The 62,741-nt window shown below is 54.2% G+C and overlaps 3 protein-coding genes across 6 annotated transcripts; 2 read left to right on the top strand and 1 right to left on the bottom strand.

Moving 5' to 3' along the window:
- The first annotated feature begins 3,599 nt into the window (after positions 1 to 3,599).
- SCMH1 (Scm polycomb group protein homolog 1) lies at positions 3,600 to 21,812 on the top strand. Of its 3 annotated transcripts, none has more exons than XM_042812997.1 (14): positions 4,932 to 5,333; positions 6,021 to 6,089; positions 6,801 to 6,871; positions 7,141 to 7,375; positions 9,717 to 9,805; positions 10,108 to 10,351; positions 14,278 to 14,510; positions 14,931 to 15,057; positions 15,920 to 16,120; positions 16,618 to 16,803; positions 18,397 to 18,528; positions 19,829 to 20,032; positions 20,284 to 20,417; positions 20,746 to 21,812. In XM_042812997.1, the coding sequence occupies exons 1-14, from the start codon at positions 5,228 to 5,230 to the stop codon at positions 20,869 to 20,871; spliced, it is 2,157 nt and encodes a 718-aa protein (XP_042668931.1). In that variant the 5' UTR covers positions 4,932 to 5,227; the 3' UTR covers positions 20,872 to 21,812. The 3 variants fall into 3 exon arrangements, with proteins under 3 accessions (XP_042668932.1, XP_042668931.1, XP_042668933.1); XM_042812999.1 differs by lacking the exon at positions 20,746 to 21,812 and having other exon boundaries at positions 4,935 to 5,333; positions 19,829 to 19,855; positions 19,935 to 20,032; positions 20,284 to 20,374; XM_042812998.1 differs by lacking the exon at positions 18,397 to 18,528 and having other exon boundaries at positions 3,600 to 5,333.
- Positions 21,813 to 22,134: 322 nt separating this feature from the next.
- Positions 22,135 to 36,518, bottom strand: CTPS1 (CTP synthase 1). Of its 2 annotated transcripts, none has more exons than XM_042813000.1 (19): positions 36,440 to 36,518; positions 36,154 to 36,331; positions 35,192 to 35,362; positions 33,022 to 33,122; positions 32,262 to 32,378; positions 30,946 to 31,029; positions 30,552 to 30,632; positions 29,656 to 29,807; positions 28,107 to 28,239; positions 27,286 to 27,374; positions 26,697 to 26,791; positions 26,103 to 26,165; positions 25,500 to 25,543; positions 24,797 to 24,893; positions 24,618 to 24,673; positions 24,437 to 24,533; positions 24,050 to 24,194; positions 22,459 to 22,549; positions 22,135 to 22,328 (listed from the first exon to the last, which is right to left on the bottom strand). In XM_042813000.1, exons 1-18 carry the CDS (start codon positions 36,509 to 36,511, stop codon positions 22,465 to 22,467), a joined length of 1,860 nt encoding a protein of 619 aa, XP_042668934.1. In that variant the 5' UTR covers positions 36,512 to 36,518; the 3' UTR covers positions 22,135 to 22,328; positions 22,459 to 22,464. The 2 variants fall into 2 exon arrangements, with proteins under 2 accessions (XP_042668934.1, XP_042668935.1); XM_042813001.1 differs by having other exon boundaries at positions 36,154 to 36,323; positions 36,440 to 36,497.
- Positions 36,519 to 51,487: 14,969 nt separating this feature from the next.
- On the top strand, positions 51,488 to 52,430 carry LOC122157383 (oxysterol-binding protein 1-like). The gene is made up of 2 exons (XM_042813002.1): positions 51,488 to 51,617; positions 51,815 to 52,430. Exons 1-2 carry the CDS (start codon positions 51,517 to 51,519, stop codon positions 52,008 to 52,010), a joined length of 297 nt encoding a protein of 98 aa, XP_042668936.1. The 5' UTR covers positions 51,488 to 51,516; the 3' UTR covers positions 52,011 to 52,430.
- Positions 52,431 to 62,741: the final 10,311 nt, after the last annotated feature.

The following is a 62,741-nucleotide window of genomic DNA, read 5'->3' as shown; positions in this document are numbered from 1 at the left end:
AGCGCAGGTGAGGGGTGGCGGGGCGGCGGGGCGGGGTGCCGGGCGGGGCGGGGGGCAGCGCGGCCGTTCCGCGGGGCGGGGCGGGCCCGGAGCGCGGCTGTCACGGCGGCCCGCTCTGCACGTCCTGCCCGCCCGCGGCCCTCCCTCCGTCGCTCGGCCTGCCGTGCTGCGGAGCTTCGTGCCGCTCCCTGAGGCCCCGCAGCGCTCGGTGCCCGGCCCCGAGAGGTGACGGCGCGGGACGGAGCCGGGAGCGGCGCCGCTCCGACGCGGCTCTGTGCCGTGACCCCGCGGGGAGCATCCCGCACTGCTGCACCGCGGAGCGGAGGGGGGTCAGGCAGAGTTCGGGTCGAGGGCCGGGCTGCGTTTGTGCTGAGGGTCAGGCAGGTCGGGGTTGGGATTCGGGGCAGGGTTGGGACTTTTCACGCACAGCACGGTGTTAAAAAAAAAATAAATAACCGCCCTGGCAGGCGGGCTGCTGCCGCGCTGCACTCAGGTTTGATCCCTGCGTTCTTCAAAGCCGCTGCGTGGAACTGCGGCCTCCTGCAAGTGCTGGGATGGCCGTGCTCAGATGTGCTGCAGGGCAGCAACCATCGCAGGGCCTGCAGCCGGCTGCCAGCCCGGCTCCCGGCGGCTAACGCAGGCACCCAGCGCAGGCCCCGGCTTTGATTTTTGCCTCCTTTTCTGTTGACTGTTGTTGTTTATAGCGAGCAGCGGGCGCTGAGTGGCTGCGAGCAGCCATGTGGCAGCTCCTCCTCAGCAGCAGCGGGAAGCCGCTCCCCCACCGCTCCATGGCTGCACTGCTGGCACGGCCGCAGCCTCTCCTGTGTCAGATGCTGCACGCAGACCTTCGTGCTGTTGGGTAAACCGTGTGATGGGATAATTAAAAGAGAGCAAATGAGCACGAGTGGCACCCGCTGCAAGCCGTAGAGCCGTGCTGGAGCCCAGCCAGCCCCTCTGTGCTGCCTTCCTGCGGTACTGTTGGGTAGCGTTGACCTCTGAGTCACCGGCCCAGGAACTCGATGAGTTCTGCAGCGTGGTTGGTGTGTCACTGGGAGATGCTGCTGGGGTGCAAAGCGCCGATGCTGTCCGTCAGCTGGCTGCTGTCAGCAGCCTGGGCTCGTGTCCTTGCCTTACGTTTAGTTTACAAGGATCTATAAAAGCTGATGTCAGTGCTGGGGCACGGCGTGCCCGGAGAGCAGCTGGAGCGGCCGCTCGGCTCCTGGGTGAGCAGCAGCCCTTCTGCTTCGCGTTTCTTCTTGCACACATCCTCCTGCTGTCCAGGTGCAGCACTCAGCCATCCCTGCTGCTGCGTTCCTCGGGGCTGCACCTTGCCCTGCTCATGCTTTGAGCCTGTTCCTTTCTGTCACGCATTCCAGGGCACGTTTTGCGCTTTCCATCTCCACGGCTGAATTTAACCTCTTCAAAGGCTTTTTTCTCATACCCCAAGCTCTGTTGCTGTCCTCATTTTGTACAGGCCTTTTTATATTCTTTTATATTCTGCAATATCTCTGCCCTTCTCTGCATGCTGCTGCTGACCCGTGCTGTGGTCAGGCTGGGCACAGCAGCACTACACTGCATGGGGCTCAGTGACCCCGTTCTCAGTAGGTCTGAGTGCTGCTGTGGGACAAAGGAGTGCAGCTCTGGTGTCTGTGTGCATACTGAGCAGTGGGTTTGTGGCGAGGGAGCTGGCAGCACTGTGAGCCCCAGCGTGCTCCATCTGGAGGAGCTGCTGGCAGCACTCAGTGCAGGGTTCCCAACAGCATTCTGTTTGCACTGGAGCTCTGATCACTTTCCTGCCTTTTACTTGCTGCAGAAGTTGAGCTTGCGATGAGACAAGCAGGTTTGGAGGCGCAAGTTGCACATTTATGTTTAAAAACTTCCCTGATCCGATGGCCGTGAGAAATGGGGCAAGGTGTGCTGGGTGGAGCAGCAGCTCCAGCTCCTCTTGCAGGGTTGGTGGCCTCCTCTGTTTGGCAGAAATATCCAAAAGGAAAACCATCCCCAGCAGCAGGCAGCAGGGCTGTTGGTTCTTCTGTCCTCAGTCCCGAGCTGGGGCTCTCAGCATTGAAATCCCACTGAGCTGAAGGAGAGTTCGAGGGATGCAGCACTGGTGACAGGGGACGTTCAGACTGGATGACCTTGGAGGACTTTTCCAGCCTTGGTGATCCTGTGATCCTGTGCCTTCAGGGAGGGGCTGCAGTTGCTGCTGTGCTCCAGCCCTGCCCCATTGCCGGGGGTTACGGTGATGGCTTTGCGGTTTGGCTCGTGTTCCTGCACTCTGGGTTCTCTCTGCCCGCTGTGCTGCTGGCACAGCTTTGGCAACACTGCTGGCCACGTGTGTTCAGTGCAGCCGTGTGCCTCACCGCCCTGCAGCCGCTCTGTCATTTCACACTGCTGTCAGCTGGGAGCCTGTGAGTGCTGCTGAGCTCTGCTGGCATTAGCAACAATGCGAGTGCCCAGCACGGAGTTTAATGGCTGGCAGCCAGGCTGAGTGAGAGCACCATGTCTCAGTGAGCTGCTTGGCAGGCTCTGAGCACGCCTCCATCGCTGCAGGACGGTCTGCTGGTTGCTTGTGGCCACAAATTCTGTTTGTTTGGTGTCTGCAGTCTCACAGCGCTGCGCACAGGATGGTGGAAGGCCTCGTGGTGCACTGCGTGCTCTGCACTGTTGGTTATGTGAGCAGGAGCTGCTGGGTGCCGAGCTGCCTGCTCGTCCTCTAGGGGTTCCATTGCTGTGGTCTGCCATATCACTCCTTCTCCTCTGGTTAGGAGTGCACAGAAGTTCTGCTGAGCACTTGCTGGATTGCTCTGTTTGCAGCGCAGGGTGCGTCGCCTCTCGAGAGATTTGAGTTCCTTCAGTCGCAGCTGAGCCTGGAGTTCTGCACAGGATAAAAATAGCAGGCGGTAATTAATGCACGTCCTCGGCGAGCCCAGCTCTGCTGCTCTCTCCTGACATGTTGCACTGCTGCAATTTCCTCTCCTCCTCCGAGGGAAGAGATGAATTAATCTCTGCACGGGTAGGAAGGAAAACGAGGAGGTCAGGAGCGGGACGGGAGCAGGGCTGTGCAGCGGGACGGAGCAGGCTCTCCCTGCAGTTCAGGTACATTCATTTCATTAATTACTGCTGCCAAGCTCTCGTGCACTTACCCACCACCTGATACTTTTTTTTCCCGTATCTCCCATCCCGTAAGGAGCTTTGTTTTTAACCAGGAGATGCCCCGGCAGAGAGCGAGGCTGATGAAGCAGGTTCTGTCACACAGCAGTGAGGGCTGTGCTGCTGGCTGCACTCCAGCGATGTCAGCATCCCACAGCACAGGGCTCCCACTCTCCTGGAGCACCCAGGACGTGTTTGGGACGTGGCACTGTGAGCAGGGTGCTTCTCCCAGCCGCCTCTGGCTGCCCATCGGTCAGAGCTGCTCTTTGCTGCTTGCTTTGCTGTCTTTCTGCTTTTTGTTGTTACTCCTTGAAGCTCTTCCCTCCCATTTCTCAGCCTGTTCCTGGAATGCACCATGTGTGTTGGTTTTATTGAAGCTCGGTGGAGCAAGGGCTGCTCCTGGCCGGAGCTGTGGCCCGCCTGCATCTCTCAGTTGTTTTTTGGAGAGAGAAACAAAGCGCTGTGGGATCCTGCCAGGCTGTGTTCTTTTCTCCCTGAAGCTGAGCTCTGCCCAGGCTGTGTCTCAGGGCTGGGAAGCTCACTGCTCACGGTCACATCATCAGCACACCTCTGCATCGTAACGTCTTTCCCAGGAGTGCATTCCTGAACGTTCTGGCGTTTATCAGCCTGCCTCTCACGTGGCAGAAAGATGAAAATTCATCCTAGAGAGACAGAAGAGGAGTTGGGAACGGCACAGAATCCTTCTGGTAGAAGAGAAGTCGTGGTTTGCAGCCATCCCACCCCCCAGGGTTCGCTGGCCCAGATGGAGAGCTGCCTTTGGCTGTGACAGCACTTGCTTGGCAGCTCCTGGTGTGATCCATGTGGGCTCCGGAGGGGCAGCGAGGAGAGGGGCTGCGCTGGGCTGGGCTGCGCTCCCTTCGTGCTGTCCCTTATTTTTATGTTTCTCCTGAGCTCTGTCCTTTTTACTTCTAATCAGACTCATCTTTTAAATCCTTCTTTGTGTGATAGTTTCGCTGTATGAAAGCTGACCTCGTCTGTTTCAGCTCCGTTGAGGTGGTTGTGCCCATCTCAGCTGTGTGCCAAGCGTGGCCCTGTGCGCTCTGAGCTGGGCTTACAGCGCGCCGCGCTCTGCGCTGCTGTGCCAGGGGGAACATTTGTTGCAGCAGGCTTTAAATTTAAACTTGGGGTGTTTCCAATGAATTAAATATGAACATAAATAATGCAGCTGGTAACGTAGCTTCTCTGCAATTAAATGCAGACGCTCTCATTTTGTCTCTGTGCTTCCAGGTTTAGATGCGCTGCGGCATCCATCCCGACTGCTTCTGGTAGAGGCTGGGGGGTGGAGAGCTGCTGACAGCACAGGGGTCTCAGTAGGAGGGGTTTTTTGGAGCTGTGGATGGGGCACTCAGTGTGTCACAACAGCAGTGGTTGGATGGAGCAGCATCCCATTGCAGCAGGTTGGGGCCTTTGGAGTTTTTAGGGCAGATCCCGTCGCAGTGGGTCTGTCCTTGGTCTGTCCTTGCTGCTGGGTGACACTGGGGCTGGGGAGTGCCCTGCCGTGCCGTGATCACTGCTTTCAGGGGGAAGCAGATAGAGAAAGTCAGGAAAAAAAGCACTGTACATGTACACACCTACATTGTGGATGGCTTTTGGGTATGGAAAGGAAGAGAAGCTTTGCCCTTCTCTTAAGCACATGCAGCCACTCCGCTTAGGAGATGAGCAGTGAAGGACTGCCACATACCTTCTGATTCAGAGCTACAGACAGCTGTTGTTGCCTTTTCCCTGTGGTCTTATTCCAGTCACAGAGCACCCAGGCATTGCTCACTGGGGGCCCTTTGGCTGCACTGCTGTGGGAAGTGGGGCTCTGCCTTCCTCTCCAGCTGCATCAGGGCCACACTAAAGCTGTACCCTATGGAGCAGAGCACTGAGCTGCTCCTCTTGTGCCTGCTGTCCCCGTGGGGAGAAGGGCTGCTGGTTCTGGGGCCAAGGCGATGGATCTGTGTTCATCAGGAGGCATTTGTGCAACGTGGGGTGAAAACATCGCTGTTCTCCCAGTGGTGCCATCAGTCAGCATTGCAGATGTTCACATGCTCTGCAGCTGGGGGGTTTTCTCATGGCTCTTTCTTTTGTCCTAGGCGTCTTCAGTTACGTAAAGGCGAGTCGCTCCCACGATAAAGACGGCAGCGGTGATAGAATGCGGAAACCAGGGCCTCAGAAAGGTGAGCAGTGCTGCACAGGGCTGAGCAGAACCACGGCTGGGGGGGCACAGGGAACGTGTTGGCAGTGCCCCACTAGGAGCAGAGCGGGGCAGGAGTGTGCATGGACATGGCCACTGCCAAGGTGCCCTGGCTGGTGCTGGGTCACAGGACACAACCCCTGCTGCAGACCCAGTGGTGCTCCAGCCGTGTGTGTGGCCAGCAGGGAGCTCATCTCAGCTCTTGGAGCATGGGGGAAGGGAGCAGCAGAGCAGGGCGCATCCTCCACAGCCCTTTGTTCACAGCTGTGCATGCATATGGGGCTCGTGGCAGGAGATTGCTATTCTCAGTTTATCTCCTTCCTTTATTCTTCTCTAGCATCTCCTTGGCTTCTCTTACAATGGTGTTAGTGGTGAAGTGTCCCCTTCCCAGCTGCTTGTCCTTTAATGAAGTATGAGCTGCAGGAGAGCAGGATGGGGCTGGCTGCAAGGCTGGCTGCAGTGTGAGGGCAGCAGGAGTAGGTTCTCCTTTTCCTTTTAAAAACAGTCATCTTTTGGACACATGAAGACGGATTTTCCAACAGCAACAGTGCTTATTCTGTAGTGAGCTGTACCCCAGTGCAGTGCTGCTCTTACCAGGGTTGTCACTGCATGTGGGAGGCAGGGATAGCTGTGACCCTCACTGACACAAGTGCTTTGTTTCTTGTCATAGCCATAGACTGGAAGGATGGTAAGAAGCACAAGTACGGCCGCCCGCCAGAATCCCCCTCCCAGTACCAAGGTAAGAGCTCACATCCTTTCCCTTTCTTTTATTCCTTAGAGCATCATTTCAGGACGTTGATGCCCCTTCGGGGGCTGAAATATATCAGTGGAGCCCAAAGCAGGAGAAGCTCCATTTGCATTCTGAGCTTCAGGCTGACTTTAAATGCAGCAGGACAAGAACATGGGCATGAGGTGCAGAGCTGCACCGCTCACAGCTGCTGCAGTTTGACCTTTGGGTGCCCAGAGTGCTTTGCTTGTGGGAAATATTTGTGAAGGTGAAGACGTCAGAGCACAAAGCTGACGCTCTGCCTGTGAGCACTGCCCATCCATATCGTACTTGCTCTGCTTAGAAGTGCTCCAGGATCAATCCCTGCTCTACTGAGTGTCAAATGCCATTTGTGGAGGCACGTGGCTGCCTCTGAAACTGACACTGCACCGTGCCGGATCGCGCTGAGCAGTGCCTGACAAACAGCTCTTAAGGGACAGCTGTTGGGAGGGCTCCATGCAATCCCATCTGTGCTGGGCCAGGGCAGCTGTTTCGAAGGCCACTGGGCATTGCTGGGCTCTGTTCTCCCCATCGCTGCAGCAGTTAGTTTGTGTGGCCATAAATGCCAGAGGGCCACAGTGAGAGGGCACTGCCTGCGAGCAGCTCCTGTGCCAAGAGCACAGAACCGCCCGCACTGCCTTCCCTCTTGTTGGCTCCTGTTTGAACTCTGTTTTCTCCCCGCAGGTCACTTTACCTGGGAGAAATACCTGAAGGAAACATGTGCTGTCCCAGCGCCCGCCCATTGCTTCAAGCAGGTGAGGGGCTGAGTGAGAACAGGAAACCTGAGGGAGGTGGTCTGCAGCCCGGGAGTGCTGTGCTGGGGGTGGTCACCCTTTTGGCATGGGGGGATGCTTCATGGTCTCAGAGGCTTAACAGAAATCAGCATGTGCTGAAGTAGAGTCGAACATACAGGGTTAGATGCTGCAAATGCTAGCACAGCACCAAAGGGCCGGATGGCGGGGAGCTGTGTGGTGCTCGCAGGGCTGGATGTGCTGGCTCTAACGGTCCCCTCTTTCCCTCGCAGTCCTACACTCCTCCTGCCAACGAGTTCAAGATCAACATGAAACTGGAAGCCCAGGACCCACGGAACACCACGTCCATGTGCATTGCCACGGTGGTGGGGCTGACGGGCGCCCGCCTCCGCCTGCGCCTCGACGGCAGCGACAACAAGAACGACTTCTGGCGGCTGGTGGACTCGGCTGAGATCCAACCCATCGGGAACTGTGAGAAGAACGGAGGGATGCTGCAGCCTCCTCTGGGTGAGCTGAGCTTCAGTGAGCACCCGCGTCGTCCCTGGGGAGAAGCAGGATCAGTTTTCTCACGTTTCTGTCCCTGGGATGGAGCCCAGCACTGTCACAGCAGTGCCATCCCCTGCAGCTCGCTGAGCTGTTGGCCAGGGGTGCCACAGCTCTGAGTCCTGCGCACACTGTGGAGGTGCTTTGGGTTGGAGATGCAGGAGCTGTTGGTGCACAGATGAGCAGCCTGCACTCTTGCAGCTCAAGCTCAGGCTCAGCACGTGCAGGCTGCACTCCTGAAGCTCTCCCTCTGTGCCTCAGAGGAGAATTGTGTTCTCAGCTGTTTGTTTGGAAAGGTCCCAGGGCCGCTTACATCTCCTGGAAGGCACAGAAGCAAAGGAACTGCAGAGCCTGGCAGTGCTGGAGGTGGAGCAGCTTTGATGGCCTTGCCTGGGCGTTGCCTGTACACAACCAAGACAAGTCCAGCTTCTCCCTCCTTGGGCTGTGTTGGTGGCAGTGCCACAGACTGGCTGCAGAGCCTTGCTGTGCCCACAGCACATCCCCTGTGCTCACCTTCCAAGCAGAGCTCTGCACCGGCGTCCATAGAGATGCTGTGCCAGGGAGCTTGAAATCCTCATGCACAGCACAGCCAGGAGAGCTGTTAGGGCTCAGGCACCCATGCCATCACTGCTGGCCCTGCCACTCACTGCAAGAGCATTTCCACTTTCATTTTGTGCCCAGGTGGCTCAGCAGCTAAAGCAGGTTGGCTGGGGTCTGTCTGATGGGGGAACGATGGCTGGAAGTCCTTCCAGTGATTTAAGTGCTGCATAGAATGAAGGGATGCTTGCAATATTCCATCTCTTGGTACTCACTGTACTCATCTGCAGCTTGATGAACAACCAGGGTAGCCGCTCTCTGCTTCCAGCCCCATCTCCACTTACACACATTTTCTGATGCTGGCTCAACAACGGGCTGATTTCCCATTTTTCTAACGAAGCACAAAGATTAACATGCTTTTAACTGTGGTCTAGTCTGGTCTGGAGGTTGGCGAGCCTGCACACAGCAGGGGGGTTGAAACTGGTTGATCTGTGAGGTCCTTTCAACCCAGGCCATTCTGTGATTCTTTCGCATTCTGCTGCCAGTCGCTGTTGCAGCGTCTCCTTAAAACCCTCTCAGGGCCCCCAGATAAAATCAAGCCCATCTATAGCGATGGAAGAAACCTTCAGTGGAAAACCTTGAGTTAGAGGGGTTTGGGCTTCTGCTTTCCCTGGAGCATCGTTTGTGAGCTGTGCTGGAAGCACAGTGGCCCCAGGTGCACATCTGGCCCACCTGCCATGCAGTGTGGGATGCAGGATGCTCACATCACACCTTCCTCTTCGTGTTTGCTCTGGGTGGAGCCTGCTGTGAGCCTTAAAGCTGCCGTGCTCTGTGTTGCCTCCTCATGTGCTGTTGTGTGCTTGCAGCCCTGGCCCAGGTGGAGCTCAGAGCTCCAGCACAGCCAGCCCTGCTCCTGCTCAGTTCCTGCTCTGCCTGCTTGGAGTTTTGCCAGCAGATGGCAAAAGAAGTAATCGAGCTGCAGAGCAAAAGTCATTTCTGACTGTGCCAAAGGAGGTCAGTGCTGTGTCCAGCTCTGTGCTGTGTCTCCCGTTGGTCCCAACAGGAGTGATGCTCTTGTGCCTGGTGAAAGCACTCAGCAGAGCACTGTGCTTCCTGTCTGCAGGGTGTGTGAGCCTGCAGCTCATGCCATGGCATTCCTGCACTCTGTGTAGCACTGCGTGCACACACTGCTGCTCCCTTTCCCTGCACACTTGGTGTAAGAGGTCCCATGGGTTTGTCCCTGAGGTTTGTGGCAGCTGCTGTGGGTCTCACAGGGGTGGCAGAGGGTCTGTGGGGTGTGCCAGGAGGTGTGTGCTAAGCAGCAATGGGCATCAGGAGGCTGTTGTGCACACACTGCAGATCTGTGTTGACTTCAGGGCGACGCTGTGTGCAGGGGCTCCTTTGTGCCAGATCCTGCTGTGCTTCTCATGATCCATTTCTGCTTTCTCTTTGATCTGAATTTCCTTTTCTTTTAATTATTTCTTTGTGTGTGTGTGTGTGTGTGTGCCTTTCAAACAACAGAGCACTTCGGGCTCTGGCAGCTCTGGACTGAGTGCCCTCAGCCTTCCTTGGGTGCTCCAGCAGTGAGGGGTGCAGTTGGAGCAGTGCTGAGCAGCAGGCACAGCCGTTGTGCACTCACTCACACACTCAGATCTCAGGGATTTGCAGTTTCCTTCTCACTGATTTCTCCCCTTTCTGTCAGAGCAGCTGTTTGTGGCTGCAGGCTGGGGGCTCAGTCTCAGTGCCCATCTCTGCTCTCTGCCCGCAGGCTTCCGGCTGAACGCCTCCTCCTGGCCCATGTTCCTCCTGAAGACTCTGAATGGAGCAGAGATGGCTCCCATCCGGATTTTTCACAAGGTACTTGGCTGTTTGGGAGCACATCCCCCTCCTGCATGGGGGACAAGCGCACTACCAGCATTGCCATATGCTGCTCCCCCTGGCAGCTCCGTGCTGCTGCTGCTGGCTCAGGGTAGGGCTCAGTGCTTACACAGCACCGTGTGGGCTGTGCCCAGCAGCCCGGGGATGCGAGCTGGGCAGCTCACAGGGCTCACAGCCACCCCATCTGCTCCATCTGCTCGTGGAGGTGAGTGGCGATGGAGGGGCAGCCCTGCTCCAGCTGGGCACCGCCGCTCTCTGAGCTCATTTTCCTTTTCTCATAGGAACCACCATCTCCATCCCAAAACTTCTTCAAGACAGGTATGAAGCTGGAGGCGGTGGACAGGAAGAACCCTCACTTCATCTGCCCGGCCACCATTGGGGAGGTGAGAGGTTCTGAGGTCCTCATAACATTTGATGGCTGGAGAGGTGCCTTCGATTACTGGTGCCGATATGATTCCCGGGACATCTTTCCCGTAGGCTGGTGCTCGCTGACTGGAGATAATCTGCAGCCCCCTGGAACAAAAGGTAAGGCCCCCTCACTGCCCAGCACTCTTGCACTTGAGGATACGATAAGGGAACCGTGAGCATTACTGATTTTATGCCGTGGGGCTGCTCCTGTTTGCACTCCTGGTGGTTTCCTGGCGTGCTTCGTGCCGTGGTCTCCTTTGTGAACATGAAAAAGCACAGGCATGAGCAGGAGCGAAGCGTGAAAGCTGTGTGATGCTCCTGAAAAGGCCTTCGTGTGTGCTCTGCTGTTGCTGAACTCGCCTTTCCTCAGGGAGGCTGAGCAGCTCCAGCTTTCATTGCTCTTAACCGGGGTGGAGAAGCAAGCTGCTCCGGGGTCGTGGGCAGCAGTGGAGCGAGAATCCAGAGAGCCCCTCTCTATTATGAACAGAGCAGAAAGTTGATTCTGAGGGTCAACCTAAAGAAGGAGGGTTGTGGCTCACCTCGTTAAAAGTCACATCTGGAGAGGGCAGCAATGAGTGAGATGTATGGCTCAGGGCACAGCAGAATGGAGGGGGAAACAGTGGCTGTGATAAGAAGGAAGAGATGAGGGTGGGTTAACGGCTGTCAGTTCTGGGCAGCGTCCTGGCAGGGGTGTGTGTGGAGGAAACCTCCCTTTACCAGAGCTCAGCCTTGCAGAGAAGAAATGTCTGCTGCTGGAATGGCATCCCTAGCTCTGCTTGTGCACAACGGAGCACGTTGCTGCTGAGGGGCAGGGAGGTGCTGCAGCCTTCCCTGCAGTGTGCCCCCCCTGCTGCAGCACTCTGATGGTGGGCAGTAGTGTAGCACAGCATGCTGGCCTGGACACAGCGCTCAGGGCAGCCTCCATCTCTCAGCACCGTCGCTGCCCTGGGATGTGTTTGTTAAGTGCTCGGTGTCTGCAGGTGGAGCTGATGCTCAGGCACCAGGCTTTCCACTTAACGTGATGCAGCACTTCTTCTGGTTGCTGCTGCTTGGTTTCTCTCCCTCCTGCAGAGAAGCTCGTTGGGAACGCAGGCGAGCGCTGCTCTCAGTGCTGGGAGCAGTGGCCCCACAGAGCTGCAGGTCCGTGGCTCTGTGTGTGCAGCAGAACCCCTGTTTGGGAGCTGGTGTCACGTCAGCATCATAGCTGCACTTTTCTTCTGTGGTCTACCTTGAAGTTTTCTCGTAACCTGCAGAGTTGCAGTGCTGACTGGGCTGGAAGTGCTGCTCCCTCCCTAACACCATGGTGTAGAAGACAGAGTCCTGGCTGCTCGATTCTCTCCTGCAGTTCAGACTGATGCTGCTGAAGAAGCAAGTCATGCAGCCCAGGTGTGCAGTGCTGGCTGCAGTGCTTTCAGGTGCTTTGGAGGTCGTCCTGCATTTGCTCCATCTGCAGAGCATCCAAAGCTGTGTTCTGTTTGCACCCCGTGTCTTGGAAGGGGGAGAAAAGTGCTTTGGAGCCCAGGCAGCCTCCTGAGCACAGCTGTGGCACTCAGGGAAGCGCTGCTGCAGCACGTGTCCTCCTTGGTGCTTGGTGCTGAGCATCCAGCCCTGCTCACTGCACAGAGCAGCGTGTCACAGTTCTCCTCCTGATCCTGGTATTTTTATAACTTCTGAAGGGCTTTAAAAAGAACAAAAGATGGAACAAAGCACACCCACCCACCGCTCTGCTGGCTTCTTGTGCTCTGAGATATCAGAGATGCCTGGCTAATGTTTCACCAGGAAGCCAAAGCTCAAAATGCACTTCAGACAAGAGCAGAATGAGCAGAAACTGCAGGAATGCCCCAGAGTGGCCTGAGCACCACGGGAGTGTTTTGGTTTGACCTGGGGGATCAGAGTGAGTGGGGATCACACTGCAGTGTGCTTGGGGTGGGGGGCCATGGGGTGCAGTGTGGGGGAGACCTGCTGTGAAGGTGACTGCAGACAGGCACAGTGTTTTCTTATCCCTTGCATTGGAACTGTGTGCCCCGGTGGGCTCAGTGCTCGTGGGTTGGGTTGGAGCTGGGCTGCTGGCTGCTGCTGGCAGCTGCAGGGCCGGGCCCAGGTGCTGTGAGCTCCTGAGCAGCGCAAGCTGGGGCTGCCAGCACTGAGAGCTCCTTGCAGGGCTGCAAGCACAGCCGGCTGCAGGCTGCTGCAAACCAGTGCTGCTCACACACTGAGAAGGATGCACTCTGCAGAGCAAATAACAGCAAAACACATGTTGAGTTTGCTGGGAGCAGGAGGGGAGCTGGCAGGGGAAGGGGATGCAGAGATGGGTGCTGCTGGCAGCAGGAGGTGTTCAAGTGGGCTGCAGGAGTTTTTGGGGAGGGGGAGGCTGACGGGCAGCTGTGGGGGACGCCCACTTGGCACTGCCTTGTCCCGTACCCAAACACTTCGCCTTTGTGTTGTGACAAAAAGGACACGTGGCTCAGCTCACCCTTGATTTCCTATGGAAGGTGGTTGGCTCGGTGGGCAGGGTTGGGCGGGTGGTCGACCTCCTGGTGCCCTGCTACCCCTGGTGCTGCCCAGGGCTGCAGTCATTCCTTTCATCCCTCATTCTGTGAGCAGGGCTGTTTGTCCCCATCTCTTTGACACCGTGCTCACCACGTGTGTGTGTGGAGGTGGTGCTGAGTGCTGTCCCCAGGGCTCTGTCTGGGAGCAGTGCTCTGCCAGCCCAGGGGGCTGCGGGGTCCCTTCCAACCTAACCGAGCTGTGATTCTGTGATGTCACGGTGCTGCCTGGTGGGTGCAGAGCACTTAAGTTCCCTCCTGTACCCGGAAGAAATGGAGAGCCGGGTTTTGGAGTTAGGCAGATCTGCGTGCTCAGCAGAATGCCTGCACTGGTGACAAGCGTTTGGACGTCCCCACTCGGCACAGTGCTCCGTGCCTGGTGCCCAGCTGGTCTCTCATCTCACCTGCCTTGTTGCTGTGCCGTCCCCGGAGTGCTGGGGTGAATCCTGCTGTTGTGCTGTGCGGCCATCCCGTGTGTTGAGCCACTCGTGGCACTTCACCCTGTGCCGTTGGTTCTGCCATTCAGTGACACGTGAGAAGTTCCTTCAGCTGTGTGCTCAGCCTGAGCAGTGCAGTGGGACCCCTCAAACATCAGCTCTGAGCAAAGGGCTTCTACCTGTGCTGTGCCCAAAGGAGCAGCCACAGAGCTGTGCTCTGCTGGGCTTTGCAGCCCGCTAACAGGAGCTTTGCAGCCTGTTGTGTGGATGCTTCTGCTGTGACATCCAGCATGCTCACCTCGCTGTTCTCCACAGCTGTGTCTCTCCCCATCTCCTGTGGGCTGCACTGATGCCCTTTGAGCTCCTCCTGCTGTGTGGCACTGCAGGACCCTGCTGTGTGTCAGTGGGGAGGAGCGCTTTGCTCCACTCACTGCTTTGCCTGGCAGCAGCGGGGCCTCGTGGTGCCCTGCTACCCCTGGAGCTGCCCGGGGCTGCAGTCATTCCTTCCATCCCTCATTCTGTGAGCAGGGCTGTTTGTCCCGTCTCTTTGACACTGCTCACCACCTGGCAGCCTTCTCCTCGTCCCGTGGCTCTCAACCTGTGCGAAAGCTTTGCAGCTGCTCTGCAGAGCCCTGAATTGAAGAGTGGCTCTGTCAGGCACACTGGAGCCAGCTCATGCTGTCCTGCTTCTTTTACTCATCCCTTTGGTGTTTAAAGTCTGTGTCAGGGTTCCCCTCACTCTGGCAGCAGCCCGTCACCTCCTCCTGTGCACAGTCGTGTTGAGCACACAGCCAGGCTCCCAGCTCTGTGCGGTGCCAGAGGTGTCCATGTGTGTCTTGCAGTGCAGCAGGGGTTGCTGCTGTCTCCTTGCAGCAGCAGTCGGAGCAGAAGGGCTGTCCTGCACCACCAGCCGCAGAGGGGCTGAGGGAAGGACTGAGCAGTGCTGGGGGCAGCGGCCGCTCCAGGATTTTCCCACATGACGCTGTTGGAAGATGGAGGCTGCTCTTGTTTTCATCCTCGCCTGATTTAATTACATTTGCTTTCTCTCTTTTTATTTCAGTTGTGATTCCAAAGAGCCCTTTACCTGCCTCCGAAGTAAACTCGGAGAAGCCTAGCATGCACAGTAGCACAAAGACTGTTTTGGGGCATCAACAAGGGCAAGGGCGTCGCAAAGCAGGGAAGAAGCGTGGTCGAACGACCAAAGCGCTCATCCACCAGCCCATGCCTGCGCCCTCCAAATCAGTGGAGCCTTTGAAATTCCCCAGAAAGAGAGGCCCCAAGCCTGGCAGTAAGGTAAAAGCTGGTGCTGACGCAGGCGGGTGCAAGGCAGTGCTGCATGCGTGTGTCTGTGCACGTCTGTCGGCAGCGGTAGGAGAGCAGAGGGGAGCGCGGGGCTGGGAGCTGCCGTGCCCTCTGGGGCCTCCCCATGGAGAAGCCGTGGCTCCTGAGCCCTGTTGGCCGTGGGGTAGCACGGCTCGGGCTGCAGTGCTGGCAGGGCGGCTCTGTGCCCGTGGTGCAGGGCTGGCAGGTCTGGGGCTCGTGTCCCATGTGTGGGGCACACAGGTGTTGAGCGCGTAGGTTCTCGAGGCTCCCCGTCGTCGCCGCGCCGTGTCCTGTGGTGCCTTGATGTTGGATGCACTGCAGCATGTAGCGATCGTGGGTGGTGGAGGAGAGCGGGGGTAAAAGGAGAACTATCCTCCTCTTTTTCTGCAGAGGAAACCTAGGACATTGCTGAGCCCAGCACCCACCTCTCCAACCACCAGTACCCCTGAACCCGACACAAGCACTGTGCCCCAGGACGCTGCTACAGTCCCCAGCTCTGCCATGCAGGCTCCCACAGGTAAGGCTCTCGGGCCGCATCCCTGGAAAGTTTGCACACATGGGACTGCAGCCATCGGGACGCCGCAGGGCACTGCTACTTCTTGGTGAGCGCGTGCGCCGGCAGCAGCAGCAGAGGAGGCCCAGCTCTGCGTAGGGAGGACGGGAGAGAGACGTGAGCTCAGCTCAGCCTTTCCTCTGCCCCCACCCGTATCGGAGATGTCGGTGGCTGTGGGTCCATCCGATGGGCACAGGGCTCCCAGTCCCTGAGCTGCCCCTGCTTGGCAGTGACACAGAGCCCTGCAGGGCCTGCACAGCCTCAGGGCAGCGGGCTGCAGAACCGGACCTGCCGAGAGCGAGGCTGTGCTCGGGGCAGGGAGTTGGGGCACACAGGGACAGGAGGGAGCGGAGCAGTGGGAGCTCTGTGTTGCTGGGTGGTAAAGCTGGGTAGGAACGCAGCGCCGGTCCTCATGTGTTTGAGCAGTGGATGTGAGTAGGGCCCTTTGTTTCCCCAGAGCAAAAGCAGCTCATTCTCAGGCACCTGAAGCATCCCGCTCCCCTGGAGCTCGGGCTGCATCCCTTTGCTTGCTGTGCATAGTGCAGCTGTGCTGCCTGGCTGAAGCAGGCCTCTGGGGGCTGAAAGCTGGGGAGCAGCCCCAGGAGAAGTGGCAGCAGCAGCAGAAACACCTGCAGGAACACTCCAGAGTGGTTCCCCAAAGCGAGACTGCTGCCAGCTCATGGGCAGTGGCTGTGCTGGATTCACTCACGTTTTGGGAGCACTTTGACAGTCTTTGAAACCCAGGCATCCCTCGGGTTGGACGTTAGGCATCTTTCCTGTGCCTTCTTGAGTGGGTTAATGGCAAACACGTTTCTCATCTTGGCAGTTTGCATTTACTTGAACAAGAATGGCAGTGCTGGGCCCCACTTAGACAAGAAGAAAATTCAGCGGCTGCCGGACCACTTTGGACCAGCTCGAGCCTCTGTTGTCCTGCAGCAAGCAGTGCAGGCCTGCATCGATTGCGCTTACCATCAGAAAACAGTCTTCTCTTTCTTAAAACAAGGCCACGGGGGAGAGGTCATCTCAGGTGAGAACTGGCCTGCAGCACTTTGCCTTCGGAGATGTTGTGGCAAGAATCTGCTCACTGGAAGATGAAGCTTGGCACTGTCCTGGGCCAGGAGCAGACAGAAGATTTCTGTCTTCTCTTCCTTGCTGAGCAGCTGGTGCAGGGCAGGGGCATGTCCTTGGGGAGCAGGCATCACCTCCATCCCAGCACTGCTGGGCCCCAGGAGAGGATGGCACAGCATGGGTGGGCGCTCCGCAGCTCCCGGTGGAAGGAAGAGCCGTGCCACGAAGTCTCTATTCCCCAAGCCCCGGTTTTTAATGCCCCCAAACCCCTGCTGAGCTGGCCATGGGAGCGCAGCCATTCCTCCCCCCATCCCACAGCCCCACTCCCACAGCCCGTCTGGGCCGTGCTGGTGGCTCTGGTGCAGAGCGGCGATGCGGAGATGCAGCAGCTGGTGGTGCGGCCGCCTGCCCTTGCCAGGGCCTTACGTGTTGGGCTCTGTTTGTTTCTGTCTCCAGCTGTGTTTGATCGGGAACAGCACACTCTGAACCTGCCCGCAGTAAACAGTATCACCTACGTCCTCCGCTTCCTGGAGAAGCTGTGCCACAACCTCCGCAGTGACAACCTCTTTGGGAACCAGCCTTTCTCCCAGCACAGCCACGCGCCGCGCTCACACGAGTACGACCACGACAGGTATCTACCAGGTAGGAGCTGGGGCGGGGGTGGCACCGGGGGGACCCCAGGTCCCGTACCCAGCTTTCCCCATCGCTCGGGAGGCGGCAGTGCGTTCTGCAGCGACGCCGTGCTGCTGCCTGCAGCTCAGGGTGCCGTGCCAGACTGGGGGTACGTGGGTGAGCAGCAAGCACAGCTCAGCACTGAGCTCTGCAGGGAGCAGGTGCTCCAGTATCCTCTGAGGCGCCCAAATGCAGTGGTTTCTGGTGAGGGCGAGGGTCGTTCCGTCGTTTGTAAAGGTTGTGTGAAGATGAGGACGTGCTGAACGCGAGGGCTGCTGCTGTGTCACCTCCCACCCTTTGTGCCGCCGTGGGGCTGAGCAGGAGCGTGTCTGTGGGTCAGGGAGCAGGGGAGCTGCCAGCAAACAGAGCTGATGGCTGCTGGTAGGAGCAGGGCTGGTGTGCAGTGCTATGCATGGGTCAGTGTGAAAGCAAGGGCAGGAGGAATGCCAGGACCACTGTGAGTGGGCACCACTGTTACGTGGAAGCTCTGCTGCACAGCAGCCAGGGCTGGTTCCTAGCCTGCGTCTGCTCTTGGCAGCTTGGTAGCCACATCTTCTCGTCTCAAGCAATGCTCAAGGCCACTGTGTTCCTGCACAGCCACTGCCATTGCTGTGTCTGCAGCCCCAGCAGTGTGCCCTGCACCTGCAGTGTCTGCATTGGCTCTGGTGCTCAGCTCCTGATTTCTCTCTGAGCAGGCACTGTCCTGCCTGGCCCAGCCTGGGAAGGCAGCAGCAGGTCTCTGCAAGTGTGTGCCACACTTAACCAGCAAGACACCGAGCGGTGCTGCTCTGCAGTGGTGTGCAGGTTTGTTGGTGGGTGCTGCTCGGCTCTGCTCGGTCAGTGGAGCAGCACAGTGCTCCCACTCTGCCCCATGTGTGCCCGCTGCCTGCACAGCTGTTGGGGCGCAGCTCACAGCACACGGCACTGCACCCTGCAGCCAGCACTGCAGCATCCTGTCGGCTGGGGGCTGGGCTGAGCCCCCTCAGAGCCGCCTGCTGCTCCGTGCCTGCCCAGCGAGCGTCTGTGTCCATCGTTCCCTGGGTCCTCCTGCCTGATCTCCCCTGCTGCTGGAGGGTCTTCGTAGCGTTAAGGCGTCCGTTGCACTGAGGGTGTTTTCCTTCTGTTGTGTCCTGCTCTGCCCATCCCCTCATCACCCCCATCCCTCCTTTGTTGACTGTAACACATCTCCTGCTGGGCGAGCGCCCGTCCTCTCTGCCACCGTCCTTTATGCCGCTGTGTGGTGCCAGCCCCGTGCAGCTGGCCACCATGGGGTGACTGACTGGAACCTGCAGAGCACTGCTGGATGGCCTGAGGCTGTGAGAGGGAGAGATGGGACGGGGCTGAGCTGAGCAAAGGTGGCACTTGGGGTGAAGATGGCAAAAAGCACTGCGGCCCTTGGTGAGCTTTGGCCCTGCGCTTTCCGTATCTAGAACTCACGGAGCGAAATGCAGAGTGCTGTGTGGGCTGGCTGCAACCTGGGGGGTGGTGGGGCACATGGATGCCTGTGGCACGGCCCGCCTTGCTTCCCAGCAGCTCTGAACAGAGCTTGTTCTCTTTCCCTAGACAGAAGCAGTTCGTTAGACGGCACTCTGCAGGGACCAGGCCGGGGCACAAAGCGCTATTGCCAAGATTCCCCTCCGTACAGTGCTCCTCTCTCCCCCAAGTTACCAAAGAATGACCGTCACCCACTGGAAGGTGAGCACAGCATCTCTTCCCAGCGCTGCAGGCACAGAGCTGGGAACAGGAGGGGTGCAGGAGGGGTGCTGCTGGCATGGGAGCTGCATGGAGAGGGACAGAGCGGTGCTCAGGGCACGGAACCCCCACAGCAGGGTAAATGGAACATAGTGGGGGTCCTTCCCAGCTTGAGAGCTGGCAGCCAGGAGCACTACAGCGGGGCAGTTAACCCACATCTGGGTGCCGTTGCTGTGTCACTGCTCCTAATGCAGCCCCATTGCTTCAGTCTGTCTGCCTCTGAGGTTTGCTGCAGTGTTGTGCACGGGGCTGGTTGTGCACAGGTTGGTTGTGCAGTGCAGCCTCGTGGCTGGAAGCTGCCCTTTGCCTCATGTTCCTCGCAGCCACGCTGAGCTGTGTGCTGTCCCTCCTTGTTGCACCTCCCAAAGCAGCCGCAGTTGTTGGTTTTGGGAGAAGTGGGAGTTTGTCTCGTGCTGGGGATCCATACAGCCTCACACTGCTTCTTGAGCACACCATTGTAATGTGTGGGAGCGTGGCCACATCAACACAGTGACTCTGTGTTCATTGTTGGACTGGAGGCGTTCTGAGGGTGAGCTTTGCACCCTTCATGCTGCACCACTGCAGCCCTGCGTGGCCATTGTCCCTGCATGGGGGTGCAGGGCCTGGCTGCAGTGTGGCAGCCTCACAGAGCCCAGATGGATGCTTGGGTGACAGGAACGACTTCACCTCTGCTGATGGCAATGTTTGTGGCGTGGCACAGCGCTGTGCAGCTGATGGGGTGCAGCCACGAGCAGCAGCAGCGCAGGCAGAGGGGCTCCTGGTGCACAGAATGCCCCGTGTGGTTGGCTTATGGACACTGCTCACTGTGACATGGGGCACCATGCACTGCTGGGACTGGCCAGGGATTCTTTGACACAGAAATTGTATCTCACAGGGCAGCTCATGCAGCACTGGGTCTGCCTGGGGGTTGGGTCATGTGTGCTGTAGTAAATGCACAACTGCGCTCCTCCTTTGTGCACAGAGCTGAGCAGCACTGCCCGGTACCCTGCAGGTCCGTGCTGCCCTGCAGTCCCACAGCCTGCACTGCTGCCCTCAGTGCAGGGCTGCAGTGCTCAGGTTCCTCTCTGGGAGCAGTGGCAGAGCACTGGGCTGCAGGCAGGTCAGCAGAGTGGCCGCTGCGTGAGTCCAGCTGTGGGGCAGCTCTGGCTATGGGGCACTGGGCCCAGAGCTGGCCGTGCTGCTTGCTACCCTCAAGGAGGGACAGGATGGCCACATGCACTGACTGCAGCCTGTTGCATTCCAGGTGAAACCTTCGTGCTGGGAGACGGCCCTCCTGGGCCCCTGGAGCCTCGCATGGACCCCATGGACTCGGCCCTGAACGCCGTCAATGCCTCCGGTCACAGCCGAAGCTCCAGGGAGTTCCGCCTGCAGGGATACCGGCACCTGCACCAGCCCTGCAGCCTCAGCCAGGGCAGCACCTCCACGCTAGGCAGGCTCGGCTCCACGGGTAGGAGCACACGGGGGCACTGGTGGGCACAGGCTGGGGGAGGGAGCGCTAGGCAGTGCCAGAGCTGGGATCTGTCGGGGGGCTGCGATGCATGCTCTGTCCATCCAGGCCCTCGCTTCAGGCAGGTGGGGAACGGGAATGCACGACTGCAGGTGCTGCTGCATGCATGTGGGCAACAGCGCTCTGTGCTTGGGGGGGAGTGGTGCTGCATGGGCGTGCATAACTCCGCCCCGTGCTGTGCTGTGCCCCAGGCGCCGAGCGGTACCGCGAAGGAACACGGCTCAGCAGCCGCGACCCCTCGTGCTGGACGGTGGAGGAGGTGATGCAGTTCATCCGGGAGGCGGACCCGCAGCTGGGACCCCACGCTGATCTCTTCCGGAAGCACGTGAGTGTGTCTGTCTGTAGCAGGGCAGGAAGGGCAGAGCAGGGGTGGCAGGGTAGGGCACAGCCCAGCCTGAGCTCCGGTGCTCTTTGTGTTCACGGAGAGCTCAGCTCATGGCAGCACTGAACCACACAGAGCTCTTCCTCTTGGAATCCTAAAATTCACTTCGCTGCAAACTTCTTCTGGCAAGAAGCACATTGCAAGTACGGCTTACAGAGTGCCCTGCTCTGAAGCTCCTATAGAAGAGCTGGCCTCGTGCCACTGTCAGTGGGGGCTGGGACGGCGCTGGGTTGCCCGGCTCTGATGGCACTGCATTTCCTCATCCCGACAGGAGATCGACGGGAAGGCGCTGCTGCTGCTGCGCAGCGACATGATGATGAAGTACATGGGGCTGAAGCTGGGCCCGGCGCTGAAGCTCACTTACCACATCGACAAGCTGAAGCAAGGCAAGTTCTGAGGACGCCCAGCAGGACGGCCCCCGCGCTCACCCGCAGTCCGTCCACACGCACCCATCCACGCCACCGCCCGGCTGCAGGGACGCAGCACGCAGAGCCCTGAGCCCTCAGCCCCTCCTGCCCCCCTGGATGCTTGGCCACGTGGAATAGGGTGGGTGTCCGTCCCCAGCCCCCAGCACTGCCTGTCTTCCACGCCAGCACGGAGCGGCTCAGCACCGGCCCCCCCTGGGGGTCTTCCATATTTATTTGGGACTGGGGAGGCCCAGGAGATGGAGCGAGCTTGGGGGCGGAGGAGCAGAGCTGGGCACCGTGGGACTCATCAGCCCTTCTCCCTCCCTCACATTTTTTATGAGGAGTTGCCCGTTGAAAACTGACTTTTTTTGTACCTGATGTCAAAACTCACAGCTCCTGGGGATTTATAGCTGGAGGTGCAGAGCCCATCTCCCCGCAGCCGTCCTGCTCCCTGCAGCTCCTTCCCAGCTGGGCAGGGGGCTCTGTCTGATGTATTTATTTGCGATGGCACTTGGGCTCTGAGCAGCAGCAGGCAGGACCACCGAGCAGAGCCCCCGCACTGCCCTGGGAGCAGCCAGGGAGCTCCCCTGAGCTGCTTCATCCCTGGGTTACCCCCAGTGCTGCCCCCCAGTGCAGCAGGGGGACGCCAGGGGCTGGGGGGGGAGGGGACAGGTTTACCCCTAAGGGGAAAGTTGCAAAAAGAAAAGAAAAAACAAAAGGCAAAACCTGCAAACCCAAAGTGACAGAAAGGCTTTCGTCATACAGCACTGCCAGCACTGCGCTCCCTGCTCACAGGGGGGGTCCCACAGAGGGGGGTCCTGCACCCCCACCCGTACCTGCGCCGCTCCCGCTGCAGCCAGGCCCCCACATGGGCTCAGCCCATGTTTTCCTCTGCACTTATTTTACGTCAATTTGTTTATAAATAAAAGAATAACGCAGAGCTGCTGTGTGTGCAGGCAGGAGGGGAGCAGGGGGAGAGGAGACACTGCTGTCGGGAACTTCCTTTCTCTTCCGTGGCCACAGAGCAGATGGTGCAGTGCTCACACTGCAGCAAGAGGCAGGAAAAGAAAGGAGAGCACAGCTGCTGCCCCAGGAGTGCAGAGCAGAGCTGGGGGCACCCTTTGGTCATGGTGCACTCTCCTGGCAGCTGTGCTCTGTGTGCTCTGTGCTAACAGCATTCCCCCAGAAAGAAGACAAGATTCCCCCTGTACCCAGATCTCCCTCTTGTACCTTAAGGACGGAGCTCTCTGTGCTACGCTGAGCTCTTTTCCCATTGTGATTCAACATCAACGCCAAAGTACAAAAGAAGAGCTGAGGAAACGGAGGGGATGCCGTAACAAAAGTGTATAAACCATAAGTTAGGGAAGGCAGAAGCGGAGAGCGGCCACATATTGCTGTGAGAGGGCCCAGAAAACCAAACGGGGGCTCTTCTTCAGCCACGACACAGCTGGAGGAAAAGTAAAGAGGAAAAGAAAGAATCAGTGATGCTGAAGGGCAGCAGACACACAGACACACTCAGAGCAGAGCAGCTGAGCTTTCCTTTCCATAAGGGAAGGGTTGGGAGCACTGGGAGTTACCAAGCATCAGTCGTGGTTGAAGGATGGAAACTTGAGCTCTGTTATCTCCGAGTCAGGGGAGCTGCTGCCGCTCCTGTCGCTGTAGGTGTCCCTGCAGAGGACAGAGGCAGTGCTGTGGGACGAGTGCTGAGGGCTCTGCAGTGGGAGCAGTGCCTCCTTCTGCCCAAGGATGAGTAGTGAGGCATGCAGAGCTTCCCAGAGCCGTCCCTGTGGGGTCGGCCACGGGTTGATTTCGACTGGCAAACCCTAACATTGTTTTTGTACCAGATCTTTTAAGACCCCACTGATCAACACCAAGCTAATAGCAAGTAGACAGGTTAGCCACCTGCACTGTGCATTCCCTTTCAGCCTCCTGGTGGCAGCCAGCTGCCTTTAATCCATCAAACAGCTTTCAGAACCAATCGGTGGCTCTGATGGGAAGCACCCTGGGAACAGCACAGCCAGCAGTTGGACCTCACATCTCTGCCTACTGCCTCATCCCATCCCACACATTTTTACAGGGCTATAAAAACCTGTTCCTGAGCACTGCTGGGATGCTTCAGGTCCCTGTAAAGTCCCCGTGAAGGGAATTTCTCTGGAGCAAAGCCTCCTCCCAGCTGCTGCATACCCAGCACCAGACCTGCAGGGTGAACTCCTCCACATGATGCACACACACCACGCATGCTGCAGTCTCAAACCATGCAGGGATTCTTCGGGACGCTCCCCCAGCACTCTGCATTGTCCCTGCTGGATTCCTTCCAGTTCTCTCTGCCAGCCCTGTACCCACATCTCTCTGAAGCACCCTTTGGTGCACAGACTGTTGCACCCCCTGCTGCCACCTGCACTGGTGTGCAGAGAGGAGCCTTGCTGCTAAGAGCTGTGCCAGCACAGCAGTGAGGAACGGAGGCTGTGCTGAAGTGACCACACGTGTTTTGTTATCTGCTCACCAGCACAGAGACTCTCCAGATGTGCAACGCTGCCTTCAGCTGCTGCAGGAAGGATGGAACTTGGTCTCTCTGGATAGAAAGAGCTGCCTCATCCCCATGGCCAAAGCAGGAAATTAAAACATCCCTGCAGCTGCAGGGCACTGAAATGGGGCGTCATGACAGCAACTGTGCTCAGAGATCAACCAGAGCACAAGGGATGGCTGCTCCCCAGGCAGCAGCACAGAACTGCTGTGATACAGCTGTGCTGCAGCTCAGTCTGGACAGAGCAGCGCTCTGCATTACAAACTCTGCATTACACCTTGCCCTGCTTTGGTGCTTTAGTACTCCCTGCCTTTGGCACTGTTAATGGCCTTTGGTTGTGCTGTTCAGTGAGCATGAGCACTCCTACTGTAAAAGCAATGCTGTGCATTGCTCTGTGCAAGGAGAAAAGATCTAAAAGGGGAGAATCATCCACAAAAGCAGGCCTGGCTCAGTTTCCTTACAGCTCCCAGCAGGACAGCAGGCTGAAGCTGGCACGTCACAGCGGGGCACTCACACAACACAGCGTGAGCAGCAGTGCTGCACGCCCCATTACCCTGCAGCCCCACAAAGCCCCCTCTGTGACTCTCCATCCAGTTCATCAGCTGCGCTGCCCCACAAAGGCCTGCTGTTGTCCTCCAACCCACCTGGGTGAGAGCCTGCAGCCCTTCTGCAGGTAATGTGCGAGCCTTCCTGCAGACGCCAGCAGCAGCCCGAAGTACGGCGGGGACGGCTTGATGGGTCTGGAGAGGAATTCAGGGTGGTACTGAACACCCACGAAGAATGGATGCTCTACAAGGAAAAAAAACCAGGACACATCACTGACAAGTCTGCAGGCCTGCAGCTCAGTGTGCTTGTTGATGACAGGGTCTTCCTACCCCGATTCTTGCTCCTACAAGGGCAGGCCCATGGCACTCACGTTAGTGCAATTCACCATGCAAGAAATGGTCGTGAGGGAGCGTGGCCCCATGTGTGTCCCTCAGCAGGCCCCCTGCAGATGCTAACACACACAGGTCACCCTCTGACACACTCACCTTCTAGCTCAACTATTTCCATCCGCTCTCCTTCCTCATCCTGGCCGACAAACTTCAAGCCTTGCTCTTCAAAAAATTTCTTCAGTTCTGGATTGACCTGGAGGACAAGCAGCGAGAGAACCCATCTTCTTTTGTGCCTGGGTTGTACAGGGGAGCCCAGCACCCACAGCAGCAACCGTACCTCAAACCTGTGCCTGTGCCTCTCTTCCAAGAAATCGTGATCGCCATACAGCTTCCCTGCACCAAAAGACAGGTGAACATCTGTGAGCAAACATCAACCAGTGCATACAGTGCCACGTTTTGACACGTCCCTATGAGCACCAGGAGGCACTCAGAACACACAGGTAGGAAATGCCTTACTCATGACTGAGTTCTTCGTTTGGAAGAGCGTTCTCCTCTTGCCAAGCCTCATGGTTCCACCCATCTGCCCAGGGTTGTGTTCTGGCATGTCGATCACCTGGGAAATTCAGAGCAGGATGAGGCTGAGGGACACACAGCCTCACACAAACACTGAAACATTAACAGGGGACAAGCAACATCCATGCAGAAAACACAGGCAGCAGCCCAGGGAACACTGTTCTGACTGGGCAGGGCAGCAGAGAGTGATGTTCCAGAAAGGCTGTTGGAACACAGTGTGGGTGTGGTGGGACTGCATGCAGCCTGCAGGCTGAGAACACAGCTCAGACCACCCACAGACTTTCCAGGCAATTCCTGTCTGCTTCTGTTAATTACTGAGGTCATCAGTGAGCCATACTGATGGCACTGGACCCAGATATCACCACACGTGGTCCCATGAAATCAGACAGCTTTCTAAATGCCCTTGAAGAGGGGCAGCTTTGTCTTTCCCCTCTGAAAAAACACCTTGGTTACTTGAAGAAGAGCAATGAGATAAATCACGTTTTAAAGAAATCCCTGTTGCAGCCCACTGAGCACTGCAGAGCCCTCAAAAGCAGCAGCTGCCATACAGCCAAGCAGGAAACAACACTTTCCATGCAGATTAATAAGTGATGAAAACCAACTCAAGCACAGTGAAGATACAGCCAGCAAGTCATGGCATACTCACCACTGGATGAGTGGTGTTGGGATCAAATTCTGTTGAGTTTGCATCTGTAACGTTACATCCAGGGGTTAGAAACACCATTAAGTCCCTCTCACAGAAGTTCACAAACACAACTTAGGATGTTTCTGCACAAGGTGCAGAATGGGGGAGGGAGAAGGGCTCAGAAACACGTTCCTCCCTCTCACCTTCACTACCTGTGAAGGTTCACAATCAGCCTGAGGCACTGAGTTCAGTTTGACACTCTGGAGGAAGGTCTGACAGGTGGACCTGCTCTATTTGAGCCCAGAAAGCAATTCAAGGCAGCAAAGCTGGCACTGCTGCCTGCCCAGCTGCACTGCTGCTCTTTGTGGCCGTGGGCTGTGAGGGCCCTGCACACACAGCTCTGCTCAGGTCACTCTGAACACTGAGTGAATGCGCCCACTGCATCCTGCCCGAATGAGATTATTCTTTTTCCTTTGAGCTGACAAAAGGGGAGGGGAATTTTCTACAAGCCTAGGAAAAATAAAATGTGATCTATGTGCCAGTGAAAAATGGAAAGCATTACAGGTGTTACCCAGACAGCCAAAAGGAGATGTCCGTCGCCTGGGGATGGTTCTGTGCATTTACCTGACCAACCAAGAACGCTGCGTGCAAACTCCACAACTGCTAACTGCATTCCCAAGCAGACTCCTGCAGAAGAAGAGGCAGAACACAGATGAGGTATTTTTGAGCCCACGTGGTGATGCTACAGACACCATCAGTGAAAACACAGAGAGACCACGGCCTCGTCTGCAACTCAGACCCCAGCACAGGGATCTGCCATCACAACCCACAGACTCACAGCATGGCCTGGGTCGCAAAGGCCCACAGTGCTCATCCAGTTCCACCCCCCTGCTGTGTGCAGGTCGCCAACCAGCAGCCCAGGCTGCCCAGAGCCACATCCAGCCTGGCCTTGAATGCCTGCAGGGATGGGGATCCACAGCCTCCTTGGGCAACCTGTGCCAGTGCCTCACCTCCCCAGCCAGCCCTGACCACCTAACAGCCTGCTACAGGTGGTGGCACAGCTCAGCACAGAGCACTGCTGCCCTCAGCACTTATCTCTGACATTCTGAAGTCTGGATAGCAATGGGAGTCAGCAAAGCTCATGCTGAAGTCCATTACACTGTTACTCAGTCTCCTTCTTTGCTTTACTTCTTCGTATGGATGAAGAACATTTCTCACCTAAGAAGGGTTTCTTCTGTTTTCTCGCCCAGGAAATAGCTTGGATTTTGCCTTCTGTGCCCCGAACACCAAATCCACCAGGAACCAGCACACCACTGCACCGGGATGAAAGACACCACTCACACAGTGCTCACCAGCACAGCCCCCACAGCCACACACCACTTCTCCTCCACAACATGTTGGTCCTGCCCCTCTGCTCATTTCCTGGGATAACTCCTGGCATTTCTGCACATTGCAAAACAACTCTTCCCCTCCTCACACCTCCCTGCAGTACTGCATGGCACACTTCCACCCTCCCTCCCTCTCCCTTTGGTTTCAGCAGTGCCCACCACTTCCCTTCTCCCTGTTTCCCTGTGTGTATCAATTTCCCCTCCTGCTGCCCTTTGCAGGATCCCCGCTTTGTTAACAGCTCTTCTCCATTCCACCTATCATCTCTTCTGCCTCTACCCTAAATTCCATCAAGAGGACTTGGGGCAGCACGGCTGTGCACAGTGCCTAAGACACAGGCTTACAGTGCAGCTCTTCATCCCCAGAGCATCAGCAGCAGCAAGCTTATCAGCCACGGCCCAAAGAATTGTAAGGATCTTACTGAGCACCACACAGCTTCTGCCACGCCTCGTGGTATCGGACAGGTTCCTCCTGCAGGGTGGCAGGCTCCAAGTCAGCAGAGTCGATGTACTGGGGAAAAAAAATCCAGAAAAGACAATGAGAGGGGCAGCAAGACCAAGACTCTTCAATTCTCCTCCTTCCCTCCCCTGGATTACCCTCAGTGTGTGTCCTACTCAATGCTTTTGGGTTTTCTGCACTCATTTCCCCTTTGCTAGCCAAGACAACTGCTTCCCCCCACTGTCACGCTAGGTGTGCACTAACTGTAGCCATGTCTTTGTATCCTCCTCCCTGCTGCAAGAGAAAACCCCAAATCCACGTGGCTCAGTGTCACATCTCCACACAGCACCACGAGATGCTGACAACCACAAGGCAAAAGCATCGTTCCACAAACACACCTCACCTGACCTTCAAGAGGTACCAGTGAAACAAGAGGACGTTGTGAAACGTAGGTCATTATGGTTAAATAATGCTGTCATCAGTGCTAAGCATGGGAAAACTGCAGGTTTTCCAGTTGCAACAACCATCCTGCTCTTTCTGAAGCCTGGAACGCAGCTACACAACTCCATAAGGCCATGCAAGGCTCCGTGCGTGGGCACCAGCACCCCTTCCCCACCATCAAACACAGCTGCTGGGAAGAACCCACAGATTTTGCTGTTCTGTGCCCGACTGCAGACGTCTGGATGCTGTAATCCAACACAGCTTCAAGGCTCAGTGGCAGAACCAACCCTCCCACACGGTTTATGAGACACCTCATGAAGAGGGGTGGCACTGCAGGTGGATTTGGGAGGGGGAAACACACACCTTGATGTCAAGTTTATGGTTGATAGCCAGTGCAGAATGTTCCAGTGCTTTAATGACGGAGGCGTAGGAGTCTGAAAACTTGGTGTACTTGCCAACAAGTGCAATGGAGCACGTCTCAAGGAGACGGTCATACCTGAAGGAAAAGCAAAACACGGGGGTTACAAAGAGAAAAAGGGGGTAAAAATCACTGATGATCTTTTCCAAGTGACAGAAACAGCTCAACTTCTACCAGTCTGTCAATGGGAAGAGAAACCTGCGGAAGAGAAGGCCTCCCGTGGCAACTGGGACCTAAAAACGTCAAAGCAAGAACGTAAGAAACAAAACACAAAGCGAGAGGAAAAGCTGTTAGGAATAGATCCAAACTGTCTTTCTTTTCCAAAAAAGTCAGCAGTAAATCACGAGGAGAGAAGATCAAAGCACAACTGTGCACGTTTCTCCTGTTCAGCATCCCCACGCTGCTGACAGAGCTCACTGCAGCAGCCAGGAACACAATACAAAAATCTTATGCTGTGCTGCCTGCTTTGTGCCCTGACGTGGTGAGCTTCCTGCTAAGGGGTTCTGTTGGAAAGTTGTGCCAGAGTTGCTAGGTACCTTCCATCATGCTGCTTAACGAGGGCTGTCCCAGAATCATAGAATCACCAAGGTTGGAAAAGACCTAAAAGCTCATCCAGTCCAACTGTTCACCTATTACCAACAGCTCCCACTAAACCATGTCCCTCAACACAACATCCAGTCTTTCCTTGAACACCCCCAGGGTCGGTGACTCCACCACCTCCCTGTGCATCCATTCCAGTGCCTGACCACCCTTTCTGAAAAGTAATTCTTCCTCATGTCCAGCCTGAATCTCCCCTGCTGTAGCTTGAAACCATTCCCTCTGCTCCTATCACTGATGACACGAGAGCAGAGGCCGACCCCCAGCTCACTGCAGCCTCCCTTCAGGAAGTTACAGAGACCAATGAGGTCTCCCCTGAGCCTCGTCTTCTCCAGGCTGAACATTCCCAGCTCCTTCAGCCTCTCCTCATCAGCCCTGTGTTCCAGACCCCTCACCAGCTTTGTTGCCCTCCTTTGAACACGTTCCAGGGCCTCAATGTCTTTCTTGCAGTGAGGGGCCCAAAACTGGACACAGTAATGAGACGCTCTTTGCAGCAGTGCTCTGGTACAGTGGGAGGGAAGCATCGCTCAGCTCTGCTCCTTCCCAGGGCAGAGACGTGCTGGGCAGGAAGGACTCAGGTGCAGACTGAAAACCCTCAGCTTGGTGTTTCATGAGGACAGAGAGCTGTGGTTCCTGCAGTGTCTCAGCATCTCAGAGTTACAGAACAGCTGCCTCACTCTCTGGAACGCACACCCGAAAGGCCCTGCTTTTAATCCGTGCAGCCAATGAATGCCATGCACACCCAGAGACGGATTTCAGCGCTACGCAATAACAGCTTTTCCACCTCCATCCTCTCCCCCAGGAGGAAAATGAGGCAGGAGATGGCACTGCAGAACAGGAATGAACGGAAACAGGGTAACACTCATAACCCAACGGGCTCCCAGCTCTGCAGCTCACCTGTCAGCCATCTCCTTCCACTTCATGAGCATCCTGCGGGGCTGCTTACCAATGGGGAGGTCCAGCCTGCGCCTGAAGTAGTCCACAACCCCCTGCTCCTCCAGCAGCAGAGGAACCCGGTAGATAGAAGAGACATCATGAACGCAGATGACCTGTGCATCAAATACCAGCAGGGTTAGAGCTGAGCTGAGCGCCCTGCAGATTATTTTTAGGCAGCTATATAGATATAGGCACAGCTATTTTTAAAGTATCGCTTCTCCCGAGTCGCATGAAAGCAGAGCTCAGCACCTGACTGATAAAACTCCTGAATTGTGACTCCTCTCCTCTGTATTCACTTTAAGTGCAACTGCAGATGGGCAACAACCAGGGGAAGCTGTACTAAACTTCTGGGAAGCGTGTGGTGAGATCCAGCTTACTCACAGCTCCTGGCCAGCAGCAGGTTGGCCAGCCAGAGCTGAGAGCCCCACTTAAACTCCTGTTCAATTCTCTTCACACAGGCTTGGGTGGAAGAATAACATCATGAGAGGAGCAGCAAGCAGAAATGCATTCATATCCTCTTAATTTTGGGCAACTGCCCTCTGGTCTCACAACACTGAAAAATACTCATTCTTCTGTCTTTGTAGAAGGAATAACTGAGGTCAAAAGCTATTCAGAAAATACCTTGGATGCCACTGAATTCCAAGCCTAAGTGTATTTACTTATAAAAAAATGCTGGCGTAAAAGGGACCATTGTTGTAATGTTTACTGATGTAAAGAATGCAGGTAAGACAAAGAAGCAGATGAATTATGCAGCTCCCAGAAAGGCAAAGCTGGAACACATCAGCTCTGCACTCAGATACAGAGCCAACAAACAGCCACAACATTTACTGCATGTATCTGCAGACAGCAATCCTTACCTGTTCTGGTTCAACATGACAGAACATGGAAATCTTTTCTTTCACGGAGGTATCCAGGGGAGTGGAGCACCTGCAAACGATCTGACAGAGCAGCAATGTCACCCTTGTGAAGCAAAACAGCAGCACTCAGGCACCCACAGAACAACGCTGAACAAAGCCATCGTTCCACAGCCTCTGACTTGGGAGAGAAAACAGCTCCATTCTGTGCTAAAAGCTCCCAACCTCAGCATGAAGGAGGCCAGGCTGCAGCACAGGGACACGCAGTCACAGAATGGCTTTGGGTTGGAAGGGACCTGATGGATCACAGAGTCCCAACCCCCAGCTGCTACACTGAGTGCCAGATCGCACTGCCAGCGCTTCACTCCCAAACCCAAAGCCACAGAACAAAGCTTACCAGATCTGGGGAGAGACCGAGACCTCGGAGCTCCCGGACGCTGTTTTGGGTGGGTTTTGTCTTCTGCTCTCCTGTGGAGCTCGGCTGGTCAAAGAGGAGAATTGGCTGCATTAGCTGCTGATGCTACAGAGCATCACACTGCTCTCCAACCTTACTCCACCTTTATTCATCTTCTAAAACTTTGATCTGGCTTTTAGACAATTCACATCAGCTTCAATTACTCCTCTGCATTTTAATCCCAAAGGCTGAGAGCAACCAGAAAAACAGAGCTGAAGTCTGCACACTGAGCAGGAATTCATCCCACTGCAGGATGGAAAGCCCAATATTTTTTTCCCCCACTGTTCCCTCTGAATACTTCACATTTTCCATTCCTTGTTTTCTCCCCCTAAATCACCCAGCCTGGATGCAAAGGAAAGGAAAGAAAGGACAGCAGAAAAGGGAGCAGCCTGCACTTCAGAAACTCAATCCAATGACTCCAAATCCAGTTCCATGATGAGGAACTCTGATCTACAGAGTTCTAGTGCTACAGAAGATGCTCTCTGGTACTGTCAGCAACCATGGACGAATTGGTTTTTCAGCAGTGATTCAGAATAGAGCATTTTTGGGTGGGTAAGATTGTAAACTGCCTTCAAAGCCAGGTCAGATAACACAGGTGAGGTTGTACCAGGCATTGCATGCCATGAAGAAGCTCCACTGTGCTTTAGGCATTGACTGGAGCTTGCACCACCAACTGGGAACATAAGAAAACTTTGTTTTCCTTCATGATTTCTAATTACATTTCTCTTCTCAGAGCACTGCTTCACAACAGCTTGTTGGTGGCATTTCTGAACCAAGCCCTACAAAGCATGTTTACCTACAAAGCTTCCATAAGGAAAAGCAGCAGTTAAAGATGGGAGAGGCACAAAACTCAGGCTTCCATTTATAACACATTCAAAAACTCTGAAAACTTTCTGTTCACTTCCTGTTTATAAAATACATAACCAAATATTCTCTGCATTTCACAGAACCATAGAATGGCCTGGGTTGAAAAGGATCACAATTATCTCCAGTTCCAACCCCCTGCTGTGTGCAGGTCACCAACCAGCAGCCCAGGCTGCCCAGAGCCACATCCAGCCTGGCCTTGAATGCCCGCAGGGATGGGGATCCACAGCCTCCTTGGGCAACCTGTGCCAGTGCCTCACCACCCTCTGGCTGCGATTTCTTCTGCAGGTTTCTACGTACAGAAACCCAAATACAACATGCATGCAGAGAAGGTGTTTCAGAATGCAGTTATACAGGTGGCTCAGAAGCACCCAGCCCACAGCTGAGCTCCATACCTGCGGAACGAGGCTGACATGAATGTTACAGAAATTCTCTCTCCTGGCTTTGAACTGGAACTGGCGGAAGGCCTCGATGAAGGGCATGCTCTCAATATCACCCACCGTGCCTCCGAGCTGGGAAAGACAAAGGTGTTTAGAAATCAAGTTAGCATCCTGACATTGCTAGAAAGGCCACTGAGGTGCACTAACACACACAGCCACACCAACACGCCTCCCAGCACCACCGCGATTCCCTACGGAGCATCAGCTGAGAAGCACAGACAGGTGCTTGAGGTGACTGCCCTGCCCTTCCTCCACCCACCAGGTGCAAAGAGGGCACAGCATGATTAACTCAGCCTTCCAAGCATCAGCTTCTCATTAAAATTCATTCCGTAGATTCATCTGAGGCAGAGGGCTTCAAAAATGCAACTGTCACAGAATCACTGAATGGCCTGGGTTGCTAAAGGCCCACAATGCTCATCCAGCTCCAACCCCCTGCTGTGTGCAGGTCACCAACCAGCAGCCCAGGCTGCCCAGAGCCACATCCAGCCTGGCCTTGAATGCCTGCAGGGATGGGGATCCACAGCCTCCTTGGGCAACCTGTTCCAAGACCCAAGTCTTTCTGCACACGGATTCAGACACAAAGCACTGAAAAGCTTAAGGCTAACAAGGAAGATTTGCAAGAGCCCAACAACAAGCAGCCAACTATTCCTGAAAGGTGAGTTTTGCTAAACAAAACATGCATACAGTTCGGTTTAATGCCCCCAGAGCTACGCACCTCAATCACACACACTTGGGGTTCCACACCATCTTCATCCACAGGGATGCGTGCCTGCCTCATCACCCACTCCTGGATGGCATCCGTGATGTGGGGGACCACTGAGGAAGAAGCCAGGAGAAGAGTTAGACCACAGCTTCACTGACTGAAGATGCAATTATCAAAAATAAACCGCTCCTGCTTCCTAGATCACTTCCCAAAGCACCAACGTGCATTTTTCAAGGATGAATGTTTGAAATGGTTATTTTTGGCTGCCATTTTCAAGAGGTGCCTTGGCAGGAAATGCAGCCCCACTGCTCACATCTGTTTAAATGGAAATGTTTCTTTTAAGCTGGAAGCTTCCAGTACAAACAGTTCCACACGCTGAGCTCAGAGAGTCAGCTTGTTTTAAACTGCCTGCAGAAATCTTTATCCAAAACGGCTGTGCAGTTCTTGAAAAGGACAGAGATGATCGGATCCTCAGAGATCCTTTCGGTCTCCTAATGACACCACAGTATTACTTGAACGAGTTAAGCAGCAATAACTGTCTTAACCAGCCAGCAAATTATCCACATCACTCTGAAGTTCCCATTTAGGATTGGCTGTGTCAGGAAGTCAGATCCAAGTCCAGGATACAGGTCAGGCAGCACGTCCATAGGATCATAGAAGGGCTGGGGTTGGAAGGGACCCCAAGAATCATCAGGTTTCAACCCCCTGCTGCAGGCAGGGCTGCCAGCCCTTAGGTCAACTGCTAGATCAGTGCCCAGGGCCCCATCCTACCCTGCCTTAAACACCTCCAGGGATGGAGCATCCACAGCTCTGGGCAGCAGTGCCAGCACCTCACTGCCAATCAGTGGAAAACCTCCCCCAACATCCAATCTAAACCTTCCCTCCTCTAAAACCATTCCCCTCTGTCCTGTCACTATCTGTATATCACTATATATCTATAGCATAAACGGCTGATTACCTTCCTGTTTATAATCCCCTTTTAAACACTGGTCACCCCACAGCCTTTTCTTCTCCAGGCTGAACAAGCCCAGCTCCCTCAGTCTGCCTTTGTAGGGGAGGTGCTCCAGCCCTCTGAGCATCTTTGTGGCTCCTCTGGACCCTCTCCAACAGCTCCACATCTTTCCTGTGCTGGGGGCTCCAGACCTGGACACAGTACTGCAGATGGGGCCTCATGAGGGCATAGCAGAGGGAACAATCCCCCCTCCCACTGCCATCCATGCTGATGGAGCCCAGGACACCACTGGCCTAAGCACACACTGCTGGCTTGCGTTATATTTTTCATCTACCAGGACCTTTAAGCCCTTCTCAGCAGGGCTGCTCTCAAGGAATTCTCCCAGCCTGTATCCATATCTGGGATTACCCCGACCCAGGTGCAGCACCTTGCACTTGGCCTTGTTAAGACTTATCAGGTCCACAGGGACCCCGCCTTTGAAGTTTAGCACAGTCCCTCTGGCTGGCATCCCTTCCTTATTCTGCATCAACTGCACCACTCAGCTTGGTGCCATCAGCAAAGTGCTGAGGGTGCACTCCATCCATCATTAACGAGATTGGTAAAGATGCTGCAGAGCGCCAGTGCTGAGATGGAGCCCTGGGGACAACACTCCTCCTCACCCCCACCCGCACACACAGCTTTTGGCCACAACATCCAACCAAATCCTTACCCACCAAACAGTCCACCCTTCATATCTCTCCAATTTAGAGATGAATTCCCAAGCAACAGTCTGCAGGACTACAGCTAACCCACAGCATCTGCCCCTACACTCACACTGCTGTGCCTTCTACTTATCATAGAATCACTGAATGTTCTGGGTTGAAAAGGACCACAATGTTCATCCAGCTCCAACCCCTGCTGTGTGCAACCAGCAGCCCAGGCTGCCCAGAGCCACATCCAGCCTGGCCTTGAATGCCTGCAGGGATGGGGCATCCACAGCCTCCTTGGGCAACCTGTTCCAGTGCATCACCACCCTCTGGGGGAAAAAACTCCTAATATCCAACCTAAACCTCCCCTGTCTCAGTTTAAGACAATTCCCCCTTTTAAAAACAAATCATACGTATCACAAGGACAGGACTGACCACAGAAAGGCCTCAAACTGAGATGGAATCCAAAGGAAAAAAAAAAAAAAAAAGCAGGACAGAAATACAGAATACATTCCCTGGCATCAGAAACAAAGCTTCACATCACCTTGGACGGTTTTGCCGAGGTAGTCTCCCTTCCTCTCCTTGTTGATGACATACTGGTAGATCTTCCCAGTCGTCAGATTGTTGTCTTTGGTGAGGCGGATGTCGAGGAAGCGCTCGTAGTTACCGAGGTCCAGGTCCACCTCCCCACCATCATCCAGCACAAACACCTCTCCTGCAGCACACAGAGAATCACACACAGCTCAGAGCAACGCAGCCCTTGGTTGGAAGCTTTGTGTGACAGGCGGGCAGGGGTCTGCAGCAAAAGCGTTACGGGGAGCAGCTGGGTGGTTTGGTCTGGAGGAGGCTCACAGGGACCCAGTGCCCCCTCAAGGGAGGCTGTGGATCATAGAACAGTTTGAGTTGGAAGGGACCCATAAAGGCCATGTGGTCCAACTCCCAGCACTGAGCACAGGCACCCACAGCTCCATCAGTGCTCACGGCCCCTCCGGTCTCACCTTGGTTGTCTGCAGGGATGGGTGCCGCCACCCCTCTGGGCGACCTGTGCCGCCGCCTTACCGCCCTTACTGCAAAAAGTCCTTCCTTACACCCCACCTCAATCTCCCCTCTTTCGGTTCAAAACCATTTCCCCCTGTCCCGTCACCACAGGCCCTGCTGAAGTGTCTGTCCCTCACAGCCCCTCAGGCACCGAAAGGATCGGGCTGTGCTCCCGGGTAACAGCAACAGGGTGAGAGGCGACAGCCTCAAACTGCACCAGGGGAGGCTCAGCTTGGGCATTAGGAGCAATTTCTTCTCCGAAACAGCAATGATGCAACGGCACAGGGCTCAGCATCCCCGGGTGCGGTGCAGAACCGCACGGATGCGGCCATCGGGCACGGAGTGGGGGGGGTCGGGCCGGACGGTTCTGTGCAGCCATCGCGATTCTGCGGCAGCAGGCAGAGCTCCGCCCGGCACGGAGGACGCGCAGGGCAGAGCCGTGCTGACTCCCCCCGTCCCGGCGCTCACCGTGCTCGTACGGGGAGAAGGTCCCGGCGTCGATGTTGATGTAAGGGTCGATCTTGATGGAGGTGACGCGCAGCCCGCTGGATTTCAGGATGGTGCCGATGCTGCTGGCGATGATCCCTTTGCCGATGCCCGAGATCACCCCGCCCGTCACCAGGATGTACTTCATCTGCCTGCCGGTCTGACAGCGCGCCTCAGGAGGGGCCGCGCAGCCCCCGCCCCGCCGCGCCGCCCCGCCCTCCCGCCGCCTCGCCCCGCAGATCCCCCCGCGCTGCCGGGCGGCGCTCACCTGTTCCCGCGCGCGGGTTCCTGCGGGGAGGAGCGCACACGCACGCCGTGCCGGCGGGGCGCACAAGCGCATGAGGCCGGCGGGCGGCAGGGCGCATGCGCGGTGCTCCTCGGGCGCGTGCGCAGTGCGGAGGAGGCGGGGCTTAGGGGGCGGGAGCGTTCCCGCCCTGCGGGGCTGCCTCAGGGGTGCGAGTCGTAGGGTCGTGGAGTCGTAGAGTCGTAGAAACGTATAATCATAGATTAATAAAACCACAAGATTGGAAGGGACCTGCGAGGTCATCCAGTCCAGCCGCCCTCCCATCACCGCTGCCACAGGCGCTGCACCAGATCTCACAGCTCCCATCCAGACGCCTCTTGAGCGCTGCCAGGGACGGCGACTCCACCACCTCCCTGTGCAGCCATTGCAGTGCCTGACCATGAGAGAAAAAGTTCTTCTCATGTCCAACCTAAACCTCCTCTGCTGCAAACTGCAGGCATTGCATCGAGTCCTGCTTGTTGCCTGGGAGAAGAGGCCAAACCCCTCCTCATCACAAGGAGCTTCAGGAAGCTGCAGAGTGCAGTGAGGTCTCCCCTGAGCTCCTCTTCTCCAGGCTGAACAATCCCAGCTCCCTCAGCCGCTCCTCATCAGACTTGTGCTCCAGACCCCTCACCAGTTTCATTGCCCTTCTCTGCACATGTTACAGGGCAGCGTGGGTTCAGCTCCATGTGGGGCAGATGCGCTGCTTCGCCGTTCTGCCCTTGCAGTGCTTTACCCTTGGGTGCCTCCCAGCAAAACACGGACCGTGAGCATCTTCCTCCCAGTGTAGGATGCGGTTCGCAGCAGAAGGCTTGGATTGGAGTTGTCCCAGTGGGAGGCACCCTCAGGAGCGATCAGATGGCTCTGCTGTGCTGCAGAGCCCTGCTGAAAGGCTGCCCAGTGGTGCCAGCTCTCTCTTAGCAGAGACGCATGCAGCCCGAGCTGTGACGCTGCTCTTTCATCTGCTGAGCGTGAAAATGCTGATTTTGATGCTTTTCCTCTCCAGTTCCCGTCCATATGTGGATCCCACCCGCTGTATCCAGCAGGATCACAGAATCACAGGATGTCACAGAGCTGCTCCTCTGCGTTTGGGTTCTGCTCTGTGCTCCCCAGGCTGTGCCTGTGCTGCATTGCAGTAAGCTTAGCAGAGGGGATGCAGAGTTATTGGCAAGCAGAACACACAGAAACGATTTGGGAAAGTCTTTTGCAAGGCATCCATTGGGGGTCCGCCCCACATTCCCAAGGCAGGGGCTTTTTGTACCGTTCCTTCATGCTTTCAGACACCTGCAGAGTGCTGGGCTCCTTCCCAGAGGTGAAGCTGAGTAAACTTTTGCTCTGAGCTTGGTCAGGTGTTCCCCAAAACACGAAGTTAAGTGACAAGGGAATCGGGCAGGTCGGACAAAGGGTGATGTGAATGTATGAGTAAGAGCTGTTTGTAGAGGATGCAGAATGCACTGCGAGGGTGCCGTGTCTTCTGCAGAGATTCCGCTAGATGGTGGCATTGAACAGGGAAAGAAGAGTTTCTGCAGTAAGGAAGGAGCAGAGCCAGCAAAACTGAGCAGCAGCAACTGTGGAGATGAACCCTGTCGTGCCTTTGGGCAGAGCGCAGGACTGAGCCGACCTGTCCTTGTATGCAAACCGTGTGATTGAGCTTCCTTAATAACCCACAGCGCTGGGGCAGGTCTGCCAGTCCTCTGCTCCAGGGAGAACAAGAACAAGGCAGTGCAAGGGTGGAGAAAAGAGACCTCCTGCCCTCGCAGGGGTCACAGAGCTGATCATCAGACATGGGCACGGTGCTGAGAGGTGCTCTGGTGAAGGGAGGTGAGAGGGCAGGAAGGAAGGTTAGGCATTAGGGTTACGGTTAGGGTTAGGTCTGCTGGGTCACCTGGGGGGTGACTTCTCCCTGGGATGCCGTGCATGCCAGCAACTTCTGCAGGTGAACACAAGCCATCCCTGCTACTCGTGTGCTCACCAGTCATGTGTCTCACCTTTGTAACAAAGTGCAGGAGGGCTCATCTGTCCAGGTGTCAGCCAGCACTGGCTGTGATGGTCTCTTCTGCGTGGGGACAGAGAGGTCTTCGCTGACCACAGAACAAAGGGGCTCAGTGCCATAGGAGATAATGCAGTGCCTTGTTGAAGAGCCAGATGTAGAAAACCTGACGTGTGCTGTCTGCATGGCAGCACAGGAGCACTCAGCGGAACAGCGAGGTGCCAACAGGCAGAGCAGGTCCTGGTCTCGTTATTTGCAGCATGCAATGCATGAACGCTGTCTGGGCAGTGTGTGGCAGAGCCCTGTCCTCACGCTGTGCCTGTGTCACACCTGGACATGGCACAAGCTCACAGCTCATCGCTGCTGTTACAGAGCTGAGAGGAGCAGTGTCACAGGAAACCCCTGTGAGGAAGCACTGATTCTGAGCACAGCTCCAGAGGAGGTATGAGAGACAGAAAGTACACCTCCCCTCATTCAGGAGGCTTCCATGGGTGTGCCAAAGACCTTTTATGTCACTCACTGCAGCACGGCTGTGTAAGGGTTACCAGCCACAAGAAATGATCCTTGTGGAGCTCATTCAAAGCCCTGCAGCCAGGCATCTTTATTTCTGCACACATCTTCAGGCGTTTACTGACAATATTTGCCTTGTAATGATTGAACTCATGTTTGCCTGGCAGCAAAAGCGATTTTTGGATGAATCTAGAATACTGAGGCTTCCTGATTCCCCGCAGGAGTGTCAGTGCAGGACTCAGCTCAATGCACAGCACAGGGAACCACTGGTTCCTAATGGCAGGGAAAGGTTTGGTGCCACAAAGAGCTGTCGAGGTGTAGGAATACCTTCCAGGGACTGGTGTCAGGGAAGCAGCACCAACTTTCTCCCCCAGTTTTGTGGTAACGTGGGGCTGAAGGCACTCTGACATTTGCTGAATGTCGCTTGAGGTTTCTGGCAGAGCTGAGGGCTGAGGTCAGCTGTCTGTGCTCTGCTCCACGATGTAAACCTGGCCGGATCGCTCCTTTGCAGTGAGAACAGGAGATACGGGTTCTCACCAAAGTGTCACCTTCCCTCAGGTTCTTCTGACTGGAAAAACAAATAGCATCCTTCTTCCATTTCAGGAGCAGAGCATATGTGATTGTCAGCAGGGTGGCACACACCACGAGCACGGCAGCGTGCACAGAGCGTGGGGATCTGACCTTGGCACAAGGACAGCTCAGCACACACAGGGAGCTCTGCTGCTCAGGTGCAAAGGAAAGAGAACTGCTGTGAGAGGACAGCAGTGTGAGCAGAGGGTGTGAGGACTGGAAAGGCAGGCAGGAGATTTGCAGGGCAGTGCGTCTGGCTGACAAACACCGAGTCACACGGCGATGCTTTTGTGAGGTGCTTCCAGGTGGGGAAAGGAAAGGAGAAAGGAAAGGTAGACAACAGAAGGAATGAAGGAAATCCAAGTTGGCACTGAATCCTGAGAGAAGAGTGCCCTAGGGCAGTGGGATACCTGAGAAACGTGGTGACTTCCAGCTCATTTGATTCTCAGAAAATTGGAACTGCTATTTATTGTAAGGCTCCTGAAATAAAGCTCTCTGTATTCCTGGAACGAAGCCATCTGTGCTGTTTCTCCTCGGCTGGTGCAGCTCTAAGGGGATTTCTCATTTAGAGGCCACTTCACAGCTAATTTTTACCTTGGTTTTGCTCAACTGTCAATGAAGAAATATGTGCTCGAGGTACTAATTTCTGCCTAAATTAGAACGTTTTCCTGCGCAAAGTGAGTCGTTATAGAAGAAACCTTCAAGTACAGCCAGAGGACTGCGGCGTGCTGAGCTGCAGCCAAACAGATGCTCCCGGCTCCTTCTGTTCAGCAGCAATGCAATGCACACCCCATGCCTGCAGGTGAGAGGAGCAGATCGTACGCATGGATCCTCACTGAGAAGAGAGCAACGTTAGGAACAACATGGAGAAATCAAGAGCTCAAAGGAAAGGAAGGTGTGGAGAAAGAGGCAGCAGCTGCGTGCTGAGCCACACAGAGCTCAGCGCAGACACTGCAAGAGCAGCTGCCGGCTACACGGCCTGAGGTGCAGGGGGAGCAACATTTTTCAGTCTGGGACAGCAGGAGAAGCTGGGTGAGGAGCAGCAGGCAGCTGTGCAGGAGCACACTGGGCTGTTCTGGACAGAAGTGAGTGCTGCGTCGCCTTTGTTTTAGGAGCAGTCCTGCAAAGCCTGGTGGCAGGACTGTAAACTCAGCAGTATTCACAGCCCGGTGAAACAGCTGGCATTTGTATCTGATCTTATCTCTTATCTCTCTAGCATAAGGCTGAGTGTGGCCTCAAGTGTCCGACAGTGAGAAGGAGATGTGCTGCCAAAGCAGATGAGAGGGCAAGCTTTCGTCCTGCCAGCACCTGAGGCTGCTCTGCTGCTGTGTTTGCAGAGGGACAATCAGGATGGGCCGGAGGAATTTTAATCCTGAATGATTTCCACATTCCTTCCAGCATGGCAAAGGATTCTGCTGAGGCATCAAGCACCTGGTCCAGCTCAGTCTGTCCTACATCTGATAAGCTAATTGAGGATCTAATCTGCGGGTTACCATAAGGTAATCAGTCAACTTCCCAGAGCCAGAGCTTCCCAGGGCGTTTGGACACAGTCCTGCAAGCTAAACAACAAAACGCCATCAGCTTCCACTGCAGTCCTGGAGCACTGGGCGCTGGAAGCTGCAGTGCTGGCAGCACTGTGTGCCCCTCTTGCAGTGATGGCTCGGCTGCTTTGTGCTGCCCACAGCCCAAGGGACAAAATTAACTTTGGAAGCAGAACTGCTGAAAAGTCCTTTTTCTCTCCACGTGCAGCTGCGGCTGATTGTGCTTTTTGTTAGATCTCATTCTGGCCTTTGTCTTAGAATCACAGGGAGATGTTCAGCTTTTGTTCCAGGGAGGTTTCTAGCTTCACTGTGCCAACTGCAGCTGTAATATGTGATGCAGCTGTAAGCTAAGAATTCTTCTTTGATTCATTTTGGCTTTCCAAGGTATAACACGTGAAAGTGGAAATTTGAAGGGATTATCTGAGAGCCATAGCAGCTCTTTCTGGTCTCAGTCCGGTCGGTGTGAATGGGAAAAAGATGAGAGGATGGGAAAAAGATGAGAGCATAATCGTGGGTCAGGGCAGAAGCAGGTGTGCAGTCTCTCTCCTTTACTGGTGTGCTGTGGTCCAATGCAGAATGTTGTCCAAAGCAATTTTTTTTTTGCCTCGTCTTCCTTCCTTCCTGCATTACAGTGTACCCCAAGGAAGCTGAAAGTGGGAGCAAACTTGGAACTCACCGGGTCCTTGCCACGGTAACCCACTGTCTGAGAGGTTTCTATCAGCTGACACCATGAGTGCTTTGTTAGCATTAATGAAACGTCTGATGCTTTCCAACTTTGCATCACCCAAGCTATAGCAGGCTTTTCGCAGCCCAGCTTGTGTTGTCCTGCTGGCAGCACGGAGCTGTTGCTGCTGCTGGTTCAGGTATGGTGCCCAGCTGTCTGAATTTGAACGACCCAAAAACATTTCACAGAATCACAGAATTGTAGGGGTTGGAAGGGACCTCCAGAGCTCATCGAGTCCAACCCCCTGCCAAAGCAGTTCCCTACAGCAGGTCGCACAGGTCGGCATCCAGGCAGGTCTTGAACATCTCCAGAGAAGGAGACTCCACCACCTCCCTGGGCAGCCTGTTCCAGTGCTCCGTCACCTCACTGTACAGAAGTTCCTTCACACATTGGTGCAGAACTTCCTATGCTGCAGTTTCCGGCCGTTTCCCCTTGTTCTGTCTCCACTCACCACTGAAAACAGTCTGGCCTCACCATTCTGCCCCCCACACCTCAGATACTGATAGACCTGGATCAGGTCCCCTCTCAGTCTTCTTTTCTCAAGGATGAACAGACCCAGTTCACTCAGCCTTTCCCCATAGCAGAGATGCTCCAGGCCCTTCACCATCTTTGTGGCCCTGCGCTGGACTCTTCCCAAGAGCTCCCTGTCTGTTTTGTACTGGGGAGCCCAGAACTGGACGCACTACTCCAGATGAGGCCTCACCAGGGCAGAGCAGAGGGGAAGGATCACCTCCCTCCACCTGCTGGCCACGCTCTTTGCAATGCACCCCAGGATGCCATTGGCCCTCTAGGCCACAAGGGCACACTGCTGGCTCATGGCCGACCTGTCGTCCACCAGGACACCAGCAGAGCTCCCCTCCAGCAGCTCATCCCCCAACCTGTACTGGTGCATGCAATTATTCCTCCCCAGATGCAAGACTCTACACTTGCTTTTGTTAAACCTCATCCGTTTTTTTTTTGCCCAGCTCTCCAGCCTGTCCAGCTCTCGCTGAATGGCAGCACAGCCTTCAGGCATGTCAGCCAATCCACCCAACTTCGTATCATCAGCATTTTGTCTCCTACCAAGTGATAAACAAAAACTTGAAGAGTAAAACTGTGAGTCCCAGCACAGGTTTTCACCTTGATGATTTCTAATGGAGCGTCAGAAGGTTTTGCTTTCAGCTGCTGAAAGAAAGAGACCAAGTTTCTCACCAAGCCTCAAAGGTGAAGCTGTGTGTCATTGTCTCAACTCTTCCACGCTGGTACAGTCCCATGGGACTGCAATGAAAATCTGAGATTCCAAGAGGCCCTCAGCAATCACCATTGCTTTTTCTGTCTCTGCCCCTCAAGGCAAATCGGCCTGTTTCAGGATTATAGGAAGTGAAAAGCCTGTGTCTTCTCATTTCTGTGCTGTGGCCCTGAGTGCGCTGTACTGAAATAACATCATCTTCCTTCCATGACCGTGTGGCTCTTCCCATGACCCCGCACTGTGCCCCAACCTGGGGTCTTCAGCCCATCCGTACTGCAGCCACTCCTCACCCCACACTGCACTACCGGGTGTGCAGTGCTGCTGTGTAGTAACTGCCCAACCAGGGCGAGTGTCTTGTTGCCTGCTGGCTGCTGCCCAGCAGAAAGCAGTCCTTTAGCAGGATGCTTGTGTGCTAGCCAGCTGCTTCTGGTGTTGTTTTTTTATCTTTGTTTTGTATTTACATGAAGTGAGGGTCTTTGAGATCATGGCCTCAAGCTGCCTGAGCTCAAAGAGCATTTGAACACTGCTCCCAGTCATAGGGTTTGATTTTTGGGCGGTCCTGTATGGAACCTGGAGCTGGACTTGGGGAGCCTTCTGGGTCCTTTCCCTATGGTCTCCTCCCTCTGGCTCACTGCACCTTGCAGTGCTTGCAGGAGGGGAACTACACTTTAATAATCAGAAGATCATAAGCAGAAAGGCAGCCTGAGGACTGGGGAGTTGACGCAAAGTTGGAAAGCATCAGACGTTTCATTAATGCTCACAAAGCACTCGTGGTGTCAGCTGATAGAAACCTCTCAGACAGTGGGTTACCGTGGCAAGGACCCGGTGAGTTCCAATTGCTCCCACTTTCAGCTTCCTTGGGGTACACTGTAATGCAGTGGGGTACACTGTAATGCAGGAAGGAAGGAAGACGAGGCAAAAAGCCTGAGGACTGGGGGGTTGATAGTAGAGACGTGCCCTGCACACTGCACATCATCCCTGTACTTCCCAGCTTGGCTGTGCAGGAGCCCTGCTCTGACATGGATTTCTTTTCAAGGAACACTACGAGTGACTACTCACATATATTTGAAACGAAGGTTTGAAACCAGGATCGCAAGAGAAGCTTCGTGCTGAGCTGGAAAGCGCTGCCTGCTTTCTGCCTCTGGAGGGCAGGAATGTCTGCAGGAGCTGCAGAGGAGGGGAAGGCCTGGCGCCGGGTGATGGAACGGCTGCTGAACGGAGCTGCCAGAGGCGCTGCTGGCACCAACACTGCCGTGCTCGCTGCGTGCTGCCTGCCCTCCCTCCAGCTCTGCACTATTGCTGCGTTTCAGGATCTGCTGCCGCTCATTTGCAACCTTCATCTCCCACCAAATTCAGGCTGACAGTCTCATAAAAGCGGATCAAAAGTAAGAAAAATGAAAGCGATTTTTACAAGCCCCGTCACTTCACGCAGCGGTTACATGCATCAACATTTTCATCTTGCCAAATTACAAACAATCACGTTATCCTTACCCAGGATGTGTCATCACAAACACCTTCTCCAGCCTCGAGATTAATTTTCTTTTCTGTGTTTCTGTTATTTGGGTTTCAAGAGAGCCAGGACGCGGGCAAATGGGGTTACAGAGCAGATCTGCTCCACCAGGCGTTGAGGAGCAGGAGCAGCTCTCAGCCTGTGGAACAGAGCAGCTGGATCCTCACATTTATCACTATAATTAACTGCTCTTGTTATCTATGATACATTTAATATGAACATGACTTACTAGGTGATAGTTTCATATTTTTTCCTGGTTTGCCCATTCTTACATCTGTAGAAACGTTCACTTCTTAGTGAGCTCACTTAGATCCTGTTGGCCCAGTCCCCACCTCCCGAGCTCCCTGTGGGCTGAGCTTATCCCATTTGGTGCATTCGACACACCAAGCACTCCCCCAGTTTTGTGTTGTGTGAGCGTTTGGCGAGGGACAAAGAAATGAGGCCTCCTCATTTCTTTCCATGTGTTGAATGATGTAAACCCCACAGGGGTAACACCAGGGGTACCAGCCCCTTGTTGCTGAGCACTGGGCCCAGTCTGCTGGCCAGTTTTCAAGCACCTCAGTGCAGCTCTGCCCAGCCTGGATTGCACTGCCTTCCAGGTGATCCTTCTGCACGAGGCAGCATCAGAGGCTTTAATGAAATCGAGACACACTGCTTCAACACTTTGACCTCATCCACATAACTGTTTAGCCATAGAAGGCACTGCTGTCGCCTGGCCATGGTTTGTCTGTGGTCAGCCCATTCTGTTTCTGGCTGCTGCCTCATCCCACACAACTTTGGATGAGGACTCCAGGAGGCCGTTCTCCATGACTTTCCATGCATGGAGGTGAGGCTGGCACGTCGTTTCCAGTCTCTCTTCTTAGACCAGCTGAAGATCATAAAACCCAGGAATATAAAACCCTGCCCAGCTGTCTGAGTGTTTCTAGCTTCAAAGTAATGCCTCTCTGATGAATACATCAAGAACATGGCCTGAAGTTTGCAAAGCTCTTCTGTGTTGGAGGTGCTTCTCAATCCAACTTGTTCTTTTCTCTCTCTTCAGCCAGGCAGCTGCTTCAGCTGTGCTTGTTCCAGACTGCTGTGTGATGTTTTTCTAAGATCTGCCTATCAAGGAGGAATTCATTTCGGTTGGCGAAAGACAATGCACTGAAACAGCTACAGCTGAGACAAAGACGGAAATTAACATTTGTAAAGGAAGAAAGGGACAAAAGAAATGTTGGTGAGGAGGAAGAAAGTGAAACAAAAATGAAATCATTGCCATTATCCAACTGCAAAGGGGAGGGATGCCGCTCCAGAGATGAAGACCCCCACCGTGCAGCCTGCTGCCTGGGCCCTGCTCCAGGGGAAGAAGTTTGTCTGTGTGCAGCAACGGATGGGGCACGGCTGTGAGCACGGAGAACTGATTCACCTATCATCACCACTGGTGAATGGTCTGTTCCCATGGTGTTCACCAACAGATTCCCAAGAGGAAGGGAAGTGCCCCAAACGATTGCCCAAGTCTGCTTGCACACTGATCCTTCACCCTCACTTCTCACTGCGAGGCCTTGAATGACTCAGTCTCAGGGCAATGCAAGGAGAATGCAGCTCACGCCCTGTGGCGGTGTCTGATGAAGCTCACATTGCTCCTTTTCTTTCCAGCAGCTCCTGGAGGTGCCCATGGTTGCTGCTGATGGCATCACGGCATCCATTGTGGCACTCACACACAAGGCTCCGTTGTCATCCCACCACGGCTGGCTGCTCTCTTGCAGGTTTGCAGTTATGGCCGTCCTGTTGGTGCAGATGAGAACCTCCGTCAGGGATCAGAAAACACTTCATTTGGGGGTAGGTTCAGCAAAACCACGGGCACCAAGCCTGGAGTGTACAGATCTCCATATGTACAGCCATTTGACTCCTGGCTGAGGGCTCACGGGCAGGCTGACTCCCTGTGACTCCCACTGGTTGTGGATGATAAGGGCATTATTTTTCATTCCTTTTCTGTGCTATTGAACTACCTCAGCCCGTGAGTTTTGCTTTCTTACAGATTCTCTCCGTGCTGCTTTGCTGCCCTGGGAGGCAGAAGCTTGCTGTGCACACGACGACAATATCTTTGTTTCCAGGGTGCGGTGGACCTTCTCAGTCCATTTTAGCTGAGCACAAACCATTGCCCAGGGACCAGCTGGGGCCCTGCTCCAGGGTCAACAAAACCTTTTGGACCTCAGCAGCAATTCAGCAGTACATCCACACGCTTTAGCAGCGAAAGCTCCGCCAAAGGGCAGAGGGGAGGATTCCTGCACAGCTCGGAATGAGCTTTGCCAGGGGAACCATGCAGACTCATTGACAAGTAATGAATCATGAAGCAGCAGGAAGCAAGCGAGCCAAGAAAAAGTGTGAGCTCTGCAATTAACTACGGGGTGCTTAGGTGAATAACAAAGGGATATGATACTAAGGCACAAAGCAGTCGAAGCTGGGAGTGTTGCAAGGCTCGTTGCTGTACACCATAGCTTTCCCAAAGAACTTTTAGAGAGAAATTGCTTGCTTATCTTGAGCAGAAGCAAACCCTGTGTGTGTGTGCTGATGGGGCAAGGCAGCGCAGCTGAGAGCTTCAAACTCATGTTTAAATTGATGAGCGACCCAGATGAGTGGAAGCTAGGAAATTATCTACACCGAGACAAGGCAGCAGGCACGAGAGATGGCAGCAGAGCAGGGGAAGGATGGGTTTCCACTATGTAAGAGACACTTGCTGTGGGCGATCAGCTTACAGAGCAGATGGGAGAGAGACAAAGGAGAAACCCGCGTTGTGCCCTGGATTTGGGGAGGGATTGGAGTTGGGGTGGTGAGATGCTGCCGGAGCTCCGCTGGGGGCACCCTACAAAACGGGACCCTCGCTGGAAGGGTCTTGGAGGTGCAGACAAACTGCTCATTCAGAACTCCTCTATTATTCATGTCACCTCAGCCCCAGTACATCTGGGACTCTTTCCCTAATGCACTGTGCCAGGAGCAGCTGTGTCACGGCAGCCAGCTCCCAGCCATGGCCGCAGAGGAGGAGACTTCTTCAGAAAACATCAATTTCGGCAGAAATCCCCTGTGTTTTGTGTCCTCGCCTCCCATTCCATGTAACCCCAATGATACCAATGAGTACAGGTGTCTCTCCTGGGCAGGGAGCTTTACGTGTGCCTCTCAAGAGGAACAAGGGGAGAGGTCACAGGAAGAGCAGAGATGGTTTCTTTTTCTTTCCTTGATGCAGCATCACCTTTGAGAGAGATGGCAGTGTGCGTGTACGGATCAGGTCTTTGCCTGAGCACTGAGGACAACCTGGATAATTCTGAATGCCAATTTGCTAGAACAATTTCCTCCAAGCATCCAAAGGATGAAAGGTTCAGCCAGAGGCATCACTGCAAACTTGGTGGAATCAAGCATTCAAGAGACCTGAGCAGAACACTGAGCCCGGTGCCTGTGGCCTTGCCTGCGTGGGAAAGGCAGGATTGTCACACTGTGTTCACGATGCTCCACTGCCCTCAGTGACTGCGCTGCACTCACCGCTGCTCTGGTGCCTCCTGCTGCTGCAGCACAAGTGCTGGGTGCCACGTCTCTTCCCCATTGTTTCTCACTCTGCTTCTTCTCTAAGCTCCTTTTGTTTGCCCTGCACCCTTTGCCGGTTTCCCAGACCCATGAGGCGAGCAGATCAAACAGATGGATGCTCCCTGCTTGTCTCCAAGGATGGCTCATCTACCAGAGCCAGGAAGTTAGTGCTTGCGCATGGAAGTCACTCAGCCTCTGTGCAGAGGCTGTCACTGAGAAGCAAAGCAGCCCTCGCTCCCTGTAGCTTAATCCCCTGACCTCAGACCCGCATCGCTCCAGCTGGAGCAGTAATTCCTGCTGTTTACATGGGTCAGCAGCTAGACAAGGACTTGACTTAGATTTTCTCAGCAGGTCACACGGCTGTTTGCTAATCAGCGGTAGCACAAACACTGCCGGAATCCTCACGGGTCACTTGTTAGGGACAGGCTGAACAAACCAGCACCAGATGAAAAGCAGCACGGGTGAGTGGGTGAGGTTTGAAGCGACTGCACTGGAGCCCCGGGTCTGTGCCTAGAGGGCTTCCAGAGCTCATGAAAGGGAGAGGTGGTGCCCAGGAGACCCATTGCTCAGCCGTGGTCCTTGACTAGATCAGAGAGTGCACGTGGGGCAGCTCCCAGCCAGCATCTGCAGCGGTGTGAGCTGCCAGCAGCACGAGGCCGGACCTTGGACACTGCAGGAGCGATGGCTGCAGCTCTCATCACACTGCCATCTGTCATCCACATCCTCAGGTGCAGAGGGATTCTTGCAGTGGACATGTATAACGGAAGGGCAGCTCCCTGCATGGGGACTCGCTGCGTGATGCCAGCCCTGTCCCTGGGGATCGGCTCTTGCACCAAGGATCCAGAATTGCTCCTCCAATGGTAGGACCTGGGAGTTACTGCCATCCCGACCCTTTAATAATAACACAGTTGTGGATATAGGAACCAAGAGATTGTGTCACACCTGTGTTCTGTGAACCAGAGAGGCCAGGAAGGGTTTCATGGGGCTGAGCGGTGTAACAGTCCCTGCAGGAAGGGATGCCCTCTCTTCTTCCCTCTGCAAGCTGCTTCATACCTCAGTACCCAAGGATCTAGGGCTTATGCTTTTATAATGCTGTCAAACAAAATTGCGAGTCAAGTTCAGGGTAAGTTATCTTGATTTTGTCTTTTTCCTTCTGAAGAACCCCTGGGAGTGGTGGTGCTGGTGTTGGGCAGCGATGGATCTTTTCAATCTCTCCTCCATGCTGACCACGTTATGGCCTGCCCCAGTTTTGCAGTATTTCTCAGCACTGCTTTACGCAGCAGCTCGGTGTTCCAGAACTGAGGGCAAACGCAGAGGTGAAATGCACCACATGTGCAGGCTTCCAGCCCATCACTGCCCTGCCCACCACGATCCTGCAAGCTGGAGCACAGGCCAGCCTCGGGTTTCCTATAAGGGCAGCACTGACCTAATTAGTGTGTGAAACAAACAGCGGAGAAAGACCCGCAGCCCTGTGGTGCAGCGCGAACCCCCTCCCCTCCTTTCACTCTCCCAGCCCCGGGGCTCCATCCCAGGCAGGTGCTGCTGCGATTGCAGCAGGTTGTGAATCCTCTCCCCTCTCCTCACGGCGATGCCACCTGCTGTCTTCTGACCTCGTTAGCTTCTCCTCCTGTTCCACTTCCCCACTCCCAGCCGCGCGCTGCAGCTCATTACTGCAGAGTGATCTGCAGGATTGTGCTGCACGGAGCAGGGCGAGCAAGGAGCTCCTTGTCCTGCCGGGTCAGCACAGCAGAGGGATGTGCTGCCATCGGGATGATGCCCTTATCCCGTCCATCTCTTTTTTCCCTCTGTTGCTATCTTAATTATTTGCTTGGTGCTCCCCCTCAGCCTCTGCCCTTCTTGGCCACTTTACACATTACCCGTTACTCAAAAAGCAGATGTTGCTCTGCCCACTTGCACGTACTCACACCCACATCGCCCCTCTTTATTTCAGATCAAGCTTTCTTGCTGTTCATTCCATATTCTCTTCTGCAACTCCAGGGCTGTGGGCCACATCCCAAAGTTGCAGAAACCACACATGATTCAGGATGTTGTGCTTGCTGGAATCCTGGGCACTTCTGATCAGGTTCTGCTTCTCTTGTATCATTTATACTCTGCAAAGGGATCTCAGGTCTGTGTCAGCCTGCTTGCATGAGATCTTTGCCTGAGACTGCTGCAAGCGATTCATTGCAGGGGCCTAAGAGGGCTGCAGTGGCTGTTCTACCTACTCTTCATTCTCCTCCAGCAACCAGCCAGCTGCTCTCCTTCTAGAGATCCCCCTGAGGACATTTGGGGCTCTTCATTAGGAGACTGTGGCTAATTTTAGCCATTTCAGTACGCAAAGTCAGACAAGAAAATCTTAAGGAATAGCGTGGTGTTGTGAATGATGGAATTTAAGAGACGAGGTGATTCTCTTTGCTATATTTCTCCATCAGCCCTCTCTGGGCTGAATGTCAGATGGGAGCTTCTTTCTCCATCGTTCGTGTGGAACGTGCCTGCACAGTACAGGTTTCTCTTAGGCTTGAATTTCACACTCTTCAAAGAGGCACACAGAGCAGAGCCATAGGGAAGGCTGGGAGCACTCTGCAGAACAGCAGTGCGAGGCAGGAGAGGTTCAAGAGCTGGGAAGCATCTCCATGTCTGCAAAGGGCAGCACCTTCATCCCTGCACTGCATCCTCTCCACCTCGGGCCGTTTTCTGTCTCTCCCCAGCACTGCAGCTCCCCAGGCAGCACAGAAGGTGGATGTGCAGCAGCAGTTTGTTCCTTGGAGATCTCTGCTTCTCATGGAGGCGCGGTGGGAGCTCTGCCAGATGGCAGAATTAAGCACCTGCCCTCTGCTCAGACTGTCTTCGCTGCAGTTTGCCTTCCAGACAATTAAAGCATTCTCCTTTTTGTGACATTAGCTCCTTCAAGATGGCAAACTGTAATTTTTCAATTCGAGAGCACTGATGTAGAAGCCAGCTGAACTACCAACGAGTCTTCGGAGTATCTGTGGCTGCAACTTCCCCAGGTTAATCCCAGCGAGGTTTTCTGAGCCCTTTCCCATCTCCAACCTGAGCCACAACGCAGCTGTGTCACACCATGCACACACCTGGCCGTGGACCCACTGAGCCCAACCTGAAGACTGACTCTGTGATGTTTTAATGCTCAGTGTGGATGGGGCAGCTTGCTGCTCTGCCCTTGGAGCTGAAGCGCAGCTCCTGAGCCCACGGGGTGCCTCACCTTTCTGGCTGGAGGGGCTCTGAGCACGGATGGAGCTGCGGGTGTCTCTGTTTATTGCAGGGACTCAGACCAGATGGCTTTTGAAGGCACCTTCCCACTCAAACCATTCTATCATCCTATGACCTATTGCTGGGTGATCCCTTTAAGAAAAAAAATTGCTTTCTCTTTCTCTTTGTAAAAGCTTTCGCTTTTAGCCCACCCCATCCCCACAGCCATGGACACAGAAGTCTTTCACTTCAAGAAATGGACAAATTATATATTTTGGTACCAGAATCGCTGCTTTGAAATTAAGGACACGTGGCTCCACTACTATTGGTAAGTCGCTGGAGAGGGGAAGCGACAAAGGGGCTGACCCTGGGCAGAGCCCAGCGGGGCTGGAACCGGGCTGGAACTCCGTGCGCCCTGCAGGGAAAGCAGAGAGCTCGCTGCAGCGGGGCAGAGGCGTTCCCAGCCGGGAGTCGAGGCGGTGCTTTGCTCCCTGGCATTTTTCTCACTCCTTTCACACATCACAGGGACAGAGATGACATTGGCATCGTTATCCGGGGCAGCATGAATCTCCACAACGCCACTGCACGGATTGTCAACTCGAAAACACTGCATCTGTCCAACCACAACCTCACGTACTACCTCAAGTCAGACAGTGAGAAGGACATGGGTGAATTTCTCCACAAGCTTCAGGAGCTGGGTGTCTGCATCACTGACCAATAGAGGTGCTTCTCGTGCTCTGCCATGCAGTGCTCCTTTTCTTCTTGAGCAAACAACCATTTCATCAGGTTATATTTGTGTTTGGAAGCAGTGATTCCTCCAGCTGAACGCTTGAACTCGCCTGTTGTACCTTTGAAGGAAATTCTCCCATTACGTGCTGTTTATTTGCAGCACAGCAATGAAAGGGCACGAGGTGTGCTGAAAAAGTTAGGATCTGTGCGAGTGAAAAATGTCTTCAGCTCTGAAAATATCACATTGTTTGCAGTGGATGACACTAATGCTGCCTGCGGGGAGCTCTAGGAATTACTGGAAACTGAAAGTGAATATTGCCTTTCACTCACACACTGCAAAACTGCTGCAAAATAATAATAAAAGAAAAGCTGCCATCTGGTTTTGAATGCTTTGTGGTGTCTTTTATTATTATTTTTGGGGGGTGTTTCTGCGAGTCCCTTCCAATCCACGGTCATCGTGTCATCTGATTTTCTTTGTTTTCCAAACTTTTCAGGCATCTGGGATTTAATTTTACAGATTTACATTTTAATTTTGAGATCTAATATTTTAAAGTTTCAGCAGAGACTGATTTCTAGGCCCTGTTTTCGAAAGGCTGTAAAACCTCCTCGTTGGGCACTCTTGCTTTCTGTGCATCGAGGTGCTCGCTCATCATCCTGCTTTTCATCGAACCACAGAACCACCGAAGTTGGAAAAGACCTGCGAGATCATCCAGTCCAGCTGCCCACCATCCGATCCAAACCTTTTCATGGAGGGTGATGGAGTCCCATTTTGAGGGATCAGCACAGCTTGTGTGTTGCGCTTGGGACTCCTGCTCTTCCCTTTCCTTTTTGTGCAGGGAATTTCTTGCGTGGGTTCTTATCACGCTGAGACAGCGCTCCGTGGGAGCATCCCTGGAGGTGCAGCAGAGCTGACCTCACCAGCACCATTCTGTGGATGAGATGGAAAATTACATTGCCTTGGAATGGGAGTGAACAGTAGGAGGCATTTAGAGGAACGGGACGATGTCTGAGGTTGCACAGACAGCACTGTGGAAACGTAGATCCAAAGGAAAACCATGCGCTGTACAGGGGATTTTTACCCCTCCAAAAGAAAGCGCTTGTGTGACTGCTGCCTGTTTCCAAGGGATTCTGAAAGATACAGTGATTTTTGGAGCAAATGTTTTCCTTCTGACATGCTCCTGACAAGAAACACCGCTGTCCAAGGGCTCATGACTTATTGACAGATGTGCAGCACGTCCCAAGCACACGCTCAGCCTTTTCTGCAGCACTTGTGTGCAAGCTGAGATGGAGGGGGGGGCTGGTGCACAACGCTTGTGGGACTGCTGACAAAACTGCCCCTCTGGTCTTTGTGGGTGGGCAAAGTGGGCGAGAGTGTTGCCATGAAGCAGTGAAACAAATGGCAAAACCAGTGCCCCAAGAGGAGTATCGGGACCCCAACGGGTCCGTGCGTCCGTCCGCCCCACTCTTGGCTCCAGCACTGCAGCTGGGCGTCAATCTCCAACTGCAGAGGGAGCACCAGGGAAAAACACGCCTCCCTTCCAATGAACTGTGCTCAAATCCACTGAAATGTGTGGAGGGAATGCAACGCTCCATTATTCCCAGCAATCAAATTAAATTGATGCTTGTCATTAAAGAGTCACCGTGTGCCTTCGGCTGCCTCGCTCCGATCGTGGCTGCGTTGTCACCGCGGGGTGGTGGTGAATGGATTCCTGCACGTGCTTTATCCCAGTCAATCTCTACAGACTTCATTTGCCAGCATTTTAACGACGTTCTCATCACAGGATTTGGAAAATACCCCGCACTCTGATGTGCTGTAAGGATGACCCGGTGCACTGTGTGATCTGTAGTCAAGGGGAGGAAAATCAAAGCGCCGTCACAAAGAAAGAAGAGACTGAGCAGCACAAGTGGTTTGTCTGGGACGTTCGTCTTTGCTTCGCCAATCTGTGGTCATATTTAACAGTGATGACCTGGGGACTCGGCTTTGTGCAGCAGCGTGGTGTCTTTGCCTCTTTTCTTTCTTCCTTTCCCAGCGTTGGAAGCTTTTTGCTATCAGTGTAGAATCGTAGAATCGTAGAACTGCTCAGGTTGGAAAAGACCTTCGAGATCATTAAGTCCAACCTCAACCTAACCATGCTACCCTAACTCTAAAAACCCACCAGTAAATCAGGTCCTTTTCACCACATCCAAATGGTTTTTAAGCATATTTATGGGTGGTGACCCAACCACCTCCCTGGGGAGCCCATGCCAGTGTTTAACAGCCCTTTCTGTATAGAAGTTTTTCCTGAAAACCCATTAAACTCCTGTCTGTTCTAGGAAAATTGCTATCTGGAAGAGAAGTGTGCCCACCAGCTTTCCTCCAGTAAAGGTAGCAAATCAGGCAGGCATTCATCAACACATTAAATTACTGTGGCAGTATCGAATCGTTCATTGGTGTTTCCTTCTGTTCTCAGCAGCCCTGTGAAATGCATCCACCAATTATAGGAAATACTTCTAAAATTATGAAACATCTCTTATTTCTTGCCTGGATGCTCCATTCTTGGAGGCGTTCAAGACCAGGTTGGATGGAGCCCTGGGTAACCTGGTCTGCTACCAGATCTGGAGGTTGGTGGCCCTGCCTGTGGCAGGGGGTGGAACACGATGATGAGGTCCTTTCCAGCTCAAGCCATTCTATGCAGCAGCAGGACTGGTGGTGCGACTGCCTGGTTTGGGGGTAGCATTCTGGGTGAGAAATGGAGTTGAAGAGGAGGATTTAAGCATTAATGTTATTGCTGTTATTGGGCTGGAAAAGATTATCTCTATCTGGTCTAGTCTAATGCTGGCCTGATCCTGTTAACCAGCTACCACAGATGTTTAGACAAACACATCCGTCATCTCAGAATGAAAAACTGAAGGATCTCAGATGGGTTTTCAGATGAGACTTGAGCACAGGAAAGCAGGGCGATGTTTCTCGTTGGATTTCTTTTTGGTGTCCCCCTGTTTAACGTTTGTGCAAAGTAATTGTGTTCATGCAGGCAGCTCAGCACGTGCTGGGTGACCAAAGAGAAACCTCAGCAAATCCTCAGCACGTTAAAGCTGTGACCACAGGGAAAGAGCAACTGCACCTGGAACTAAGTGCGTGTATACAGCACAGATCTGTGTCCTGCTTGCACGCTGCTATCCAGAATTATAATTATAATCACAAGCACAGTTACATCGTGCTCTGTCCTTACAGTCACTCCATTGGTTCTCTGTGAGCATCATGTTAGATCCTAAGAATGTATTCTGGGTGTTTCTGCTTTAATTAACCATCGTTATCTCCTGACCCACTGATTTTACTCCAAGCTGACCAATCACTTTCCCTGAAATCCTATTAATTAATATTAATATTTGTAGAAAACAGTATGTGTAATTTGATGGCCTGACCCCTGTGAGCCCAGCTTCAGCTGCATCCCAAGGAGAGCCTTTCCCTTCTGCTCCCTTTCCAAGCCAATGAAGGACACTCAGAATGTGGTTTCTTTCACACCTTGTGTGTTTTCTCATGCAGATGCATATTCATGGCTGTTTGATACGGACCTCACGTGGGCACGTGTATTTGCATAAGCATTCAGATGAGAATATTTGCACGAGTAATTAGGACTTGTTTGCTTTTCACGAGTGCTTATTTGCGAGGGAATGTTTTTCTACCAAATATTCACGAACAAAGGAGGTGGCAAACACAACCAGAGCAGTTTGCAGGGATTAGCTTGCAAGGAGATTTCACTGCGAGGCCATAATATCCCCCCCAGCTCTGGTGGCTGCATAGTCAGTCATCTGCAGAAGCTGCTGGGCTCTAACAACGCATTTCCAAGTGTGCAGCATCATCTGGAGTGCAGATGGAGGCAGTCCTGCAGCACTGAGATTCAGCCAGTAATTAACTATAAGAAGTAAGAATATTAATTATAATAAAATAATCCTTGCCTGGCATGAGAGCCTGAGTCTGGACTAACACCTGTTCTTTATTCTCAAGGCGCTGTTCCCTGTTAATTCTTCCTGAGCTGAATCCAAAGGACAGGGTGCTGCCCTGCTTCCATCAGCCCAGGGGACTTGTTGTGAAGGCGCAGCTCGGTGGGCACGATGGGGATGGAAGATGTTTGAGGTCTTCTCCAAAATGAAGGATTCAGTGATGCTGTGAGTGGGCACAGTGGGCTGATGCCTGGACTTGATGATCCTGGAGGGCTTTTCCAACCTTAATGACTGAGTCTGTGGTTCTATGGGTGGACACGGTGTGTTGATGGTTGGACCAGATGATTTTAGAATCATTCAGGCAGGAGAAGAACACTAGGGTTCTGTGTGGGCATGGCAGTGACGGGTTGGTGGCTGGATTTAATGACCATAGAATCGTAGAATGGCCTGGGTTGAAAAGAACCACAATTATCTCCAGTTCCAACCCCCTGCTGTGTGCAGGTCACCAACCAGCAGCCCAGGCTGCCCAGAGCCACATCCAGCCTGGCCTTGGATGCCTGCAAGGATGGGGATCCACAGCCTCCTTGGGCAACCTGTGCCAGTGATCTTAAGAGATTTTTCCAACCTTAACGAGTCTACAGTTTTATGTCACTTAAAGTCTTCTCTTCCACTTAGAGCACACTTTGATTCCAGAGCTCCCTGAGGTGCAGCCCCCTCCCCATGCAGGAGCTCAGGCTGCACAATGCGGTGCTGGTGGTGGGGTGACCCCCCACCACCTCCTCCTGCTGAGGTCTTGTATGCAGTGTGAGCTGTTAGCCTAGCAATGGAATACAGAGCAAGATCCTTCAATGGGGCAAGGCAAAAAGAACCTAGAAATAATTGCTGGAGCAGTTATCCCCTTGGATTCCAAGGGAACAGAGGCCTTCTGCAGGAACAGCTCTTTGAAATCAGTGCTGCCACTACACAGGTGGTCACAGGGGCCTGGAAAACTGTAGCTGTGATTCCAGACTGAGCTCAGACAGGGTGAAGCCGGAGCTCTGTGCCCTACTTAGCTGGTGTATATATTTGTCACTAAGTGGGACACTCAATAACCTGAGATCTGACAGCCTTCACATCCCGTATGGGGAGATGTCAGTCATGCTGGCTTACATCAAGCACCTTCCCAAGCGTCTGGGCCATATTACAATATGCCAACAGGGCCAAACTGTGGATGTGAACCCCACGTGCTAATCTCTTGATCCTGCCTTATTTCCCTTTCGGACAGTCCCCAAGGGATGGAAAAAATCTTGCTAGTGAGCACGGCTGCCGTCACTGCGCCCTGATTCTTGGTACAGGCGCTAAGGGGTCTGGTTGGGAAAGGTGCCCTCCCAGCAGGACCGAATGGGGGGAGCTGGAAATTCAAGCACAATATTAGGAAAGCAGCGTGTGCTGGAATCCCTCTGCCACGGTGCCCTTTGGTGACCTTGCTTCCCAGTGTGGGAATACGGCACGGATGGTTTCGGTCCACTGCGACTGGAAAGAACTGGGCTGTTGGCCAAGTGAATATCTGCTGGGTTAATCACCGCGCAAATCTAATCAGGAGCAGGAATGTGCCAGGCTCATTACTGAAATTAAATTCACCTCCAATTAAAGAGAGAGCTACAAGCTTCCACCACGCAGCAGTGCCCCCAGGCTGCCCCTCCCCAAAAACAGCCACTCCGGTCCTGCTAATCGCTGGGGCTGCTGGACGCCGGAGGGCTTTCCAGGTGCAAGGAAGTGAATTGCTGCTTGTGCTTTCCCCCAGGCACTGCAAGGAGATCGCTGAGGCACTTAATAAGTCACCCAGTGAGGCAAAAGCAACTTCGGTGGGAGGATTTTCTGTGAGCGCTCGCTGGGAGAAAACAGAGGACGCAGCGATTGCAACCTCTCTGCCCTGGGATTGCTCCTGGGGTCTGTGGCACCTGTACAGATTCTCAGCTGAATCGTGCTGTGGACCAACGTGTCCCATGTCTGCACCTTGGAGCAGGGTCAGTCCGAGCAAACGGGATCTGCAAAGAGAACAGCGAGGTCACAAAGCGGAGCAGGCAAAAACGCCGAGATTGTAGGATTGTAGAATTGTGAAAAGACCACAAAGGTCACCCATCCATCCCCACAACCCGAGCCATAACCCCACCCTCACCATCCCCACTGCCCACATCCCTCAGTTCCACGTCCCCACAGTTCTGGAACATCTCCAGAGATGGTGGCTTAAAGCTGCTCAAGCTTCCTTCGCCCCCGTGCCCCCACTAATGAGCCTTGCTCAGCCCCGTCCCAGCACCACCACGCTCAGCACTGCCTCTCCCTCCATCAGCTCTTCACCTCAGCATTATGTGAATTCAGGGAAGAAACCTCTGTGATCTTGCCAGGACTGCACATGGCATCCCTGCCCTTCTTATCCCCCCCAGCACTCAGAAAATGGCCATTCCACAAGGATTTGGGCTTGGCTCTCACTTGGAGGTGGCCAACGTGGTGGTGGATGGATGGTTGGACATGATGATTTTAGAGGGCTTTTCCCACCTGAAGGATTCTATCTATCTCAGTCTGTACTGGGGTGGGGGTGGTATCGTGTGGCAGCAATGGGATGGCAAGCCGTGGTCTGCTCTAAGGACGCATCCATCTGCATCCCTTTTTTGGAAGGAATTTTCAGCTGAAATTGCACATTTTTTGAAGAGTTTGGAGAATTGAGGAGGAGGCAGAATCCCTTCTGTGTCTGTTTTGTACGAAGTGTTTATAAATTTGTTTCCAAAAAAAAAAAAAAAAAAGAAAAAAAAGAAGAAAAAAGAAAAAGAAAAAAGAAAAAAACAAAAACGAAAAACCAGTCTTAGAAATACAGAAATGAAACGTTCAGGATTTGATGAATTACTATGTGCATTTAGAGAGAGCGAGGGGAGCACCAGGTCCCCCTCCTGGTGGAGTCTCTGAAACTTCAGATCAGGCTCTCTCAGACCGAGCCCCCTCTCCTCATTCCCACTGAATTCCATCACACTCCTTAAGCGCCTTATCAAGGGCTACAGGAGGTCCTGACAGCTTGACATGACATTTCTGCAAGTGCTGCTCTCTCAGGAGCCGCGAGCACACAGAGGAACACCTGGAGCCGAGTGCCTCCCCGCTCACCAAGCGCCGTTCAAAGAGCCAGCTTTGCTGCAGTGCAGGTAGGAGTGATGCTCCGTTGGGCTGTGAGGGATGCAGAGCTCGTTACGGAGCAGAGCTCAGCGCTGCCCCAAGGGTTAATTAGCGGCATCCTTTGCCTTTGGAGGTGTTCGTCCAAGTGCTTCCTTGGTGAGGGACGGCCCGTCTTTGTTGCCTGGATACAGCCGTGTTGGGGGGGAGGTACCTGGAGCTTCGTTAGGGAGGAAGGCAGCGGGAGCCGAGATCTGACTGCGATGTAAATGATCACCCGGGGCGGCCCCGAGGCGGAGCGGCTGCCTGTTACCATCAGCCGCACATCACATCCAAGCGCTGACAAGACAAATAAGGGTAATTGCCTCTCTCTCCTTAATCAGGGGGACGTGATTAGGCGGTGTGGGCCTCGGCCAGGTGCTCCCCAGCACTGCAGAGAGTCCCTGAAGACCCAGGGGATGGAGGAGCTGAAGCCTTCAGCTGGAAGGAAGCAGCAAGCAAGCAGCACGCTGCCGTACTTCGGGGGGGAGAAGAGCCGAGGGAAGGGCAGCTCAGCAGCGCTGTGTCCGTGTCACACAGCCTGCGTGGCATCACAGGGCTGGAGCAGAGCTGGGGGCAGTGGGAGCCAAACCGAAGGCCTGTGAGCCAACACTGAGCCGTGCAGAATGCGGCCATCCCTGCACTCCAAGAGCTCACAAATGGGATGGAATGAGCTGTGCTCCCAGTTTATGTTCCCTGTGGGTCCCAGCAGGACTGGTATAGACTGAGAGGCATCCCCCTGTCTGCAGAGAGAGGGAGGAAAGAAAGAAATTTTGATGGCTGTGAGCTCACGGTTTTGTAAAACCAAGTGTCACTGCTCTTAAAAGCACTGAGTGAGAGGATGGGTCTGCACATATGGCTGTATAGAATCATAGAATGATGAAATCATAGAACCACAGAATCACAGAATGGCCATTGTTGGAAGGGACCTCAAGGATCACGAATCTCCACCCCCCCTGCCACACGCAGGGCCACCAACCTCCACATTTAATACCTGCCCAGGGCCCCATCCAACCTGGCCTTGACCACCTCCAGGGATGGACAGGGCATCACAGCCTCTCTGGGCAGCTGTTCCAGCACCTCACCACTCTCATAGTGCAGAACTTCCCCCTGACATCCAACCTCAATCTTCCCTCCCTCAACTTCAAACCATTTTCCCTTGTCCTGCTGTTATCCCCCTTTCTAAGCGTTGGTTCCCCTCCTGTTTTAGGCTCCCTTTAGGTACTGCAGGCTGCAATGAGGTCACCCCGCAGCCTTCTTTTCTCCAGGCTGAACAAGCCCAGCTCCCTCACTTTGTCTTCATAGGGGAGGTGCTGCAGCCCCCGATCATCCTTGTGGCTCCTGTGGACCCTCTCCAACAGCTGTCTTTCTTGTACTGGTGGCTCCAGACCTGGACACAGTACTGCAGATGGGCTGGAGAAGATCTCTCAGGTCCCCATTCCAACCCCACCCCACCATGCCCACTGCCCACGTCCCTCAGTGCCACATCCCCTCACTCTGGAGCACCTTTAGGGACGGTGACCCCAACACTCCCTGTGCAGTTGTGCCAATGCATCGCCTCTGTTTCAGAGATTTTCCTAATATCAGCCTGACCCTCTCCTGGCACAATGTGAGGTCATCAGTAACACCTTCCTCATCTGCCCCCCACACCTGGGGTCACAACTCCATCCCAGCTGTGGATGTGCCGTCAGCTCTGGCCGCAGCAATGCCCATTCCAGGGGCTGAGCGCACCTGGGGCACAGCCTCACAGGACAAGGGAGCAAAACCTCTTGCCCTGCTCACCTCCTGCTCACCATCTGACCTAAGTTCAGACAAAACAATGTCTAGGAGAGCTGCCAGTGATGCAAACAACCCTCCTTGCTCTCTGCAGGAAGGAAATCGGGCGCTGCAGCCTGACTTCGGTTGGAGGCTTCCGATGGGGGTGGGCAGGAAGCAGTGGTAGATAAAGCAACAGCCCTTTAATTAAAAGGCAGAGCAGATAATTGTGATGGTGATGCATGTTTTCATTAGAAACGAGGATGTTGTGCAGCTCGTCCTGGCCTGGCCGTGCAAATCCTTCTGGCTGCCAGCGAGGCACTGCACACCTTCCATGTCATCCCTTGCACAGCTGCAAGTCTTCGTGCAGTCTGCTGATGATGGTGGCAATGCAGGGACAACTTTTGGTATAAAAGTCTGAGATATTCCCCTGTGGATTACGGGACTTCTGAGCACTGGCCTAGCAAGCAATACTGTGATGGAGATTGGCAGGGCTAGACTAGCAAAACCAGCAGCAGTTGGGTAAGTAATCAAGACAAAACTGGACTACAATTAATTATGGATCTGAGTGTCCCTGCAATAACTGCCCTGCAAATGGGGAATTTTGCAACAGCTGCCACAGAAAGGAGCGATATGTGTATGTGTGCAAAGTGAGCAAGGCATACAGCGTCACCTCTGGGTGATGTGCATCCCAGAACGGCATGCCTGAAAGTCAGAAAGGAAAAAATCCCTTTAAAAAGTGAGGGGGAAAATGAAGAGAGAAGTCACCAGCACCAGGAACATCATTTGCAAAACGTGTGGCTGGAAGGGGATGTACCTTATTGTGATGACAGCCCAGATTTTGTTGTTGGGGTAAAACAATGCTACAGGAATTGATACTTGGAGTTCTGGTATTCCCAGAGCTGTCCTGATCCCATCCCTGGCTGAGGAGCTGCATCTCCCAGCTGTGATTCAGATGGCAGAGTCGAGAGGACGTACCAAACTAGAGAAGGAATTGCTTGCTGTAGGACCATGGAAGCAATGAAAGGCAAAACCTGCACAATGGAAAAGCCGGACCCAGAGCAGAAAGGGGAATGATGAGGTTTGGGCTGCAATCCTGTAGGCAATAGGAAGAAGATGAGCGATGTAGGATCCCCAAACACCTCTGCTGCCTCCTGGGGATTTGTGCTCCTTGTTTGGCTCTTTGGGGCCTGGCTGTTCCATGTTCCTGCCATGTGCTGAGCACCCACTACAGCTTTTAAGAGACAGTTCCTTGGCACAGTATTAGACCACCTTCATTAAGATATTTCCCCTAAAATTTCATTTTTCTACATTCTGTCCTCTCTGTTCTCTTTCCATGCTCGAACACACATAGTCTGCAAACGGATTGCCCTCAGTCGTGTTAATTGGGCAAAATAAACAGAACTGAAGCAGCAGAGACAAATGAGCTCCATTATGGTCCTAACAGCAATGTGGACAACGGCTCCATTGATGCTGCTGCAGGAGAGGAGGAGGTAACAGCAAGATTTCCTTGGGGATGGCATAGTCCCTGGGGGCACATCAGATAGCACAGATTTCCCACCATCCAGGCACTGCTTTGAAGGAAGGGCCACTTGCTCACTTGTCACCTACAAGAGTTTAGGTGTTTCAAACCAATGACAAAGAGCAGGGATTTCTGCATTACCTTTTGGCAGTGAGGCCAAGGCCAGCACAGACCACTCCAAGTAAATGCTTACAGCAGCTGTAGAGCTCTGCTCATGAAGGCCCAGCTACAGGAGTATGGATTATGGACGTGGCTTCCTCAGCACTGCTCATTGCATCTCCCTTCGGCGAGGCTGATTTGAGGAAACACGGCATTCCTAGATGTGTTGTAAGTGAGGACCAACAAACC

This window comes from Centrocercus urophasianus, unplaced genomic scaffold (assembly GCF_019232065.1).
Source record: "Centrocercus urophasianus isolate 14NV4802_14NV808 unplaced genomic scaffold, USGS_Curo_1.0 seq_1332, whole genome shotgun sequence".
In the NCBI taxonomy this organism is placed as follows: domain Eukaryota; kingdom Metazoa; phylum Chordata; class Aves; order Galliformes; family Phasianidae; genus Centrocercus; species Centrocercus urophasianus.
The sequence above is the reverse complement of the archived record's forward strand: the minus strand, read 5'-3'. Positions and strand labels throughout refer to the sequence as shown.

Bases quoted from the DNA above. Each gene is read 5' to 3' on its own strand.
- SCMH1 (XM_042812997.1), top strand. From the start codon at position 5,228: ATGGCTCTTTCTTTTGTCCTAGGCGTCTTCAGTTACGTAAAGGCGAGT. The intron at 6,090-6,800 runs GTAAGAGCTCAC...TTCTCCCCGCAG, and splicing joins ATCCCCCTCCCAGTACCAAG to GTCACTTTACCTGGGAGAAA. The intron at 14,511-14,930 runs GTAAAAGCTGGT...CTTTTTCTGCAG, and splicing joins GCCCCAAGCCTGGCAGTAAG to AGGAAACCTAGGACATTGCT.
- CTPS1 (XM_042813000.1), bottom strand. From the start codon at position 36,511: ATGCGCTTGTGCGCCCCGCCGGCACGGCGTGCGTGTGCGCTCCTCCCC. The intron at 36,332-36,439 runs GTGAGCGCCGCC...GCGCGCTGTCAG, and splicing joins GAACCCGCGCGCGGGAACAG to ACCGGCAGGCAGATGAAGTA. The intron at 29,808-30,551 runs GTAAGGATTGCT...TTTGATGCACAG, and splicing joins GTCATGTTGAACCAGAACAG to GTCATCTGCGTTCATGATGT.
- LOC122157383 (XM_042813002.1), top strand. From the start codon at position 51,517: ATGGACACAGAAGTCTTTCACTTCAAGAAATGGACAAATTATATATTT. The intron at 51,618-51,814 runs GTAAGTCGCTGG...CACACATCACAG, and splicing joins ACGTGGCTCCACTACTATTG to GGACAGAGATGACATTGGCA.